At 44.9% G+C, this 72,089-nt stretch overlaps 1 protein-coding gene and 1 long non-coding RNA gene across 5 annotated transcripts; both read right to left on the bottom strand.

Moving 5' to 3' along the window:
* Positions 1-738: 738 nt before the first annotated feature.
* LOC143934446 (uncharacterized) lies at positions 739-10,166 on the bottom strand. 3 transcript variants are annotated; one of them, XR_013263264.1, is made up of 3 exons: positions 9,745-10,166; positions 9,123-9,547; positions 739-8,661 (listed from the first exon to the last, which is right to left on the bottom strand). It is a non-coding gene; the product is annotated as an uncharacterized LOC143934446 (long non-coding RNA). The 3 variants fall into 3 exon arrangements; XR_013263266.1 differs by having other exon boundaries at positions 9,123-9,450; positions 9,483-10,166; XR_013263265.1 differs by having other exon boundaries at positions 9,123-9,220; positions 9,319-10,166.
* A 4,194-nt stretch (positions 10,167-14,360) lies between these two features.
* On the bottom strand, positions 14,361-38,631 carry PERM1 (PPARGC1 and ESRR induced regulator, muscle 1). Of its 2 annotated transcripts, XM_077458087.1 has the most exons (4): positions 38,435-38,629; positions 26,602-28,521; positions 26,364-26,480; positions 14,361-18,051 (listed from the first exon to the last, which is right to left on the bottom strand). In XM_077458087.1, the coding sequence occupies exons 2-4, from the start codon at positions 28,517-28,519 to the stop codon at positions 17,951-17,953; spliced, it is 2,136 nt and encodes a 711-aa protein (XP_077314213.1). In that variant the 5' UTR covers positions 28,520-28,521; positions 38,435-38,629; the 3' UTR covers positions 14,361-17,950. The 2 variants fall into 2 exon arrangements, with proteins under 2 accessions (XP_077314213.1, XP_077314214.1); XM_077458088.1 differs by lacking the exon at positions 26,364-26,480 and having other exon boundaries at positions 38,435-38,631.
* Between the last annotated feature and the right edge of the window lie 33,458 nt (positions 38,632-72,089).

Genomic DNA, 72,089 nt, shown 5'->3' on the forward strand with positions numbered 1-72,089 from the left:
TGTTTATGTTAAATTCTCCAGTTCATTATATATATGTTTTTAGAAGGTCTTTCCTATGTAATGGAGAAGATATTTTGCTTAGAGGAACTTTGAAGCAAAATAAGGGTCAGTGCCCATCTGCAGCCTCACCATTGCCATCAATGCAGCCTGATAAATGCCCATCTGCAGCCTCATAAGTTCACATCAATGCAGCAGCCTCACCATTGCCATCAGTGCAGCCTGATCGATGCCCATCTGCATCCCAGAGGGGACAGGGAGGGGGGTGGGACAAGCGCCGACAGATTACATACAGTGAGAATCTCCTATGATAGACAGAACAGTGATCCAATGGTGGCCCAGGAGACGGGATTTCCTATTACAGAGGCCGCCAAGTAAACAGGAGATTCTCACTATTTAATCTAAAGGTGCTTGTCCTGCCCCCCTCCCTGTTCCCTCTGAGGCAGTTAAAATTGAAGTATTGGCATATAACATGCATGTGCTATTTGCACCTGATTTTCATGGTGAAAAAGTGAGTGCTATACGCAAATAAATACAGTATTTCTCTTATCTCCCCTCATGTATGTGGCATGACTTTTTCAACTACTTATTATAACAAATTATTTTCAAGGCAAGGCTCTAAAATTGTATTTTGTCAATCCATGGAAAGGATGATCCATGCCTAAGATAAACCACTGGAACAGCCTCCATTTTCTCCACTACCTCCCCCCACCTCCCCTCCCCCTTTTTTTTCTTCCCCCTTCCAACTATCATTATGCGACAGAATGTATTTGTCACTAAGTACGGTATATACTCCTCCTTGATTCATGGTAGTGACTATAAGATTTTTTTTCTTGGCAGTATGAATCTATAAAACATTCTGCATGACTGCTTATTTGGGCTAAGCGGAAGCTAGTCTCATTTATTATTTTCATTCTGATGATTTCTCCTTGCTTTATGGATAATTCGTACCAAAGCCATGTGCCCTACAGATTTAATTACCCCACCAAGATAAAACAATAGGACTATATCAGTTGGCTTCCACTCTTTGACACTGTGTGAACCTTCTGTTTTCTGACCATTTATAACTGTAATTAATACCGGACGGTATTTTGTGTACCGATATTTCTTTAGTACTATATAAGTCCAGGATGTATGGTTGGTCTACCTTATACTGTCTACAGGTTCTGTATGCCTTTGTACTGTTTCCCTACTTTTTCCTGTCTTTTGTTAAGAGTTCATTTAAAAGTATGGGCTTTTAAAAAAAAAAAAAAAAAAAACCTCATACTCACCTAGCTGTTCCCGCCGGCTCTGTAGTGAGAACTGAATGATCTGATACTGCTGATTGCTCAGTTCTCCCCCTCTTCTCTGAGCAGGGAGCCGGTACTGTCAGTCACCAGCTTTCTACTCTGCCCCTCCAACACTCACTGGAGCGCTGGGCTGTGGAGGGGCTGGCTCAGTCTCCCAGCAGCTCACTAAGAGGCTAAGTGCCAGTCCAGGCATCTGGGTGGATCCCAACCATATGGTCATGATCTTTTTAGAGACTGGCTCTGTGACGTCAGCCTACACCGGGCTTTAGCCTGCTGTCGACTGAAAACGGGTCACAGGAGTACAGAACTAACTGCTCTCCTGTGATCCATAGGAGAAGTACAGCCAAATAAAAGCTTTGGCTATACTTCTCTATTAAACTTTGGAAAAAATGCAATAAACCAAGATTATACATAAAATTGTGTCTTGTATAAAGTGTTTTGATACATTAGAGGGATTCATAAATTTGGGATTAATTATTCTAAAATATGTTCTACTATGTAGGACACGCTACAAGTTGCTCACTGCATTTCTCACCTGATAGACTACATCATTTGTATTGAATTGAGCTTAAAGCAGAGTTTCATCCAAAAGGGGAAGTTCTACTTTAAGGCCTCCTCTTCCCCAAATGGCACTTTTTTGGAAGGGGGGTAGCAGGTACCGTCAACCGTCCTCTCTCTCCCTGCAGTTATCTAGGATATGTCACAGGTCCCAAAAGACTGTGGGACCATTCACAATGTGCAGCGGGCACCCAAGCTGTCACAGCCGGGTACCCACAGTTGAGCTACCAGGGACAGAAGACAGAGGGAAGGGGCGGCTCGAGTGAGCAAGGAGTGCTGACTTTTAACAAACGCAAAAACCACTAGAGCTCCTCTTTAAGCATTTGTCACAAACTCTTTACCCAAAATAAATGCTGAGCTTTTATCAAACCTGGAAGTGCTAATTATGAATGACCAGTTATACCCGTGTCTCTGGTAGAAAAACATGATGCACAATTCCATTTTGTAATAGTCATATTGGCAACATAATCAGATGTTTACAGCTTGTTCTACAGCAGATGAACAGGTACAAAGAATGTTTTCAGGTATCACAGGTTATAAGTTTCCTAATGAATCCTACAACCTTTAATGACAACAATGGAGTGTAACCTCATTAAGTAAACGCCTACAGGAGCACATCTCTGGGATGGGAAGTACCTGCAGACAAGGTAGAACCAGAGAACAGTGTGCTGTGTGTAATCTGCTCTTTCTTCATTCTTCGAAGTTTGCTTGGTGACCACTGGTGTGTCCTAAAAAGTTAGGCAATCATGTCTAGTTCCATGAGGCGAGATATCATTTCGGTTTCCCAATGGAAGTCATACAATTTAATCTAATCAGTGATTTTACTGACAGTGCATGCAATTAGAACACATAAAACTGAAAACTTTTTGTTTAGTTAAAGGTCACTAGATTCTTAACCACTTCAAAACAGGGAACTAGGTATACACCTTCCTGCCCAGACCAATTTTCAGCTTTCAACTCTGTCGCACTTTGGCAATTGCGCAGTCATGCTACACTGTACCCTAGCTACATTTTTTATCATTTTGTTCCCACAAATAGAACTCTCTTTTGGTGGTATTTGATCACCTCCGGGATTTTTATTTTCTGCTAAATAAATAAAGAAAAGACTGAAATTTTTTTTGAAAATGTTTTTTTTTTTGTTTCTGCAGTAAACTTTGTAAATATGTACGTTTTCTACTTAACTGATGGGTCTGCACTGATGGAGCACTGATAGGCGGCACTTATATTCAGCACTGATGGGTACACATAGGGGGCACAGGTGGGCATGGATGGGCACTGATATACACTAATGGATGGTACTGATGGACATCGCTGATTGGCAGGCATTCATTTGGGGGCACTGATTGTTATCCCTGGTGGCCATGGGTGGCATACCTGGTGGTGACTAGTGGTAGGCATCCCTGGTGGTCCTGGTGCCATCCCTGGTGGTCCAGCGTGGGCATCCTCAGGGGGCTGCACTGATAATCAGCACAGACCCCCTCTGTCAGAGGAGCAGCTGATCGGCTCTCCTCTACTTGCGTCTGACAGACGCGAGTGAGGAAAAGCCAATCAATGGCTCTTCCTGTTTACACTGTGATCAGCCATGTTTGGACACGGCTGATCGCATGGTAAAGAGTCTCCGTCAGAGATTCTTTACCTAGATCGGTGTTGAGGTGTGTCAGACTGACGTCATCTCCATATGCGCAGTTATGCAAACTGAAGCAACGGCATGTACGTGCCGTTGCTTCAGTCAGGCTGTGCCGTTACCGGCGGCCCCGGACGCATGCACGGGAGTGCCGTCATGTTGGCTCTGGCCAATCACAGCGCCGGAGCTTCGATATTCGGAAGAAACCCCCAGGGAGAGATGTTGACTGCCGGAGCGGTGAACGAGGACCGCTGTGGGGGCTTCGATCTCAGGTAAGTAATTCATAATGAGCTAGTATGCTATGCACACTAGCTCATTATGTCTTTGTCTTGCAGGGCTTTTATTTTTATTTTTTTAGGGTTTACAACCACTTTAAACTGTAATCTGCATATTGTAAATTTGTACCATGTTTCTAGTATGCCAGTTATTAGTGGTTATGCTTAACAATAGCTGGCAAACTCTTAGCATTGGCTTATGAAAAAAATGGTGTGGAAATTCCAGTACACCACTTCTTTATAAATAGCCCCTATAGAAAGGAGAGCCACATGAAACAGAATTTAAATAACAGGAGGCTGCAGTAGCCGTCAGTACCATACTGTGGGACCACTCTTCTTTGTGTTGAAGCAGTTGTCTCTCTGCAGTGGTGCTCTGAGTTCGCCCCTGTACACACAGTTGGAGATTTCCACAACCAAATCCGTCGGATTTTGTCCGTCGGATCTTGTCCGAAACTGTTGCATACACAGGGTCGGACAAAGTTGGCGAAAAATCCGATCTTTCAGAACGTGATGACGTAATTTCGTTATGATGGGACTACATTCAGGCTAGTAGCCAATAGCTTTGATGTAGGAATTTGATCTGAGCATGCGTGGCACTTGGTCCGATCAAAATTCTCTACACATGATCGGAGTATGTCCGACCGGCCCAGTTGGTCGGGAAATATTTCCAACATGTTGGAAAATTGGGTCCAACGGATATTCCGACGGAATCAGTCCGATGCATACCACCCACAGTCGGATTATCCGACGACACGGCCTGATAGGACACATTCCGACGGATTCTCCGACTGTGTGTACAAGGGCTTAGAGCTTTCCAATCAGGTAATATGAGATTTGCTGATTGGAGAGCATTAACTCTGACTGAGCAGGGATGGTGAAAGTGTATCGGACCGCTGCAGAGAAACCACTGCTTTCACATAGAGGACGGCATTTCTTCTTTGCCTCCTCCTGTCTGGAGGATAGACTCTGTAGCTAGTGCTGGAGAACGATTATTTATTTTTGATCGGGGCTTTTTTTCCCAGAAAATGGGTGCAGATACTCCCCGCTTATGAGTCACCCCCTGTCTCTACCTACTATCCATCTCCAAGCACCGTCTCTTAGTTCCACCCCTTACCCACCTCCCAGTACTGCCTCTTTTAGAGAATACAGAACCAAGTATCATTTTATGGTGCTAAGTAATTTGTATGGAATGTGTTATTCACAATTAAAGCAGTAAAATAGATCCCCTGGAGCCAGCAACGATATGCACTCCCCAGCAGCAATAAGATCCCCTAGAGCAGGGATATGCAATTAGCAGACCTCCAGCTGATGCAAAACTACAAGTCCCATCATGCCTCTGCCTCTGGGTGTCATGCTTGTGGCTGTCAGAGTCTTGTATGCCTCATGGGACTTGTAGTTCTGCAACAGCTGGAGGTCTGCTAATTGCATATCCCTGCCCTAGAGAAGTGTTTCTCAACGTCAGTCCTCAAGTACCCCCAACCAGGGCCAGGACAAGGGGTTGGCAGGAGGGGAGGCTGCCCCTGGCGCAATGGTTTATTGCATGTGTAGGGGGCACCCTGACCCTAACCCTAAGGGAAAGGGGGGGGGGGCGCAGTTTGGCATCTTTGCCCTGGGCGCTGGATGACCTTGTCCCAGCACTGCCCCCAACAGGTCATGTTTTCAGGCTTTCCATTATTTTGCACAGGTGATTTGATCAGTTTAACTGCCTTAGTAATTACCACAGCTGTTTCATCTGGGGGAAATCCTGAAAACATGACCTGTTGGGGAGTACTTGAGGACTGGAGTTAAGAAACATTGCCCTAGAGCCAGCAACAATAGATAGATCCCCTACAACAAAATACCCTCCACAGCAACTATAGATCCCCCAGCAACAATAAATCCCCTACAACAAAATACCCTGCCCAACAACAATAGATCCACCCCAGGGACAGCTGGCCCTCTCCAGCAACAACAGATCCCCTCAGCAGCCAGCACCCATGGACCCTCCAGCACCCCTTGCCATTATATACATTCAGTGCTGAAGGGGGACAAAACTGCGTTCCCAACGTTCCTGCTGAAAAAAAGCCCTGGTTATGATACTTCCAGAATTCTTGTCCCCTCCCTTCTTACTCCCTCTGCCTAGCTGAACAGAAGGAAAGAAAGGTGCTGGCAGATATCTAATGCGTGTCCACAGAGACACTCCAAGTGGTAGGGTACCGTGAGCTGCTACAGATCGCTTTATTACTCCCTGCACAGCAACGTGTCATTTGTGTGCTGTCACTATCCCTGTGGGACCTCTGATCATTAGGGGTGCTGTGCATCATGTATAGTTGATTGGGTGCACTGTGATGTCATTTCATATAGGAAGGAAGGATAAAACACTACATTTTTTGCTACATCAATTTATTTATCTATATTTGCAGCATGTGTAATAGGATAAAACACGTGCAATGTGAAAATGTGCATGTATAGTAGATATGTACAAATATGTTTTTATACTCTTCAATGATGGCACCAGAGCCGCCAGTCATATAGGCCACAGAACCTAAAGTTCCCTCACTGTTCTTATATAAAAATTCCTGCAGCTTTAGTCAGATAGTAGTTGTCAGCAATGCTAGCTCTATGCAGGAAATCTATCTCAGCATGACATGAGGAGGAGGAGATGGGAAGGATAATGACATTGGCAATTGGCGAGGATAATGCCAGGGGAGTGGGAGGAATAATGACAAAACAAAACTCACATACTGACATCGAGCTGAGCACTAACTCTCCAGAGACACCTGTCTGACTTTTTCACAGAGCTGCAAAATGTCAGCCTAGCTCTGGGAGAGGAAAATCTCAGAGGCGGAGAGCTGGTATAGAGTGTCACCCACATGTTATTCCCAGGAAGCCATGCTTTCCTACACAGGGCCATGTGGGATATGACAGTGCTGTGAAGGTCACTATCTTCAAAAAGGCAGAGGGTGATATCACACAGGCTTCCTGGGAGTTTAACCTTTACATAGCCAGGCTAACACATACACGCACTTGCAAATACAAATGTCTTTTGATTCTAAATACAGTGCATTGGAATGCAGACAGTACTTCTATTCCAGGTTCAAAAAAACAAAGCTTTATTTTGTAAATTGTTTATTTTACAATAACGTTTATTTTTTTTTTTCTTTTGGTGCTATGTAAATTGTTTCTTAGTCATGAATGTTGCAACTACATTGAATTGGCGATGACAAGCTTGCATTGTCAAATCTGTTACCTTAGACCAGGGGTAGGCAACCTTTTGAGCACAGGGCGCCAAAAAAATGTTTTCAAAGAAATTATGTGTGCCGATTTTATAACAAAAAAATGCCAACTTCACCTTCTCAATCTCTCAATCACGGAAGGGATTTTTTTATAAAGTATACCTCATACCTCAGATCAGCCCCAATTCCTGCACCTTCACACCTCAGATCACCTCAATTCCTGAACCTTCACACCTCAGATCACCTCAATTCCTGAACCTTCACACCTCAGATCACCTCAATTCCTGAACCTTCACACCTCAGATCACCTCAATTCCGGCACCTTCACACCTCAGATCAGCCCCAATTCCTGCACCTTCACACCTCAGATCAGCCCCAATTCCTGAACCTTCACACCTCAGATCAACCCCAATTCCTGCACCTTCACACCTCAGACCAGCCCCAATTCCTGCACCTTCACACCTCAGATCAGCCCCAATTCCTGCACCTTCACACCTCAGACCAGCCCCAATTCCTGCACCTTCACACCTCAGATCAGCCCCAATTCCTGCACCATCACACCTCAGATCAGCCCCAATTCCTGCACCTTCACACCCCAGATCAGCCCCAATTCCTGAACCTTCACACCTCAGATCAGCCCCAATTCCTGCACCTTCACACCTCAGACCAGCCCCAATTCCTGCACCTTCACACCTCAGATCAGCCCCAATTCCTGCACCTTCATACCTCAGATCACCTCAATTCCTGCACCTTCACACCTCAGATCAGCCCCAATTCCTGCACCTTCACACCTCAGATCAGCCCCAATTCCTGCACCTTCACACCTCAGACCAGCCCCAATTCCTGCACCTTCACACCTCAGATCAGCCCCAATTCCTGAACCTTCACACCTCAAACCAGCCCCAATTCCTGCACCTTCACACCTCAGATCACCTCAATTACTGCACCTTCACACCTCAGATCACCTCAATTCCTGCACCTTCACACCTCAGATCACCTCAATTCCTGAACCTTCACACCTCAGATCACCTCAATTCCGGCACCTTCACACCTCAGATCAGCCCCAATTCCTGAACCTTCACACCTCAGATCAGCCCCAATTCCTGCACCTTCACACCTCAGATCAGCCCCAATTCCTGCACCGTCACACCTCAGATCAGCCCCAATTCCTGAACCTTCACACCTCAGACCAGCCCCAATTCCTGCACCTTCACACCTCAGATCAACCCCAATTCCTGCACCTTCACACCTCAGATCAACCCCAATTCCTGCACCTTCACACCTCAGATGAGCCCCAATTCCTGCACCTTCACACCTCAGACCAGCCCCAATTCCTGCACCTTCACACCTCAGATGAGCCCCAATTCCTGCACCTTCACACCTCAGATCAGCCCCAATTCCTGAACCTTCACACCTCAGACCAGCCCCAATTTCTGCACCTTCACACCTCAGATCAGCCCCAATTCCTGCACCTTCACACCTCAGATCAACCCCAATTCCTGCACCTTCACACCTCAGATGAGCCCCAATTCCTGCACCTTCACACCTAAGATCAACCCCAATTCCTGCACCTTCACACCTCAGATGAGCCCCAATTCCTGCACCTTCAGACCCAAGATCAGCCCCAAATCCTGCACCTTCACACTTCAGATCAGCCCTAATTCCTGCACCTTCACACCTCAGATCAGCCCCAATTCCTGCACCTTCACACCTCACATCACTGTACCCCCTGCAAATTTGTATCACTACTGTACCCCCCTGGTCATCTGTCCCACCACTGTACCCCCTTTCTTATTTGCCCCACTACTGTAACCCCCTTTCTCATCTGCCTGCCACTATAACCCCTAGCGCATCTACCCCACCACTGCAACCCCACCACATGCACCCACCCCATGCACTTTTGTCTCACTGCTGAACCATCTTCTCATCTGTCCTAACACTGAACTTATCTGCTCATCTGCCCCACCACTGTAATCCTTTCTCATCTGCCCCACCACTGTACCTCCTGCACATCTGTCCCACCTCTGTCCCCCCTGCTCTTCTGCCCCACCACTGTCTACTCATCTGTCCCACCAATGTACCTCCTTTCTCCTCTGCCCTGCCACTGTACCCCCCTCTACATCTACCCCACCTCTGTACCTTCTCATCTGTCCTAATACTGCACCTTCACACCTCAGATCAGCCCCAATTCCTGAACCTTCACACCTCAGACCAGCCCCAATTCCTGCACCTTCACACCTCAGATCACCTCAATTCCTGCACCTTCATACCTCAGATCACCTCAATTCCTGCACCTTCACACCTCAGATCAACCCCAATTCCTGCACCTTCACACCTCAGATCAGCCCCAATTCCTGCACCTTCACACCTCAGATCAGCCCCAATTCCTGAACCTTCACACCTCAGATCAGCCCCAATTCCTGCACCTTCACACCTCAGACCAGCCCCAATTCCTGCACCTTCACACCTCAGATCAGCCCCAATTCCTGCACCTTCATACCTCAGATCACCTCAATTCCTGCACCTTCACACCTCAGACCAGCCCCAATTCCTGCACCTTCACACCTCAGATCACCTCAATTCCTGCACCTTCATACCTCAGATCACCTCAATTCCTGCACCTTCACACCTCAGATCAACCCCAATTCCTGCACCTTCACACCTCAGATCAACCCCAATTCCTGCACCTTCACACCTCAGATGAGCCCCAATTCCTGCACCTTCAGACCTCAGATCAGCCCCAATTCCTGCACCTTCACACCTCAGATGAGCCCCAATTCCTGCACCTTCACACCTCAGATCAGCCCCAATTCCTGAACCTTCACACCTCAGACCAGCCCCAATTTCTGCACCTTCACACCTCAGATCAGCCCCAATTCCTGCACCTTCACACCTCAGATCAACCCCAATTCCTGCACCTTCACACCTCAGATGAGCCCCAATTCCTGCACCTTCACACCTAAGATCAACCCCAATTCCTGCACCTTCACACCTCAGATGAGCCCCAATTCCTGCACCTTCAGACCCAAGATCAGCCCCAAATCCTGCACCTTCACACTTCAGATCAGCCCTAATTCCTGCACCTTCACACCTCAGATCAGCCCCAATTCCTGCACCTTCACACCTCACATCACTGTACCCCCTGCAAATTTGTATCACTACTGTACCCCCCTGGTCATCTGTCCCACCACTGTACCCCCTTTCTTATTTGCCCCACTACTGTAACCCCCTTTCTCATCTGCCTGCCACTATAACCCCTAGCGCATCTACCCCACCACTGCAACCCCACCACATGCACCCACCCCATGCACTTTTGTCTCACTGCTGAACCATCTTCTCATCTGTCCTAACACTGAACTTATCTGCTCATCTGCCCCACCACTGTAATCCTTTCTCATCTGCCCCACCACTGTACCTCCTGCACATCTGTCCCACCTCTGTCCCCCCTGCTCTTCTGCCCCACCACTGTCTACTCATCTGTCCCACCAATGTACCTCCTTTCTCCTCTGCCCTGCCACTGTACCCCCCTCTACATCTGCCCCACCTCTGTACCTTCTCATCTGTCCTAATACTGAACCCATCTGCTCATCTGCCCCATCATTGTAACCTGAGTTCTCATCTGCCCCATCACTGTAACCCACTTTCTCATCTGCCCCACCAATGTATCTTCTGCACATCTCTCTCACCTCTGTTCCCCCTGCTCTCCTGCCCAACCAGTGTAACCCCCTGCTCATCTGATCCACCAATACACCTCCTTTCTCATCTCCCCGCTGCTCTACCCCCCTGCTTTCTGTCCCACTGCTGAACCCTCTTCTCATCTGGCCCAACAGTGAATCCCCCTGCTCATTTGCCCAATCACTGTACCCCCCTGCTCTTCTGTCCCACTGCTAACCCCCTTCTTATCTCTCCCACCACTGTACCTCCCTGCACAGCTACCCCATCTCTGAACCCTTCCTGCTCATTTTCCCCACTGCTGTACCCTCATGTGCTCCACGATAGTACCCTCTTCTCATCTATGCAGTGTGGTGAAAGGAAGCAGAGATGAGACATCTACCTGTCCTGGCAAACTCATCCTACTGATCCACCTCCTGCATGTGATGTATGTGATGTCACATACAAGCATCTGGAATGGATGCGCAATGATTAGCTCAGGTCAGGGGCATTTTCTGAAAGCAGTGGGCCTGTGTGCAGGATCATAAGTTGGGCCCCCGCACCTGAGGAAAAATGTGGCGCAACAAAAGTTGGGTGTGATTTTCATTGCACTGAATACTGGCTGTAGCTTAAAAGGACAAGTAAGTGATGCAAAGGTTCCCGAATAATTTCAACAAAGTTCCCAGAAGCTCAATAGTAATTCCACAAACTGTCACCTGATTGTGGTTTTCTCAATCACAGTGATCCCTTCTTTCTGAGATAGGTAGTTGCAACCAAGCGAGTCATTTTCCTCCAGATGGTGGGCGAGGCTAGCAGGACTGTGATTGGCTTTAGCAGTGGCCAATTACAGTTCTCCTCCTCCTGGAAACAAGGACCGCCTCCCCGAGCAGAACTGCACCCAAGCTCTTCCCCATTACAAGAGCTGACCATCGTAGCTACAGCAAAGTTAGAGAACCAAACAATGTTTCCCATCTTTTACAATGTGTGGGAGGCACAGTGCCTCCCTTTCAGTGCAGGTGTGGTGTGGGGAACTCTGAAATTTGAATGCATTAGTGTCTCACTGACACTTCCTTGCTCTGCTGTTGGTGAGGGAGCCAAGTGCCGGCAAAAGATGCTTCATGTGCCAGGGGTTGCCTACCCCTGCCTTAGACTGAACTACATGAGTGATCCACACTGATAATCAGTTGCTATACCCTCAAATGTTCCCTCTACATCCATGTTCCCTTACTATCCTTTTTTCTTACCCATTTCTTCCCTACTCAAACCCCATTTCATTATAGAATATTTTCTACTATTCCAAAAATGAAGGTCTACTTACCCCAGGACTGTGTTTTTTATTGTTACAATTAAAAACAGAGGAACCAGTCCATGTTCTTATAACCTTTTTTTATTGCTGTGCCCCATTTTCAACAACTGGTATGGGGCAAGGGGTGGGTGGAAAGGGCAGTTGCCCTGGGTGCAATGGTTTACTGTATGGATGGGGGCGCCTTCCTTCTGTTCTAAGGCTGACAGGAGTAGTGAGAGTGGCAGTAATTTTAACAAGTGAGTGACTGCTGGGTGTGGGATCCCCTAAACTTGCACATCATATATGGGAGAGGGGGTAGAGTTTGTCATCTTTGCCCTGGGCATTGGATGACCTTGTCTTGGCACTGATGAGTCCAGTTTCTTACGTTTTTTTTTTTTTTTTATAATCATTGTTCCTGTGCATCCTTTGGGCTCTTGGATACTTGAACTATACATTTTACCAGTTTGCATATTTTGAAATATTGTAAATATTGTAAATTTATTAAAATTGCATAATTTGAAATGTAAATACATTCAAGGCAGTTATCTGATCCCTCAGTTAATTATGATGATCATTTGAGTGCAAGACAAGTTGACTGGATCAGGATGGAAAATGTATGTCCATTGTTAACTTTTTCTGTGTGTGCAATAAATACCTGATTTGGGCTGGATTTAAGCTTTTGTAATATTGGTGTGTTGTGAGGTATGTACAAAGATACTCAATACCAAAGTATCTGTGTACACAGGGCTTTTGTTTATGTCTGAGAAGCTTTTCTCTCTGTATAAGTCAATGGGAATGCAAATGCAGCTAGAAGCAGCTTGATGCAAGTCAGGTTCGAAGCATAAAAGCTAAATACACCAGAAAAAAATGCACTATTTCTTTCATTGACACCAACGATGGGGCACTATTTCTCCCACTGACACCAACAATAGGCCACTTTTTCTCTTGCTGACACCAATGATGGAACACTATTCCTCCCACTGCCACCAATGATGGGACACTATTCCTCCCACTGCCACCAATGATGGGACACTATTCCTCCCACTGCCACCAATGATGGGACACTATTCCTCCCACTGACACCAATGATGGGACACTACTCCTCCCACTGGCACCAACAATGGGATACTTTTTCTCTAACTGATACCAATGACGGGACACTATTCCTGTCACTGACACTAACAATTGGCACTATTCCTCCCAACAATACCAATGATAGGGGAGCTGTTCCTCCTCCTACTGACCACAGGTGCTATGTAATTTTCTTACTCCCACTGAAAATCAAGCCGTAGGCCAGTCATACACGGTTCCAATCTCGGTTCAACAGGAACCAGCCGAGATTCAAATGGGCAGGCTAAATTACCAAGTTGATCGATCAACTTGGGTACAACCAGCATGCTAGATTCTCTTACGATTATCGCTAGCGGGTGCTATAGCCACTATCGATGATCACTGTCTTCTCTAGCCTGCTCCCTGTCTGGAGAAGACAATTGCTGATTCCCATTCAGCACTGTCTGTGTTGATGGGGGAATCATACGAATTTCTTTTCTACTCCCTCTGGCTACAGTTCGGCCCTCCTAAAGTCTAAAGGACAGTAATCTAGCCCTTTATTTAGAAAGTTTGGAGATGCCTGACTTCAGAGCTTGTTATTGCCACTGATGGTTTATGGGTAGAGTGAATTTGCCTTTTGGGCACCATATGACCTGCCTAATCGCAAGTGAGATTTGTGTATAACCCATCCCAGCAGCTGATACTTCACTTTCAGTTACAACCATTGTCTACAGTTCTGGAAGGGTAGACTGATAAGGAAAGAAGATAATATGTCAACCCTGGTATGTCTGTCATTACTGGATGTTATATTTGAGCCATTGCTGCAACACATTGCCTGTTTGTCTTACATATTTCACTAATGCAGGGGTAGGCAACCTGGGGCCCTCCAGCTATTGCAGAACTACAAGTCCCATCATGCCTCTGGGAGTAATTGTAACTGCCAGCCTTGCAATGCCTAATGGGAAATGTAGTTCCACAACAGCTGAAGGGCCACAGGTTGCCTCCCCCTGCACTAATGCATATATACTAGAAATTACATACATTTTAATTTATATACTAAACATGACACAATACAGTAAACAGTTCAGTAACAGCTGGAAATCCAAGCTGTGTGCACTCCTAACCCCTAAATAAATGAATATTCTTTGGTAGTCAGCTAGTATTTTATTACCCTCCCTGTCTCAGGAGTTCTCTAAGTCACAACCCATCAGGAAATAACCATGATATGAAGGTCACAGTTCTGGTGATGCAAGGACACAATTTTGCTTTGTACTGGATTCCTTACATCTGTTTCCCCACCACAAGGCAGAGCTCCTGTCTGATTTATGACTCCAGGTACAAACACATTGCTATTCCATAAGAGTAAAGAATTATGGCATGAGAACAGACACAACAACATAATGGCTAGTCACAAGCTCGGGGAAGTAAACTAGACACAATTTATTGTGTATCGTAGCAACACTGGTGGCATCACAATCAAAACACAAAACTTTCTTCTGTTCCCCTCTGATTTTTACTAGGACTTCCAGGTGTCTCTTCACGAAAAATATGTACTCATTCCATCCATAAGGTCGGTGAATCCCGTAATATTGTCCTGTAATAGTGCTAAACACTTATGTGGACATGGTAACACTGTCAGACTAGAGCTGAGCAAAATTGTGTACTAAAATAGCCATACATACAACACAGAATGGCTATGAAGAGAGAAGTACACCTACCGGTAAATAGCCATCTAAAATTCTCCAAACTGCATGTACAAAAGCATATGCTTTGCTTTTATACTTATTTCTTTTTTATGTTAAACTTTGCTATTATTTCGATTTAGAACAGGCTTAGCTTTACTATTACTTGCTGACCTTTGATAGTGAAGCTTAAAGTAAATTTTATACCATTTTAAAATTCTGAAATTAAACATCTTGCTTTGAAGCAGTCATCACAATATGTCCATCATTACCTTTCAAGGTTTTAAAAGGCCTTCTGTGCCCTTCTCTGGTGTAGTTTTTCACTTTTGTTTTTCCGGCCTGACTTTCTCTGACTTGAGGGAGCTAAACTCCATCTACCACCATCTCTCTATGCATGGAAAGTGCCTAGATTGGTTGGTCAGTGAGGCCGTTTCATTAGACACTGGTATGGGAGTTGACACAGCTTAGCCATGATGTCAGAGGAAATCAGGCTTCAGTAACAATTCAAATTTGAATCAGTATGTCATAGACCAGTGATGGCGAACCTTGGCACCCCAGATGTTTTGGAACTACATTTCCCATAATGCTCAAATACACTGCAGAGTGCATGAGCATCATGGGAAATGTAGTTCCAAAACATCTGGGGTGCCAAGGGTCGTCATCACTGTCATAGACACACCAACCATAACCAAAAAGAGTTTCTAGATCAACTTTTCTCAACTAGGGTTCCTCCAGAGATTGCTAGGGGTTCCATGGTGTATTGACTTGTAATGTCTGCATAGTTATAAACCAACCATCACTAGGCAGAGCCAGTGGATCTTCTACTCCTATATAAGTAACAGATAAGATAAGTAACAAGTGAAACAAAGAATCTTTTTTTAGCTGACCATCGATGAATGGGCATTTCAGCTTGAGAGAAGTCGATTTAATGATCAGCTTTTCTCAAACAGGAATTTTGGAAAGTTTATATTTGATCAATACCTGTAGTCAATTGGCTGCAGGGCTGGATGTTGGAAAAGATAAGATCCATCTATGGCCAGCTTAAGGGTTGGCATTTTCACAATGACCATCAATGTCAATCCTTCTGGCCACCAATGCAAGGATGCCTACAATGAACCAACTTGTAAGTCAAATACTCTAGGAATGCCACAATATATATATGTTTTATTTATTATATCTACAACATCTAACTGATTATGCTAATGTGCTATGAGCTGCAGATGATATAATTTGTAGCAGGGGTTTTATGAGGTGCAAAAATTATTTCAAGGGTTCCTCAGGGCAAAAAAGTTTGAGAAAGCCTAGATCAGTGATGGCAAACCTTGGCACCCCAGATGTTTTGGAACTACATTTCCCACGATGCCCATGCACTCTGCAGTGTAGTTGAGCATCATGGGAAATGTAGTTCCAAAACATCTGGGGTGCCAAGGTTCGCCATCACTGGCCTAGATGGCCTAGATGATTAAACAAGTAGATGATAACTAGTATTTTTCGAAGTTAACCCCTTCATCTGCTTCACGTGAAATGAAGCCAAACCTCTTTCATTTGGTATTGGATATATTAGGGAAGGATTAAAACCCTCTTTGCTGTCTGCGTACCATTGGGGGAATTGCCATGGACTTTGTATTCTTCAGGACGCAACAAGGAGTGAGAAGAAATCTCTCAAAGTTAACGTTAACAGATATCCCCTTTGGAAGATTTCCCATCATCACCCATTGTTCTGGTGACAACAAAATTTGGATTTCCCATCACTTTCTGCCTCGGTGACACCAGTACAAATAGAGTAGTGAATCCCCCTAAAGCTGGCAAAGATATACATTTTAAAGGGGAAATAAAAAAAACCACAAACATGAACCCTTGTCATTACATTTAAATGGTAGGTTTTCCATTTACAGTTCTCTTGGAACTATAATCTAGCAGACAATTCTAGGTTGGCTGCTACCGTACTATATAACATTATGCTACACTGTACCCAATAAACGAACTTTTACTATATGATTGGTACGTAATGTTAACAAAATCACTCAAACAAGTCCTCTTAATAGCGCCCAATATGCTGCTATCTAAACTTAACTTTATTTGTGCGCCTTTTTCCTGCAATATGGTATATGATGTAATATTGTTACCCATTAAAAAAAAAGTTTTGAAGAAAACCAAATCTGAAAGGGGCACAAACAAAGTTTTAGGGTAATGTAGGCATTGGGACAGAAAATGGGGATAAATCCCACCATTTACAGTTGTTACCAGGACAGGAGGCCTGGAGATTCTAAAAGCTACCCCCCGACTTGGTAACAAAGCTGAGTGTTCCACTGTCTACAGGAAGAATGTCTGGTATCTAGTACAGGAATAAGGGCAGAGGGATCCAACAGGAAAATATCAACCTTTTTGAGTTTCTATCCCTTTAATACTCTAAAACAATAAGCAAGTCTTAGATCAGGGGTGCCCAACCAGTGGCCCAGGGGCCACATGTGGTCCACAGAGCCCTCTGATGCGGCCCGTGACCTCCTGCTCTGTGTTGTAATAGAATACTGTTCTTAATAGTAAGTTTATCACTAAAATCACAGTTTATATATGGGCATATCTGTTCTGCAGTGGCTGCTTTCAAACTGATCTGTAGGTGCAGAGCAATGCACCTTTGCGTTACCTGCACTGAGCCATAGGCCCCTTTCACACGGTCAGTCCGACCCAACTGGACCCTCCATTCACCTATAAAAAGTAGAAGATGTAAATGGACTTGTGTCTGTTTACAAACGCCTACCTCCAATCCGATCCGCAAAAAGAAAAAAAAATAGAGTGGGCTCTATAGAGTAGAGTGGGCTGCCATGCACCCGCTCCGCTCATTGTGGCCCGCGACCGGTTACCAAGTCGCTTAGGTGGCCCTCGCTCTTGAAAAGCTTGGGCACCCCTGTCTTAGATGGAGGACCTGTGGATTTTCAGCCTCTGCTGTGAACTAGACCTAACATATCAGCACCCTACAATACAACATACCATTACTTGCCAATACACTTCACATGGTTTGAAGATCCCAGGAATGTGTTCATAACTAATTAGCTCATGCCAAGTTTCTCTGATATACTTGTTCATTAACAGCATTGTCCACCAGGTATAGGGGAAATAAAATTGTCCAATTTATGGAAACATTCAATACTGAAGCAGCGAGTTTACCTTATTGACCTAATATTATTTTCAGTAATAAAAAGGAAAAATCTATGAGCTACAGAGAAATCTGCATGCAGACTAGAGGCCTTTGTATCCAAATTGCTGTAATTCCAGTGCAACCCTGTCAATTTCTGTTATCTACAGTCCACCTTGTTGGTTGGACATTTAAATCTCTTCCAAAGGCTCCAATGTCGGCCCCTGCCAGGTTCTCCTGCGCCTTCGTAAGTAGCGAATGGCAGAGACAGCGCCAATGTTTGCAACTAGAGCTAGAAAACAGAAACATTAAAAGAGGGATGTAAGAATATTACATGTTGAGTCATATAACACATTGTAAAAAGAATGTATATTTTTCCAGTTATTACATATTAGATTGAGTGATCTAAACTACATATATATTTTACATTCATTTGAGGTTTAAAAGTACAGTAGATATGAAATCTTATACTCAACAAACAAACCTGATTTAAAACCTTTATCTAAAGCATGAGCTGTAAAATGTCTTCCAGTGGATCTTCACATCAAGCGGCGCTGACCTCCAAACTTCATCCTTTGCAAACAACACCTCAGAACTAATTAAATTGGTAAATGGGATGCTTAATTGAACTCAGGTACACTTTATATATTACGTAGAAAAATCCCACACAACCCTATCCCGTCTATGTGGTTAACACGTGTAACTTGGCCTCAGTCTTGCACCACTTCACACGCCACGTCGTACTTTTTATATTAATGTCAATGAAATCTGAATTCCAGGCAAATAGCTAAACACAAAATGAAAATGCATATACGGTAAGGGAATTCTTCAATCTGAGAAAGGATTTATATTTATGTCCCTTCTGTACTGAGATTTACACAGCTCTGTCACACAGCACAGCCCTAATGGGAATGGGAGAAGACAAGATTTTTCTCTTCTGCAAGTAAAGAGGTACTCAATTTTGCAAAAATGTTATGACATTTTATGACAAAATAAATTCTCTGAAAATGGGAGCATCCAGAATAAGGAGCAGATGTGCATGGCAACCAATTAGCGTCTATTTTTCATTTTCAAAGCTTGGCTGAACAAGCTGAAGATAGAAGCTGATTGGTTGTCATGCACAGCTGCTCCAGATTCTGCATGATCCAGTTTTGATAAATCCCCCCTGTATATCTCTTCTGCCATAAAGGGCATGCACAGCTCAGTGTACAGTCTTTGCAGGATGTTGTTCCTGGATGAAGAAAGTTACAGTGGGGAAAATAATTATCTGTCTTTGCAGATGACACCAAGCTATGCAGTGGAATAACGTCCTTACAGGATGTCTCCAATTTACAAGCCGACCTCAATGCTCTGTCTAACTGGGTGACTATGTGGCAGATGAGGTTTAATGTTGAGAAATGTAAAGTGATGCACTTGGGGGCTAAGAATATGCATGCATCATACATGCTAGGGGGATTACAACTGGGGGAATCCATAGTGGAGAAGGATCTGGGGGTTTTGATAGATCAAAAGCTCAATAATAACATGCAATGCCAAGCTGCAGTTTCCAAAGTGACCAAAGTCCTTTCTTGCATTAAGAGAGGTATGGACTCCAGAGAGAGAGATAATTTTGCCCCTGTTCAAATGATTAGTAAGATCTCAGCTGGAATATGCAGTTCAGTTTTGGGCACCAGTTCTCAAAAAGGATATCGGGGCCCTTGAGAAAGTGCAGAGAAGGGCAACTAAACTGATAAGAGGCATGGAGGAGCTCAGCTATGAGGAAAGATTAGAGGAACTGAATTTATTCACTCTTGAGAAGAGTAGAATAAGGGTAGATATGATTAACATGTTTAAATATATAAGGGGTCCATATAGTGAACTTGGTATTGAGTTATTCTCTTTACGGTCAACACAGAGGACACGGGGGCATTCTTTACGTCTAGAGGAAAAGAGATTTCATCTTCAAATATGGAAAGGTTTCTTCGCAGTAAGAGCTGTGAAAATGTGGAATAGACTCCCTGCAGAGGTGGTTTTGGCCAGCTCAGTGGATTGCTTCAAGAAAGGCCTGGATTATTTCCTAAATGTACATAATATAACTGGGTACTAACATTTATAGGTAAAGTTGATCCAGGGAAAATCCGATTGCTCTTAGGGGATCTGGAAGGAATTTTTTCCCCTGCTATAGCAAATTGGAGCATGCTTTGCTGGGGTTTTTTGCCTTCTTCCGGATCAACTGGGGGTATAGAATTGGGTATACTGGATTGTACGATAGTTTTTATTTTATTTATTTATTTATTTTTGATGGTTGAACTGGATGGACTTGTGTCTTTTTTCAACCTAACAATGTAACTATATAACTATGATATCCTGCAGATTTTGTAAGTTTTCCCACTTACAAAGAAATGAAGGGTCTGTATTTTTTATTATGCGTGTATTTTAAATAACAGAGACTGAATATTAACCAAAAATCCAGAAAAAACACACACAACAAATGTTATAAATTAAACTGCAGTTCAGTGAGTAAAATAAGTACCGGTATTTGATTTCCAAGCAAAACATGACTTAGTACTTGGTGGAGAAACCCTTGTTGGCAAGCACAGAGGTCAGAGGTTTCTTGTAGTTGGTGACCAGGTTTGCACACATCTCAGGAGGGATTTTGGTCCACTCTTCTTTACGGATCTTCTCTAAATCCTTAGCGTTTCTTGGCTGTCTCTTGACAACTCGAAGTTTCAGCTCCCTTCATAAATTTTCTATAGGATTAAGGTCTGGAGACTGACTAGGCCACTCCGTGACCTTAATGTGCTTCTTCTTGTTGTATGTTTGGGTCATTGTCATACTGGAAAACCCATCCATGAACCAACATCAGTGTTCTGGCTGAGGAAAGAAGGTTCTCATCCAAGATTTTACAAAATATGGCCCTGTCCATTGGCCCCTCAGTATGGCAAAGTCTGCCTGTACCTTTAGCAGAGAAACAGCCCCAAAGCATAATGTTTCCAACCCCCCATTTGACTGTAGAGATAGTGTTCTCATGGTCACAGTCAGCATTTTTCTTCCTCCAAACATGCCAAGTCAAGTTAATGCCAAATTGCAAAATTTTGGTCTTATCTGCCCACAGGACTTTTTCTCAGTCCTTCTTGAAATCATTTAGATGTTCATTGGCATGACTATACATGTGCTTTCTTGAGGAGGGGGACTCGCCGTGTTTGGAGGAAGAAAAATACTGACTATGACCTTAAGAACACCATCCCTACAGTGAAGCACGGAGGTGGAAACATTATGCTTTGGTACTGTTTCTCTGCTAACAATACAGACCGACTTTGAAGCATTGAAGGGCCAATGGATGGGGCATGTATTGTAAAATCTTGGATCAGAACCTTCTTCACTCAGCCAAAACACTGAAGATGGGTCATGGATGGGTCTTTCAGCATGACAATGACCCAAAACATACTGGAAAGACAACAAAGGAATGGCTCAAGAAGAAGCACATTAAGGTTATGGAATGGTCTAGTCAGTCTCCAGACCTTAATCCTGTAGAAAATTTTGGGAGGGAGCTGAAACTTCGAGTTGTCAGGAGACAGCCAAGAAACCCTAAGGATTTAGAGAAGATATGTAAAGAAGAGTGGACCAAAATCCCTCCTGAGATGTGTTCAAACCTGTTCACCAACTACAAGAAACGTCTTAACTCTGTGCTTGCCAACAAGGGTTTCTCCATCAACTACTAAGTCATGTTTTGCTTGGCGATCAAATACTTATTTTACTCACTGAACTGAAACTCAATTTCTAACATTTGTATCGTGTTTTTTTCTGGAAATTTTGGTTGATATTCTTTCTCTATCATTTAAAATACACCTATAATAAAAAAGAATAGACTCTTATTTTCTTTGTTAGTGGGCAAACCATCAAAATCTGCAGGTGATCAAATTGTTTTTTTGTCCCCACTGTACATTATCCCAGTAAATACACATACTTCCCATCACCCCAATCATCACACATACTTGCACATTATGCCAAAAGCTCCTGGGGGGCCCAAATTGTTTCTGCAGTTTAGTTCCACTTGAAATAACACTTATCTCTACACCTAGCTGTGACTGGACAGTGAACGAAGGATCAGCAGACTGATGAGCTTATCCCTCTGTAACTGTGCTCTCTACTCATATGAACATGTTTCTTGCTAGCACATGAGCACTGCAGCACAAAATACTTGCTCCTTCTTGACTACTTGCTTCTTTTCCATGTCTGAGCACTGCTGTACTTTGGGATTGCAAGAGCCTGATACTAGATAATACTCAGGTACTTACACTACATGCAAAATAAATTCAATGATGTATTAATGAATACAAAGTTTTTGTATCTTTTATGTCTGATTGCAGTTTAGCTTGATAGGAATAATGACCAAAATTGGGAATTAAATCAAATGTAAAGTATATAATACACGAAATCCAGCAGAAAGTACTACCATGTAAAATGCTCATAGGAATGCTGTTTAATAGCACAGCATTCTCATTTCACATCATAATCCATAATCAAAAAATACCAGCAACAAGCTAAAATGCATATGAACCAACACATGCTAAAATGCATCTGGAAAAAAAAGCTTAAAGTGTATTTTAACCAAACTATTTCTCTTTCAATTTGAATCATTTAGGGAAGCGTTAAATCTTGCATCAGAAAAAATGTTTGCTGCCTGTGTCTCATTGGCGGATTTCTTTTTACTTCCTGACCTGATGTTGCAAAAGGAAGTGAGAGAAAATTTCTCTAGAATAAAGGAAAATTGCCTCCTATACAGCTGCCACCAGAACAAATGTCCAATTTTGGATTGTTCTTCACTTTCTGTTCCAGTGACAATAGTCATCAAGAATAATAGATTGAATCTCTCCATCAGAAACACATTAATAAAAACTTGATAGGGTTCTAACCCTTGTATAAAATTAACACACTGCCAGTACTCAAGTGCTTTGCGATGTAGGAAAGATTCTTGGCTGGAAACTTCTTGTACACAGATCCAATTCTTAGGATATCAAGGGATCATTCACTGCTTGGCAGCTCTTATCAGATTGGGGGATCTTCATTACTATTTTTTCATTACTTTTTTTTTTTTTTTGGTTGAACTTGATGGACTTGTGTCTTTTTTTCAACCTGACTAACTATGTAACTATGTAAAATGACAGTAACAAGAGAGTGCAATACCACAAACACCACTTCATTCTTAACATTCATAAAAATACTTTCAAAAGTATTAAAATCACAGGTGTGTAACAATCATATTTCTTCTCATTGCTATCATCTCAATAACCAATAGGGAGACCTCTTCTCCCTCAAAATTTGTCAACCCACTTGTATATACTGCATTTTGTTACAGTTTGCGGAACAGGCCTTACTATTGGTTATCCAGATGATATAAATGTGAAGAGGCCTTGTATATGGGATATGGTGGTTACGTCTGTGATTATAATACTTTTTTGAGTATTTTTATTACATTTATTAATGTGGTGTCTGAGGCAATAGGCTGGTGCATGCTCCCATTTCTGTCATTTTATGGTTCAGAACCTTCCCTACAATATCCAAAACTAAGAAAAAAGTACTGGCCATATGCACACTTTAAGATGTACACATTTAAAAGGACACCCTTTGATCTGGGTATGAATTATTTGTAAAGAAGTGAAAAAACTGCGCTATTAAAGAACCTCGTAAACAGAAAAGTATAAGCAGCAAATTTCCTGTGAGACAGATACACAGTACACAAACCTAAGGGTCCTTTCACACGGGGCGGATCAGTTCTGATCCGCCCCGTGGATATCCGTTTGCTCAGCGGGGATCACTCCGCCGATCCCCGCTGAGCAGGAAGATGACAGGTCTGTCTCTGCACACTGCGCAGGGACGGACCTGTCACAGCGCCGCTCTCCCCTATGGGAGATCGGATGACGACGGACCGCAGTGCCCGTCGTCACCCGATCCGATCCGCAGACGGAAGGAAAAATAGCTTTTTCCTCCGTCACACTTTTTCGGATCGGAGCGGGTCGGATGTCAGCGGACATGTCACCGCTGACATCCGACGCTCCATAGAGCTCTATGGAGCACCCGTTCAGGTCCGCCTGAAAAACTGACAGGCGGATCTGAACGGGACATCAGTGTGAAAGGGGCCTAAGAGTATATTGAATTGTGCTAATCAAACAAATTATAATAAATCAACTCAGAATAAAAATAACAAAACAGTCCACAGGTGTTGTGATGATGTATCTTAAAAACTCCTGGTGCCAATCTTCACCATCTACCACCTTTTTAATGATCTTATACATCAGTGCCTCCACCAACAGCTGAAAAACTTGCTTACCAGCTCCTGTGGACGCCTCACTACAAGGGGTCGTTTGCACTTGTGGCCTAAACCCAGCCAAGGCCTTTCTCTGGATCCGGTAACTCTCCTACATTGGATCACCCCTTGGCACCCTGTTATATGTAAGAATATCTCCAAAAAAAACTGAATGCTCCACAATGTAAAATCCTTTTAAATCCTGATGGGTTTACTTCCTCTTTCATTCCCTGCAAAGGTAAAGCATAATGGACTACTATGCATCGCATAGTAGTCCATTATGTGTCACTTACCTGAAACAGGAGCCAGCGAAGTCACCGATGTCCCCTGTAGTCCGGCGCATCCATCTTCTCGGTGGGTCTCGCTGCTCTGCCGCTGTCATTCGGCGAAGCCACGATGACGTCACTCCCGCGCATGCGCACGGGAGCCGCCAGCGGTGCCTGTCTTTCGGCAAATATCTCCTAAACCGTGTAGGTTTAGGAGATATTTATTGGACCTACAGGAAAGCCTTAATCTAGGCTTACCTGTAGGTCAAAGTGTGTTGTAAGGGTTTACAACCACTTTAAAATGTATTAGAATATAAAATATTGTACTTACAGTATCCGCTGATTAAATGTGCCTTAAGTTTGGTGTGTCGGCCACCACACAAACAAACCCGTTCTTCTAGGACACATGTGGGACTGGTGACGTCAGAGAGAAGGCCTTGGCTGGATTTAAGCCACAAGGGCAAACGACCCCTTATAATTGAAGGATCATGTCAAAAGCCCCTTGTGTTTTGTAATTTAATAAATGAACTGTGCCTTTTGTAATAATATGAATGAACCATCATGACTCCATTTTGTATACCCACGCCATTTTGTATGAATTCCCTTATTGTGTAAGTTCAAAACTTTAAGAATGTTTGAACAACACCCTGCCCCCCCTTTATTTGCTCACTGCGGTCAAACCTGTTCTCGGAATGTATATCCTGTTTAGCCTTAGGCAATCAGCTAAGATATGTGACTAACGACCAGATGTCCTATCTAATCCCTGATAGATATATATCAGGTAACAAACCTGTATAACCCTAGATACGTATGCATTAAACTAACCACTCCCCCTCCTTTGTTCTATACTGAATATAAGCTACTTTTGTGCTCAATAAACTCAGACATTTTATGAATATACAACTTACCTCTTGTTCATAAAGTGTTTCAGATATCTGAGGGCTCTGTTGGTGTACCTACAAGAAGGGTTGTCATCCAGAATACCTACTATTTCCTTTCAGTAATGAGGGGTGCACCATGAGTTGGTAAGCAAGTTTTTCAGCTGTTGGTGGAGGCACTGATGTATAAGATCACTAAAAGGTGGTGGATGGTGAAGATCGGCACCAGGAGTTTTTAAGATATATCATCACAACACCTGTGGACTGTTTTGTTATTTTTATTCTAAATTGATTTATTATAATTCGTTTAATTAGCATAATTCCATATATTTTCATGAATTATTTATAACATCATGAATTGTGTTTTAAATGCGGATAATATAAGTACCTGAAATCTGTCTTTATCTTAATATCTTATCATCCCTTGCACCCCAGAATAAGAAATGACAGGGCAGCAGTGTAAATTAGGCTCTACTGTACTGCACAGTGCTGAAAATAAAGCAGTAGAATCTTGACAACAGGAAGGAAAAGCGCAGAGATGATGTCATCAATGTGCTGCTGCTCCTTTATTGTCCAATTAGCAAGCTTGGAGTGGGGAAGTGACTGAGAAAGCAGAAATTTTGTTAGACACCTTTTCGTACATTTACATCAGTACTGTTACAATTTTTTTTTTTATAGGAGGAATATTGAACCATGTATATGACAGACTCCATAGACCATACTTTTTTGCTGGAATGCTATTTTAAAAATTAAGTTGCAATAGTTGTAGAAAGTGTAGAAAAGCAACCTTCATAAATTAGTGTTTGTGTCCACTATGATAAAGCAGTGGGTTGAGAACCATATGTTGGCTACTTGCATTATTGCTAACAGCAGCCTTTCAGCGCCATTAGTACCTATTTATCCAGCCACCTACTGCTTTATTGCCTTCTCACAAGAATGAAGCCAGGCAGTCTGCGCTAATATATATCACTTCACAATAAAAGTTTAACTTAATGTTAACAAGTGTCTGACAGTTACTTCTTCCTCCTTTATGTGGCTTATTCTCCATCGTTTTATATATATATATATATATATATATATATATATATATATATATATATATATATAGGTGGCAAAGGTTCCACTTGATGAGGAATCAATATAAATGAAATTAATAAATGTACTCTGAACACACCTGTTTTCCATCCATCTGAAGACTGCAAGTCTGAAGATTTTACAGCCCAAGATGCAAGAGCTAGAAACATCAAGCATGCGTCACTCCGGCTGGGGGATAAATATGGAACAAGAGAGCCTGCAAACAGACATGTGTGTAAGTAAAGCCTGACAGCATTAACAAAGCTGATTTTACTATAGAAGTGTTATTGTGTTAATATGATCATAGGATTAATTAGCAGTTACATCATTGCTCGTACCTGCTGTTGGTTCATTTGTCTCTTCAGACGTCTCACGGTTCAAATGAGGAATGAATGTTCCACCTCTGCCATGAAAACTATCTCTGGCTGTAAATTCTTGTAGTCTTTCAGGAACAATAGACTGGAAAATGCTGGGGGGCCTTGGGGCAGGCGGTATACTGAATAAGATGCCTTCCCTGTCCTGATGCTGAGGTCCATCAGCAAAAAAAAACTCACAGGCTTCAGGCCAAGTGGCAACAACTGTAGGTGATGAAGGTTCATCTACATTAACATTTGATTCTTCTGGTTTATGGTCTTTAGATTTTATTGTATGTTCATCCTCTTCAACAAAGAAATATTCATACATATCTGGTGTGTATACGACTGCTTCTCGTATTGCTTCTTGACTTGCCATATTTGTTCCAGTCTCAACAATTCCAGATTCTGAAACATCATCAAAGAAAAAGTCATACATTTCAGGAAGTGTAAGGGCTGTGTTTCTATATGATGGTGACTGGCGTTGTGTTGATAGGCTCCTACTGAACACAGTGTGCCCACTAATTGTAGTAGGTACCAGGCTGCACACAGGATTTGTACCCTCAGCTCTGGGAAGTCTATACTGGTCAATTCCAGATTCTGAAACATCATCAAAGAAAAAGTCATACATTTCAGGAAGTGTAAGGGCTGTGTTTCTATATGATGGTGACTGGTGTTGTGTTGATAGGCTCCTGCTGAACACAGTATGCCCACTAATTGTAGTAGGTACCAGGCTGCACACAGGATTTGTACCCTCAGCTCTGGGAAGTCTATACTGGTCAAAACCCAACTCATGTGAGCTCACAATGACTTTGGTGTCTGGCTCCTGTATCTTTGACTGAGTTTTGGATAAATCCAAATGTTCAATTATGGGAATATTTTGCTGCACGGCTGAGGAATCTCCAGGGGCTTTGGTTGTAAAGAGCGGGATACCGTCCTGGGCATCATATTGTGCCACATTGGCTTTGAAAAGGTTTTTAGTAGAAACATGGTTGTCCATACTATAAAGTGTTGAATTTGTGTTTTTAAAGCAATCATTTTCATTTTTAGCAGTCAGTTGGTCATAATTTTCAGGGCTTGCTTGTAAAGTGGTCAGAATTGGCAAATAACACCTTTGAGGTTCCTCTGTTGTATTGGTTATACCAGGGATGTGTCCATTCGGTAGACACTCTGATAAGGTAGGGCTGTTTTCCATGATACTTTGATTCTTTTTTGAAATATCAAGCAAATCTTTTGAATAAAGTAACTGAGCACTGGTTCTAGATGGATTATTAGTAGCTACAGAAATTCTTTCATTGGGGTGCCCCCTTTCTGACTCATTAGAAATTACAGAGGGATTCATTCTTTCTGTGCTGTGGGCTTGGATATCCTCTCTGTCCCTTTCATTATGGTGTTTCACCCTTGTGCTGACCGATCTCATACATTCTACAAGACTTTCATTAACTGCCCTGTCTTGTGATTTTTCTATGGTTAAATAATTGTCCTTGGGTTTTGGACATGGAATGCCTGTTCTATGTTCTGTTTTCACCTTCTTGGACAACAGAGTCTCTTTCTGACACAGAAACCTAGCGACTGATCCAAACTCCTCCTCATCCTCACTGCCAGACAACACATCACCACTTGAACCTATCCATTTGTAGGGTGAATGTCTTGGTGGAGACAAGGATACTGGCATGGTCTGGGGTTCCCTGTGGTCTCCCACTGGTGGACATAAGCTGACCCGGATAAACTTTGGCTTGCTAGTTGTTGTTGAGCATATTGCATCTTCATGTTCTGTGTCACTCAGTAAAAGTTCCTCCTCTGTGGCTAAAGACACTTGCATTAGGCCACATTCCTCAGCCGTGGAGTAAAATTCCTCCCAGTCACGGTCACTGATTTGAATACTATATTCAAAGTTATCCATAGCTGCAAATAGAAAAACATATATTAAGTGCTAAGCAATAAGTTAAATATGCTAAGTGATAATAGGTCAAACTGTATATACATTCAGTTCTTGGTAGACACTGAAGTTTTAAGGTGGCCATATGTATAGTGATTTTTTATTGATTTCCATACGTGTGATTACAAACTAGCGAATTATCAACAATCTTTTATCAATGTTGCAACTCATAGGGTATTATCCCACACTTTGAAACCAACAGAAAACTATTCAAAAATATGATCTATCAGTTAGAAATCTAAACAATCTATATAAAATATAATAACTTAATCATTCTGATTTACTATTCGCTTTCTAACACACACAGATATTTGATTAGAAGTGATTGACAAAATTACACCACTGGCTTGGCAGAGTTTAAATTAATTGAATAGAAGGCCTTGATCTGGATTTTATTTTATTGGATCAGTTTAGTTGCGAATGGACGCCGGAAAGGTTTACACCAGTGGTGCCCAATGGTCTTCAAGGCCTTCTGAGATTTGGTGCTCACCAAATGTTTTTCTGATCACCAGCAGAGTGCTTCCTAAAGCGGGGCTACGCATACAAACGTAAGAACAGCACCTACTGAACAAAGGCTCCCAGCCTCTGGTTGTTAACCCACGTATGCAAATATAGCACCTCTCCCTGAATTAACCACTTTCTCATTTAGGGAGAAGCCAAGCACATATACCCCAGCATAGTCGTCTACAACCATTTACCTGTACTGGTTGCTCCCCAGGCGCTAAAACGTGCCAGTGAGCTGCTAAGCATCCATGTGCATGAGGTCCAAAAAAATATATTTATAGCCAAAATATTTTTATTAGTTTTGAATACAATGGTGAGGGATTAGAAGCACTGTCAAGTTTTTACTGCTGTATTTGAGCCAGAGAGAGGGCCAAACAAATGATTTAGAGTCTAAATGCATTTTTTTGATTTTTGAAACATCAATTGAAGCCAGGACATTATCCAGAGAGTGAATGCCTCAGTGGCAGAGCAGCAAGCTTAAAGTCTAAGTATAGGTGAAAAAATATGCACAAGGTACATTACTTAACAGCAGTGTGATGCTGCTGTCTCAAGGTTTAGCTGAAATCTTCCTTTGTGGCAGCGATGTGGCTGGGAATAAGGCCCCTGAAAAGCTGTTCGATCTTCATGTTCTAGCATGCTCAATCTCAGCTGCAATGCTATTCCAGTTACCTCTAGGATTGCAAGCCTGTTCCCATCATGAATACACCCCTGAGGAAGGGGGAGGCAATTCCTCTGAAACGCATTGGATTTACCAGTTACTAGCGATGGCCCGTTCATAAGGATTGCAGGATCAGGGGTCAGAATTATGTAAAAAAAAACAGTTGTATATACAGTACGTATGTATTCGTCAAATTAGACTATATTTACATGGGTGCATGGGGAAGGCCAGGCACAGCCACTGATGAAAACCATTGGATTTTGCTGGCTTCCTTAATACACTGGGGTTGATTTCCCTAAGGCAAATAGACTGTGCACTTTGCAGTTGCAGTCTGCAAGGGAAATTGCTCCAGAGCTTAATAAATGAGGTAAAGTATCACTTTGCAAAGAATACCCAATCACGTGCAATGAAAAAACCCCAAACAAAAACAGCTTTTTTGCTTGCACATGATTGGCTAATGGAAAGTCAGCAGAGCTTCTGCTCATTTAACCACTGGAGATCCGCGCTATAGCCCGGCTACAGCGCGGACCTGCTTTGCTGGGACGACGTCTATTGACGTCATCCCGTGCACGAGCGGTCTGCACGCCACCTGAGGGGTGCGCGCGGCGTGCTCTGTGATCAGCGAGTCTATGAGACTCGCCTGATCAGAGATCGGAGCAAGGGGTCGATCCTGACCCCTTACCACGTGATCAGCTGTCAGCCAATGACAGCTGATCATGTGACACAACAGAGCCAGTAATCAGCTATTTTTCCTCCTCAGTCCTGATCAGGGCCAGCTCATCAGTGCCCACCTGCCCCCTGCCAGTGCCACCTAAATATGAAAAAAAGTGCCACCCATCAGTGCCACCTGTCAGTGCCCACAATCTGCCTCAACAGTGCTGCCCCTCAGTGCCACATATCCGTGCCCATCAGTGTCATCTACCAGTGCCCATCAGTGCCCATCAGTGACACCCATCAGTGCCACCTATCAGTGCTCATCAGTCCCATCTATCAGTGGTACCTATCAGTGCCCATTAGTGCCACCCATCTGTGCCACCCATCCATGCCACCCATCAGTGCCATCTTATCTGTGCCCATCTTTGCCCATCAGTGCCGCCTTATCTGTGCCCATCAGTACTGCCTTATCTGTGCCTATCGGTGCCACCTTATCGGTGCCTATTAGTGCCGCCTTAACTGTGCCTATCAGTGCCCACCAGTGCAGCCTATTGGTGCCCACCAGTGCCGCCTCATCAGCGCGTTTCAATGAAGGAGAAAAATGACCTGTTTGCAAAATTTTATAACAAACTATTAAACATGATTATTTTTTTTTTTTTATTTTGCATCTTTTTTTGTTTGTTTAGCAAAAAATAAAACTCCCAGCTGTAATTAAATACCACCAAAAGAGAGCTCTATTTGTGGGAAAAAAATAATAAAAATTTCATTTGGGTACAGTGTTGTATGGCCACGCAATTGTCATTCAAAGTGCATCAGCGATGAAAGCTGAAAATTGGTCTGGGCAGGAGGGGGGTTTAAGTGCCCAGTAACCAAGTGGTTAATAAGCTCTGGAGCAACTGCTCTTGAAAAGTGCAGTCTATTTCCCTTTAGTAAATCAGCCCCAAAGTGTGTGACCAGCAGCACCCTGTACAATACAAATCAATGGGGGGCGCTGCCACTGTTCGCATTTAATCACTCGTCTAAGTGGTTACATGCAAAAGGAGCCTCCAACCGACCCTGGATGCAGCCAGTGTGCATTCAGGGCCGGTGTTTCTGCGGCGTTCTGGTGGCAGCTAAATGGCCGGTTTGTATACAGCATTGCACAGTGTTCCTGCGTCCAGAGGCGGCATTTAGCTGCTACTGAACGCAGCAAATTATCCATACTCATACACCTGTGTGAGTGTAGCCTGGAGGACAATCTGATTTGCAATAGATGTGCATATAATTTTGATGAATGACCCTCAATGTATCTACCCACAACCATTCGTAGAATTTTTTTTTCTGGTTTTGTGCTTTTGGAATGTTAAAGATGTGAACAATGTCTTCACAGACACCTGCATGAAGAAATGGGTTCTCCATGTGTGGTTTACATATAAATTAGGTCATGTCTCAGGATTATCTTATCAGGCCCAGGCCAGGGTCGGGTCACTCAGAGGTCTTTACCAAAATACCAAGTGAATGCAACATGACTGCTTGTCAAATACATTTCTGAAGAAAAAATAAATGTACAGAGTACGAAAAATGTGGCAGGGCACATACTCCAATTACCAGGACCTAATGTACTAATATTCTTATACACAGCAAGGGTTAATATGAGCCTGTCTATCTCTCAGGACTCCTTCATGACCTTGGAATAGTCAGTCTGTGCTTTCAGTCACAGCAGGCACAGTCAGTTCCAGACACTTGAGGTTTGCTGAGGGGGAACAAATCCTTCATGGCCAGTATCTGGTTGTTTGTCGCATGGGATTATTTTCCCTTTTACGTGTTTTTAGTCTTAAACTCTGTTTTACAAGTTTATCCTCATATATTATTAAAGTCCGAGGTATTGTGTCTCACATCCTGCATGAATGCACCGTTATATGCCCAGCTATAATCTGTGGTGTAAGCGTTCTTTCACACCACAACAAATACACAAACGCATACAGACAATGTTATAGACAAATATTCTACAGCGTGCAATTTAGAAAGTATACTTAAAGTGGTTGTAAACCCTTACAAACCACTTTGACCTACAGGTAAGCCTAGATTAAGGCTTACCTGTAAGGTCCAAGAAATATCTCCTAAACCTACACGGTTTAGGAGATATTTGCCAAAATACAGGCACCGCTGTCTACAGGGCATGCGCCGTAGACAGCGGCGCGCAGGCGCACTAAGCGCGCCACTGTCAACGGCGATATGCCGCGAGTGGCAGCTCCCGCGCGCATGCGCAGGAGTGACGTCAACGTGGCTTCGTCGAATGACAGCGGCGGAGCAGCGAGACCCACCGAGACCCACCAAGAAGATGGAGGCTCCGGACTACAGAGGACAGCGGTGACTTCGCTGGCTCCTGTGTCAGGTAAGTGACACATAATGGACTACTATGCAGGGCCGTTTTTAAGGCAGGGCAAAAGGGGCAGCTGCCCTGGGCCCTGTCATTGTTGTGGGGCCCAAAGCAGCTGCCTCATACTTGCCAACTATCCCAGTTTAAATTCCCTTGTCCCTTGAAGTTTTAGTCCTGTGCTGTGTCCTGATATCTCAGTGTGAAGTGCTGCTACTAATGCTGCCCAGCTCTGCCCTATTGTTGTGTACAGATGACTCCCCTGCAGACCCTGTGTTTACATGTAAATAACAGACATTCATATGTAAATAGTGGTGGCATTCATAAGTAAATAGCTGTGGCAGGCGACATTGATATGTAAATAAAGGCGGCATATGTATATCATGCACCCCTGCATTGAGGAGATGATGTGCTGTAACCTCTAGCAACCAATCAGTGAGCAGTAATATTGTACAGTAATCTCTAGCAACCAATTCACAAGCAGAAATAATTTGCTGTAACCTCTAGCAACTAATCAATGAGCCGAAATGTGTGCTGTAACCTCTAGCAACCAGTCAGCAAGTAGTAATTATATGCTGTAACCCCTGGCAACCAATCGCAACTGCTGCCTGATCCAATATAGTAAACTGATTTTAGGTCTAGCTGCTATTTATTGTATGTCTCAGAGCAGGTGGAGAGTGAAATTGAATGGGCAGGTGGGGCCCAAGAAAAATTTTGCCCAGGGTCCAATCAATATTAAAGACAGCCCTGCTACTATGCGATGCATAGTAGTCCATTATGCTTTACCTTTGCAGGGAATCAAAGAGGAAGTAAACTCACCAGGGTTTACTTCCTCTTTAACGGTGCTCAGTAACAGCTGAGTGATAATAGAACTCCAAAAATAGTCCCTACACTAAAATCTAGTTAAAAAATACTACTCAAGTATAAATTCTTAAAGTGGAACTAAAGGCATTTTTTTTTCATTTTGGATGGAGTAAGAATAGATTTTAATCCCTGTCAGGTTTTTTTTGTCATCTGTGTCACATTGCGGAGATTTCTTTTCACTTCCTGCCCCATAGCTAAAACAGGAAGTGAAAGGAATTCCCTTCAAAGAGAGAGAATCCCTGGTTGTCACAAGAATTAATGTCCCCATTGCAGGATGTCCCCTCTATTCCTGTTCTGGGAATTTCTTTCACTTTCGATCACAATCCCGATCTCAGGACAAATAGAGAGGGTGAACCTAGCTAATGAGGGCACAGACTGCATTTAAGAACCTGACAGGTGTTCTAATCCCGCTCCACTCTATCCAAAACGAAAACTTAATTGGATGTAAACCCTCTCCAAAACGAAAACTTAATTGGATGTAAACCCTCTCCTATACCCAGTGAAGTGAACAGCCTCAGATGATACACAGAGATTAAACAAAACTCCCTACATAAATTTTACATGTATATCTGCTGTCTTCAGCTTGCTATAGTCTTTAGAATTCTTACATTGTGTTAGAATTTTTACTTCCTCATTCAGCTGTAGGAGTGGATTCTTGGCTTACACTGTGTGACAGCTGATTGGAAAAAAGGCACACACCCCCACTCCACATAGGCAGAGGAACGAATATACTTTCAGAGCTGTGCTGTGACAAGACAATCTCTCTGCTAATTTATTTATAGCACCCACCCCGACACAAATTTCAGGCTGGTTTTATCTCCTGCATCAGAGAACTTGTCAGAAGATATCATGCTGATAACAGAGTAATGAAAACAGCAGAAAGACACGGGACTCAGGGCTTTGGATAGAGATAAGTAAACACTGCAGATATATGTGCCTAGGTCAAATTTAATGAATCAGGTTTACATCCACTTAAAGTTATAATTATGTCATTAAACCCACATTATTAAAAAAAACTATCAATAAATGCTGTGTCACATGCTGTTCATAATCACTCTGGGATTCGTCTTCTGTATTCTGCATAAAAACTGGTTAATCCTGTTGTTCTTGACCTCCCCCTTCTGTCCATGTCCCCACTGCAGCTAGGAATTTTGCAGAGCAGTGTTGGCAGCTCTGCACATGCTCAGTTTTCAGTGAGTTTCTATGCTGAGCATTTCCTCCCTATCACATCTGAGCAGCCCATGTGACTATAGAGTCACACATGTAGGTGTGTACACAGTGGTAAATGACAGCCCACTCCCTCCCTCCTCCTCCATGCCCACTAAGGCTGCTTTCACACTGGGGCGAGAGCAGCGTCGGCGGTAAAGCGCCGCTATTTTTAGCGGCGCTTTACCGTCGTTTTAGCGGCGGTGCGCGGGCGCTAGCGGGGTGGTTTTAACCCCCGCTAGCGGCCGAAAAGGGGTTAAACCCGCCCGCAAAGCGCCGCTGCAGCGGCGCTTTGCCGGCGGTATTGCCGCGGTGTCCCATTGATTTCAATGGGTAGCAGCGGTATAGGAGCGGTTAATACACCGCTCCTTCACCGCTGCAAAGATGCGGCTGGCAGGACTTTTTTCACCGTCCTGCCAGCGCATCGCTCCAGTGTGAAAGCCCTCCGGCTTTCACACTGGAGTTAAAGGGGCCGGTTTTTTTCAGGCGTTACACAGGCGCTATTTTTAGCGCTGTAACGCCTGAATACCGCCCCAGTGTGAAAGCAGCCTAACCAGCTAAACACAATGGGGGTGGGATATTACATCTTAAATAATGGAGGCTTTACCTCCCTCTTATTATAAGACACAGGCTGGAGGGGCGTGACACAGTCTGTGACTGGCAGAAATCTGCCCAGACCATGTTATTCCCAAAAAAATAATAAAGATTTGATTTAAAATATATGTTTTTATGACAATTTAAAAAATGTATTGATATCATTATTTTTTTTTTACTCTGTATCCCAAAGGCTGTATATTTATTATTTTGAACATGTGACAAGTAACAAAGGGATAGAAGCTCCTCCTACCACTGTTTCCCTGCAGACAGGCTGAGGGAGAGCTGGGTCATGTGACAGCATGACAATAAAACCTGGAAGCTGATTAGTTTGATTATGCCGCGTACACACGATCAAATTGTCTGGCGGAATTGGTCCGGCAAATCATCCGGCAAACAATCCGGCGGACCTTATAACGAACGGACTTGGCCACACACGGACGCTCCGAAAGTCCGGCGATTTCTAACGCGATGACATACAGCACATACGATGGGACTAGAAAAAGGAAGTTCAATAGCCACTAGCCAATAGCTTCCTTCTCGTACTTGCTTCAGAGCATGCGTCATTCTTAGTCCGCCGGACTAGCACACTGAGGAACGGATTGTCCGCTGAAAGCCAATTCCGGCGGACAAAACTACTTTCTAAGTCTGCCGGACTTTACGATAAAAAAATCCGCTGGAGCCCACACACGATCGACTTGTCCGGCGTACTGTGGTCCGGCAGACTAGGACAATTTGATGGTATGTACGTGGCATTAGTGTGTTTAGTATCACTTTAACTCCAATAAGTCCCTTCTATTGTTGTCAGCTTCCTCCAAATCTCTACATTTCTTTCTTTTTTTTTGTTTTTTGTGCTGTGCTCAGGCTTTCTGTTAGAGAGTGGCTACGTTTATTCTCCAGGGTCCCAATGTACGTAGGAATGTAGCCACCCTCTCGTGCTCACTCCCGAGATCTGAGATGGACTAGGACTATGGGGTTTGTAGTGTGCATAGAGCAGCGCACATCACCAAAACAAATGTGTACTGCTCATTTCAAACAGAAATGAGGGGGAAAAGGAGAGGTTCTGGAGCTCATGGGGGACATTACAAGGAGGCAGAAAAACACAGTAAGCAACAATTTCATGAAAAATAGATTACAGGGCCATTAAGCAGTGAATGTATATGGATAATTTTTGGAGAATAAGGATATGGTATTAACGTGTTCACCTTTGTAAAAAAGACCATAAGGCCCCTTTCACACGGGGCGGATCAGTAATGATCCGCCCTGTGATGATCCGCTCGCTCAGTGGGGATCGCTCCGTTGTCCCTGCTGAGCCGGCGGCGGACAGGACGGTCTCCGCACACTGTGCAGGGACCGCCCTGTCAGCTCTCCGCTCTCCTCTATGGGGATCGGATGAGCACGGACCGTCTGTCCGTGTTCATCCGATCCGCTCTGCAGAGGGATAGAAAAATAGGATTTTCCTCCGTCTGCAGAATCGGACAGTAGCGTAGGCGGACAATAGCGGGTGTCTATGGATGTTCATCCGCAGACATCCGCTATCTCATAGGAATGCATGTATGTCCGTATTTCATCCACAAACGGATGGATGAAATACAGACATGTGTGAAAGGGGCCTAATAGGTAACACATTTTCTTGAAATTTATATAAAAAGTGATTGAATGTCAACAAAATAAAAAGTAACTTGCTTGTTTCATACAGTATACAGAATAAAAATATAACCCAAAAAAGTGAAATACCCCCTTGATTGTACAAGCTTACCTTTAAAGAGGAAGTAAACCCTGATGGGGTTTACTTCCTCTTTGTTTTCCTGCAAAGGTAAAGCATAATGGGCTACTATGCATCGCATAGTAGCCCATTATGTGTCACTTACCTGACACAGGAGCCAGCGAAGTCACCGCTGTCCCCTGTAGCATCAGTCGCCCATCATCCTTCCGGGTATCCCTACTCCGGGGCTGTGAGTGGCCGGAGCAGCGATGACGTCACTCCGGCTCATGCACGCGGGAGCCGTAAGTGACTGCATGTTTGCCTTCACTTGCGGTGCACCCAGTGTGCCTGCGCTGTTGTTTACAGTGCGCATGCGCGGTAGACAGCGGTGCCCTCCGTGCAGACCCCCCAGTGCAGACCCTCCCAGTGCAGATACCCCCCAGTGCAGACACCCCCCTCTATGCAGACCCCTGTGCAGACACCCTCCCAGTGCAGACACCCCCCGTACAGACACCCCCCAGTGCAGACCCCCCCCAGTGCAGACACCTCCAGCAGTACAGACACGCCCCCTTGCAGACCTCAGAACAGCAGATAATCATACACACACAGCGGTCCTCTGTGGATGTAAACAGAGAGGAGGGGGAGGCGGCTTCGTTCCACTCCGCTGAGCTGAGGGACACAGCTGCGGCGCGGGACACAGTGCAGCGGGCGGTGTTAGCGGTGCCGCTACCCACGGGTGTCACCCCTCCGGCAGGTGTCATCCAAGTGCGGCCCGCACCCCCCTAGCAACGCCACTAGAGGAATGTGACACCTGATTGGAAATTCTTGATTGCTCAATACACATTGAGAAAGATCAGGGCAACGTTGAGCAGAAGTGAGACAGATTATGAGACACATATGAGACAGATTTACTGCAGGATTGCAGCTTAGTTCATAAAATATGCCATACCCCGCTTCTCCAAAGTAGCACTACAGCAATATAAAATCTGCCCCAAGCCCGAGTGAAAATCCATCTCATCTCCAGGGGTAAATCCATCCGCGACCTTTAAAAAACCATCTCAGATTGCGATCGCAGATGCAGGGGTAATAAATTCACAAACAAGTTCTCGTTGTATACTCTGTACTAAATACGGACCAGACTGACTTTCATTGTGACTTCAGAATCACTAGCTGATTTTTTAAAAATAGATATTAAATGGACAGTAGAATCAGAAATACAAAGCCCAGGTTTTGATTTCTGAGCTTCTCTCGATGGACTCCTGACTTAGATAGGTCCCATTAAAACATGTTGTAGAAGGACATAAACCCCTTCTGAAGGAACTTTCTGCAGCACCTTACCTCACAATCGTCTCCTCATAGTATGTTGGCCTCTTCGAGTGTCTCCAGTTCCCCCGGGGTGCTACGTGCTGTGGGGCACACGGGTACCTGTCATGCCCCTTGTGTCCATTCAGGTGCTGAAAATAGGGCCTAGCGTGTGCAAGTAAAGCACGGGACCAAAACTCTCTGTGAATGCACGCCTATAAATAGCGACCACAGATAGCAACCACCGAAGTCACTAATAAGCTGTGGTGACGCTACTGACAAGGGCTGGACAGCCACTTAAAGGTCCAGTCTTTTCCAAAATAAAAATAAGATTTTGGTAACCCCTCCCTATTAGATTGTAAGCTCTCATGAGGAGGGCCCTCCTAACCCTCTTGTACTGTAACTGTACTGTCTCCCTTTACATTGTAAAGCTCTTCTGTGCTATATAACTCCTGTATAATAAAAATGACTTTAATGCCGCGTACACGCGACCGGACTTTCCGGCAGACTAGGTCCGACGGAATCAGTCCGTCAGACAATCTGATCGTGTGTGGGCTTATCCGATCGTTTTTGTTTTAAAAATCTGATGGACCTAGAAATAGAACATGTTTCAAATCTGTCTGATGGACTCAATTCCTATCGCGAAAAACGTTTGTCTGTATGCTGGTCCGACGGACCAAATACGACCCAAGAGAAGGCATTGGCTACTGGCTATTGAACTTCCTTTTTTAGTCCTGTCTTACGTCATCATGTTCAAAACTAACGGACTTTCGAATGGACTTAGTCCGTTCGTGTGTGGGCAAGTCCGTTTGTTCGGAAAGTTTGTCGGAACTCCACTGAAAGTCCGTCGGGAAGACAGTCGGACCTAGTCTGTCGGAAAGCCTGGTCGTGTGTATGTGGCATTACTCTTTCTGTGTAGCAAATATTTTGTATAATTGTAGAAGGATTTACCACTTTTCTCTGCAAGGAAGAGTGACAATTAACCACTTTCAGACCGGACCATTTTGCTGGGAAATGACCAGAGGTCTTTTTACACTTTGGCACTGCGCTGCTTTAACTGGTAATTGCGCGGTCATGCAATGTTGTACCCAAACAAAATTTGCGTCCTTTTCTTCCCACAAATAGAGCTTTCTTTTGATGGTATTTGATTGCCTCTGCGATTTTTATTTTTTGCGATATAAACGTAAAAAGACCGCAAATTTTGAAAAAAAAATGATATTTTCTACTTTTTGTTATTAGAAAAATCCAATAAACTCAATTTTAGTCATACATTTAGGCCAAAATGTATTCAGCCACATGTCTTTGGTAAAAAAAAAGTCAATAATTGTATATTTATTGGTTTGCGCAAAAGTTGTCACATCTACAAACTAAGGTACGTTTTCTGGAATTTACGCAGCTTTTAGTTTACGACTGCCTATCTCATTTCTTGAGGTGCTAAAATGGCAGGGCAGTACAAAACCCCCACAAATTACCCCATTTTGGAAAGTAGACCCCCTAAGGAAATTGATAAGAGGCATGTTGAGCCCATTGAATATTTTATTTTTTTGCCTCAAGCGATTGAATAATGACAAAAAAAAAAATTTTTTTTTTTTTTTACACAAAGTTGTCACTAAATGATATATTGCTCACACATGCTATGGGCGTATGTGAAATGACACCCCAAAATAAATTCTGCTGCTTCTCCTGAGTACAGGGATACCACATATGTGGGACTTTTTGGGAGCCTAGCCGCGTACGGGGCCCCGAAAACCAAGCACCGCCTTCAGGCTTTCTAAGGGCGTAAATTTTTGATTTCACGCCTCACTACCTATTACAGTTTTGAAGGCCATAAAATGCCAAGATGGCACAAAACCCCCACAAATGACCCCATTTTAGAAAGTAGACACCCCAAGCTATTTGCTGAGAGGCATGTTGAGTCCATGGAATATTTTATATTTTGCCACAAGTTGCGGGAAAATTACAAACTTTTTTTTTTTTTTTTTTTTTTTTCACAAAGTTGTCACTAAATGATATATTGCTCATGCATGCCATGGGCATATGTGAAATGACACCCCAAAATAAATTCTGCTGCTTCTCCTGAGTACGGGGATACCACATATGTGGGACTTTTTGGGAGCCTAGCCGCGTACGGGGCCCCGAAAACCAAGCACCGCCTTCAGGCTTTCTAAGGGCGTAAATTTTTGAGTTCACTTCTCACTACCTATTACAGTTTTGAAGGCCATAAAATGCCAAGATGGCACAAAACCCCCACAAATGACCCCATTTTAGAAAGTAGACACCCCAAGCTATTTGCTGAGAGGCATGTTGAGTCCATGGAATATTTTATATTTTGCCACAAGTTGCGGGAAAATTACAAACTTTTTTTTTTTTTTTTCACAAAGTTGTCACTAAATGATATATTGCTCACGCATGCCATGGGCATATGTGAAATGACACCCCAAAATAAATTCTGCTGCTTCTCCTGAGTACGGGGATACCACATATGTGGGACTTTTTGGGAGCCTAGCCGCGTACGGGGCCCCGAAAACCAAGCACCGCCTTCAGGCTTTCTAAGGGCGTTACAGTTTTGAAGGCCATAAAATGCCAAGATGGCACAAACCCCCCCCCAAATGACCCCATTTTGGAAAGTAGACACCCCTAAATTTAGGGGTACACTAGTGAGACTAGGTAATAAATGGCGGGTGCCCTGAAACTATAAAAAAATAACTAACCAACCAGCGTCACCTGTAACAGTTATATGGTGATCACTGGTGAAAGGGTTAACTAGGGGGCAATCAGGGGGCTTTATGCGGTAGTATATGGGGGTCCCTGGCGCTATAAAAAGCTGCGGCGAACCTAAATACCTACCTGCCTAACTAGCGTCACCTGTGACACTAATACAGCGATCAGAAAAACGATCGCTTATTAGGCTGGGTTCACACTGGAGCGATGCGGGAACGCCACGAATGCGCGGCGGGTTCCCGCATCGCATGCCTCCCGGCGGCAGTTCATACTGCCCTATGCGAACTGCTGGGAGTGTCAGTGAAATGTTAATGACACCCCCAGATCAGTTCGCATATCGCAGTGCGATCTGCAAACTTGGATCGCATGGTGTGAACACCCATGCGATCCGATTCTGCTGCGGACCAAAAAAAGGGTCCCGTGCGAGTTTGCGGCGGGTGCGGCGGGTGCGACACGAATTCAGCCATACTATCTGTATAGCTGAACTCGAATCGCACAGAGATCGGATGTGATTTGCACTGCAGTGCGGTGCGAATCACATCCGTTCTCATAAACCGCTGCAATGTGAACCCAGCCTTAGTGACACTGGCGACGGGGGGTGATCACGGGGTTAAACCTTTATTGGGGGGGTTAGGGGGGTACCTTAGAACTAAAGGGGGCTAACCCTAACTGCCCTAACAGTTATTAGTCACAAATGACACCCGCCGGGTGATCAGGGGGTTAAACCTTTATTAGGTAATAAATGGCGGGTGCCCTGAAACTATAAAAAAATAACTAACCAACCAGCGTCACCTGTAACAGTTATATGGTGATCACTGGTGAAAGGGTTAACTAGGGGGCAATCAGGGGGCTTTATGCGGTAGTATATGGGGGTCCCTGGCGCTATAAAAAGCTGCGGCGAACCTAAATACCTACCTGCCTAACTAGCGTCACCTGTGACACTAATACGGCGATCAGAAAAATGATCGCTTATTAGGCTGGGTTCACACTGGAGCGATGCGGAAACGCCGCGAATCCGCGGCGGGTTCCCGCATCGCATGCCTCCCGGCGGCAGTTCACACTGCCCTATGCGAACTGCTGGGAGTGTCAGTGAAATGTTACTGACACCCCCAGATCAGTTCGCATATCGCAGTGTGATCTGCAAACTCGGATCGCATGGTGTGAACACCCATGCGATCCGATTCTGCTGCGGGCCAAAAAAAGGGTCCCGTGCGAATTTGCGGCGGGTGCGGCGGGTGCGGCGAATGGCTGAACTCGAATCGCACAGAGATCGGATGTGATTTGCACTGCAGTGCGGTGCGAATCACATTCGTTCTCATAAACCGCTGCAATGTGAACCCAGCCTTAGTGACACTGGCGACGGGGGGTGATCACGGGGTTAAACCTTTATTGGGGGGGTTAGGGGGGTACATTAGAACTAAAGGGGGCTAACCCTAACTGCCCTAACAGTTATTACAGTCACAAATGACACCAATGCAAAAAAAAAAAAAATGACATTGGTGTCACTGTGACTGGGGGGCAGGGGTAATTGGGGGGGTGATCGGGGGGTAAAGGGGGGGTGTGAGTGTGCCTGGCATGTTCTACTGTGTGTGTAGAGTGTTGGTGCAACTCACCGATCCGCTCTCCTCCGTGTCGGAACGAAAACTACCGACACGGAGGAGAGAATACATCACTTCCTCTCCTGTGTTTACATTACAGGAGAGGAAGTGATGTCACCGGGGATTTCTATTCGTCGGGAGCGATCGCGAGGGGGTGGCCATGAATGAATGGCCGTCCCCTCGTCCGGGATCGCTCCCGAACGAATACCGACCGCCGCAGGCACCGGACGGGGGCCCGATCGGGCCCCCGACCCGCGGGAGGCAAGGGACGTACATGTATGTCCTTATGCCTGCCCGTGCCATTCTGCCGACGTACATCGGCGTGCGGCGGTCGGCAAGTGGTTAAAGTGTTAGGCCCCTTTCACACGGACGATCCGTTCAGGTCCGCCTGTCAGTTTTTCAGGCGGACCTGAACGGATGCTCCATAGAGGTCTATGGAGCGTCGGATGTCAGCGGTGACAAGTCCACTGACATCCGACCCGCTCCGATCGGAAAAAGTGTGACGGAGGAAAAAAACTGCGGTCCGTCGTCACCCGATCTCCCATAGGGGAGAGCGGCACTGTGACAGGTCTGTCTCTGTGCAGTGTGCAGAGACGGACCTGTCATCTTCCTGCTCAGCGGAGATCGCTCCGGCGATCCCCGCTGAGCAAGCGGATATCCACGGGACGGATCAGCACTGATCCGCCCCGTGTGAAAGGACCCTAACTAAACCCACAACAGTAAAATCAGTCTGTATATGCAGTAAAGCATTCCTGTTATAGTCACTGTGGAACCTAAGGGGTTAATCCTCTGCATTGTGTTAAAAAGACTGTGTGATCCTGTCTTCTCTGATCCTCCCCTTCTTCCACAGTCCCAATCCATCTCCTGATAAGACAGAGCCTTTGGAGTCACTCTGCACATGCTCAGTTTGGTGTGTATTGCTAGAGAGATTTTTTTTTTCTTGGGAGGGCGCATGTGATCAGCACCGGGCCAATCAGCACTGTCCAGACAGAGGGTCAGGGGTCCTGCAGCCTCATAGGACATGCAGGGGAGAACGAAAACTCCTCCTACAAGCTTTGTCCAGTGCTCGGCTGGACACTGATAGATGGCACAAGACTGAAATATACTGCTGATGAGAAATGGTATTTAGCATTCACTAAAATAATTGTATTTCCATGTTCTGTGTACTGTGGGAGACCAGATATAGTAAATGCAGGGTCCTGGGTTTAGTAACACTTTAATGATTTAGTCAGATAATTTTCTTTCATCAGGCTTATCTTTTATCGTGTATGGCTACTCTAAGGAAGCAAGGGACAAGATAAAAGAATATTGCTTTCATACACATGTTTATTTAGGCCTCATTCACATGGACGCTGAGGCCTGTATGTCATGAATGGACTGACTTTATATGCAGCTTCAGGGGAGGGCTGGCAGCCTTAGGCCTGGGGGGCAAGTCCAGTCAAGTTGCCCATTGAACCACTGAATCACCACCCATCTACACCACATTCCCCGTACAGAGAAAGAGGGAGACTGCTCCACATTGCCCCAAAGAGAGAGAGACTGCTTGACACTGTCTGCACAGAGAGAGAGACTGCTTGACACTGCCTGCACAGAGAGAGAGACTGCTTGACACTGTCTGCACAGAGAGAGAGACTGCTTGACACTGCCTGCACAGAGAGAGAGACTGCTTCACACTGCCTGCACAGAGAGAGACTGCTTCACACTGCCTGCACAGAGAGAGAGACTGCTTCACACTGCCTGCACAGAGAGAGAGACTGCTTCACACTGCCTGCACAGAGAGAGAGACTGCTTCACACTGCCTGCACAGAGAGAGACTGCTTCACACTGCCTGCACAGAGAGAGACTGCTTCACACTGCCTGCACAGAGAGAGACCCCGCTTCACACTGCCTCCACAGAGACCCCGCTTCACACTGCCTCCACAGAGATCCCGCTTCACACTGCCTCCACAGAGAGAGAACCCACTTCACACTGCCTCCACAGAGAGAGCAGTCACTTTCTGTGCAGGCATTGTGAAGCAGTCAGTCTCTGTACAGGCAGTGTGAAGTGGAGCAGTCTCTCAGAGAATGGAGCAGTCTCTCAGAGACTGCATGATTGCCCCCAGAGAGACTGAGAAAAAGAGCTTGCCCCTTCCCCACACCCAGTACACAGACCAATGAGACTGCAGGAAGATGAAGACTAAAGACTGTGCAGTCACTGCCACCACACTAAGCACTACCTGTGGAGCCCGGAGCTTCTCTGGTGAGTGAGCGCCACACCACTGGGCAAGCCAAGCAAGCAGAGTAGCCGAGAGTCACAGTGAGCGCAGCAGGCTAAACACGCAAGTCCTGCTGTCTCCCCGGCATGAACACCAGATTCACCAGGGTGCAGGTTCCTCCTGTCTCAATTGCGGATAGTAAGAAATGCACATGCAGGCGCATGCTGGAGCACAGGCCAGATTAAGGGCATTGTGGGCCTGGTGCTGCAGCGGAGCAGGTTTAGGAGTGGAAGGGATATGAGGTAAGTAATGTCATTTCCCAGCTCTTGCCCAGACTTGGTCACAGCCCCACAGGGCTTTAATGTTAGGGAAGCCCAGAACTTGAATTACCAAGCTTCCGTAAGAGCCGTGTGTCGGTGTGTGCTCTGAGGTGAAAGTTTCCAAGCCATCAGAATACAGTGATCACTGCTGGCAGCTATAGCAGCCAGCACTGATCGCTAAAAAACATAGACACGCTGGTTGTACTGTCAGTTGATGGAGTCAAATTCTGTACAACCAGTGTGCACAGAGATAGATTGAAATGTCTGCTGAACCGGCAGAATTTCAATCTGTCTATTGTGGCCTAAGTCCACCAGTCGCTGGGATTAATAATATCCTCAAATCTTCTGAAAGGGGTGCTCCACTCAGGTGTAGAAATTCACTTTGAACTCCACCTTATTTCCAGAACTCTCTTTAGGGTCCTTTAACACTGAAGGCGCTGTACAGGCGTTTTAGTGCTAAAAAATAGCACCTGTAAAGAACTTCTTATGCCACCCCAGGTTTCCCACTGGGCGGTGCGCTTGAAGGACATTCTGAAAAGTCCATCAAGCAGCATTATTGGGGCGGTTTGGGAGAGGTGCCCAGCCCATTGAAATGAATGCAACACGGTCATTTTTAACACTTTCTTTGGCCACTAGTGGGGGTTAAAAGTGCCCCGCTAGCGCCACTAAAACAATGGTAAAGCGCCACTAAAACGAGCAGCGCTGTACCACTACCGCCCACATCACCCCAGTGTGAAAGTACCCTTTGGTATTAGATGTGCAAACAAAAAGGTGAGACCACATCTAATACATACAGAGAGTAATGGAAATAAGGTGGAGTTCAAAGTGAACTGTATCATTACCTGCAGGGATTGGCATTTAGGGGGGTTAAAGCAGGCAGGGATGAAATGTGATATCAACTATTCACTGCCTGTCAAATGCCTCTGAAAAGTGACCTGAGCATGGATCACTTTTCAGAGGAGTGGCAGTGGCTGCTGCAAGTGAATACAAGCATTTAGGCTCACACTGGTGTGCTGCGGTTTGGCTGCAGTGCGGGTGTACTGGCAGGTGTCACACCCCCTCAGACTTCTTTTAGGTTACTGCATGTTCTGAAAGTGCACCAAACATGCAGCATGCAGGACGTTTTGTGCACTTTCAGAACATGCAGTAAAAATGTGCATCCTCTATGTCCCAGGGGCAACATGCAGGGTGACTGCCAGTACACCAGCACTGCAGCCAAACTGCAGCATGTCAGTGACAGCCCACATCATACCACCTAGCCCTAGGAGGGCAAGGTACTGGCACAGGCTGCTAGAAAAAAACTCTTTGGCTGCAGAGAGGAGGAGAGAGGAGGAGCTCACTTACTTGGATGGTCCCGGCCTCCCAGGAGCCTCACTGGATTCTAGCCAACTGCTCAGATTGAGCAGAGAGCAAGTCTAGCCTCTGCCAGCCAATGGTGTGGAGTAGGGAGGGGCTGACATGAAGACATTGCTGGCTCACAGTACTGGACTCGGCCAGCTCAAGAACTGTGCATGTTGCGGTTTTGAGCTGACGACACAGCAGCCTTTGCCATCGCATATCAGAGCAGCCCAGGGGGCAATTGCATCCCTGCCCCCTGGCCCAGCCCTCCCCTGTGCAGCTTAATGGAGTTGTAACCCTTAGTGGTTTTTAAAATGCATTGAGGTGAAAAACCTCTTGCAGTGCAGCAGCCTCCCAGTGCCCCTGTTTTACTTACCTGAATCCTCTTTTTCTCGCGTTGGGGAAGAGCACACCAGCTCTAGCCAGTGTCTTGTGTCCTGATTGGCTAGATTGATAGCAGTGCAGCCATTGGCTCTTGCTGCTGTCATTTAAATCCAATGACGTTGTGGACGCCAGGAGCAGGGCCGAGTCATACATTCGGCGGCTATGGACACTGAATGCTGGACTCGAGAGCGCGCCCGCAAGGTATCCCTCTCAAGCCACCATACACACTATCAGATTTTCTGCTGATTTTTGTCTTCAGATTTACCAAAACCATGTAGTACAAGGGCCTGCCTGACTGCATACAAATTGAAACTCCCAAGGTTTGTCCTCATATTATATGGTTTTGGTAAATCTGAAGACAAAAATCTGCAGAAAATCTGAGTATATAGATGGGGGGGGGGAGCCACGAGAGCCGCCAGGGGACCCCAGAAGAGCAGGTTCGGGGCCACTCTGTGCAAAAAGAGCTGCACAGTGGAGGTAAGTATGATATGTTTGTTATTTTAAGTAAAGAAAAAACAAACCCTCACAATCACATTAAGCAACCAGGTGCTTTATGCCAGGGGCGTACCTAGAGCATTTGGCACCCGGGGCGGATCCTATATCTGGCATCCCCCACCATAAAATGTAAAAACACCCACCGTGTCCCCTGCATACCTCTGCATCCTTCAATATCTTTTTGTCCCTACTGTGTACCCCCCCTCTCCACAACTGCACCTCTGGACCCCTTTAAATTACACAGCACCCTGCACCTCTGGACCCCTTTACATAACATAGCACCCTGAACCTCCTGACCCCTTTACATTACACAGCGCCCTGCACCTCTGGACCCCTTTACATTACACAGGACCTTGCGCCTAAGGACCTCTTTACATTACACAGCAGCCTGCACCTCTGGACCCCTTTACATTACACAGCTCTTGTACCTCTGGACCCCTTTACATAACATAGCACCCTGAACCTCCTGACCCCTTTACATTACACAGCCCTTGTACCTATGGATCCCTTTACATACACAGCACCCTGAACCTCTGGACCCCTTTACATTACACAGCACCCTGCACCTCTGCACCCCTTTACATTACACAGCCCCTCACAGCTCTGGACCCTCTGCATGTTACACAGATCCCCTACAGTGCAGACCCCCCTCCCTACCATACAGACCCCCATCTACAGTGTAGACCCCCCTACAGTACAGAATCCTCCCCTACAGTGCAGACCCTCCTACAGTACAGACCCCTCCACCCTATAGCGCAGACCCCCCCCCTACAGTGCAGACCCTCCTACAGTACAGATCCACCCCCCTACAGTACAGACTCCCCTACAGTACAGAATCCTCACCTACAGTACAGACCCCCCTACAGTGCCGAATCTTCCCCTACAGTTCAGACCCCCCCCTACAGTGCAGGACCCCTTCTACAGTGCAGGACCCCCCTACAGTGCAGGACCCCCCTACAGTGCAGGACCCCTTCAGTACAGGACCCCTTCAGTGCAGACCCCCTACAGTGCAGGACCCCCCTACAGTGCAGGACCCCCCCCTACACTGCAGACCCCCTACAGTGCAGGACCCCTTCTACAATGCGGACCCCCCTACAGTGCAGGACCCCTTCTACAGTGCAGGACCCCCCCTACAGTGCAGGACCCCCCTACAGTGCAGGACCCCTATAGTGCAGGACCCCTATAGTGCAGGACCCCCCCTACAGTGCAGGACCCCCTACAGTGCAGGACCCCCCCTACAGTGCAGGACCCACCACAGTAAAGAACCCCCCTACAGTGCAGGACCCCCCCTACAGTGCAGGACCCACCACAGTAAAGAACCCCCCTACAGTGCAGGACCCCTTCTACAGTGCAGGACCCCCCCTACAGTGCAGGACCCCCCTGCAGACCCCCCCTACAGTGCAGGACCCCTTCTACAGTGCAGGACCCCCCTACAGTGCAGGACTCCCCTACAGTGCAGGACTCCCCCTACAGTGCAGGACCCCCCCTACAGTGCAGGACCCCCCCTACAGTGCAGGAGCCACCACAGTAAAGAACCCCCCTACAGTGCACAGCCTCCCCTAAGGACCCATAGTGTACCTGGAGCCCAAGGCAGCGGCATTGCAGGGTGGAGGTGCGAGCAGCACCCGAGTGGAGTGTCACCTGTCGGCTCAGTGATCCGGGACCGGGCGCAAAAATCCCCTTCTCTCTGTGGTCACGTGACTCACGTTGCGCCGTTCTGATCAGTCTCGGGCAGCGGCTGTCACTCACAGCCGAGCAGAGTGAAGCCGCCTCCCCCTCCTTGTCTACACAGTGCTGTGCATGGAGGAGGGGGAGGCGGCTTCACTCTGCTCGGCTGTGAGTGAGAGCCACTGCCCGAGACTGATCAGAACGGCAGCGCGACGAGACCACAGAGAGAAGGGGAGCTGGGTCCCGGATCACTGAGCCGGCAGATGTCACTCCACTCGGGTGCTGCTCGCACCCCCCCCTGCAATGCCGCCCACTGCCAGTGCCTCGGGCTCTCTCTGTGTGGGCTGCGAACCCGAGGCACGGCGCTGTCTGACACTTCAGTTGCGGAGGGGGGGGGGGGGCGCTGGCCTGACACCCCCCCCAGTGTGTGGCACCCGGGGCCGCACGCCCCCCCCACTTAGTACGCCTCTGCTTTATGCAAGCAGCTCATGTAAGCATATGGGGACAGAGCGACTGCACAGACACAGTTTGACAGGCAGGAGGGTGCTAAAAAACGAATGCTATACCGTGGGATGTGGAAATTGTAATTTAGGAGTGAGCAAAGTGATTTTATCCCGACACCAAGCAATCACAGGAGACAGCCCTACCCACCATTCCGACACAAGCAGGTGATTGACAGTTTCAGCTGTGCATGTTTCCCTATAAAACTGTGTAGAGGGGGTGTGTCCATTCCCTCCACTCAGGTCTCAGATTACACTTAGCTCTCCTCTTTGCTCTGTGAAACTCAGAAATGGAAAGTGTAAACTGTGCACTTTGAACTGTAGAGAAGAGAGAGCCTCAGATAAACAGGTGCAACTTATGTAGGAGTATGTGTTTCATCTCTGTGTATAACCTGAGGCCATTCACTTCACTGGGAATATGTGTTTACAACCAATGTAAAGTAGAACTATGGGCAAAACTTTTTTTTTTTCCGGATAGAATAAGGGAGGGTTATAGCCCCTGCAAGGTTTATTTTTTGCCATCTTTGTCCCATTGGGGAGATTTCCCTTCACTTCCTGTCCCATAGCCAAACAGGAAGTGAGAGGAAATCTTTGCAAATTAGGGGAATTCCTTGGGTCACCGTAACTAGTATCCCATTGGAAGCTTTCCCCTTTATTACTTTTCAGGGGATAACCCAACATTTGGGATTTTATATTACTTTCAAAGATAATGGTAAACAGGACAAATAGAGAGGGCGAATCTCCATTAAGGAAGGCACAGACAGCAATGAAAACTTGTGCTCCAATCCCTCTCCCCTCTATGCAAAACTGAAAAAAAAAAAAGGTTTTGCCTTTAGTTATATCTTAACACTAATTCTAATGCTAACTATATTTCCACTTCATTACCCTGTTCTCTTTGACTTTGCAGTTACATTTTTAATAAAAATATGTTACATTGTAACATTGTTATTGATATTAAACAGCCCTGATATCTGGTGACCTTTTCCTCTGCCTAGTACATAGTAAGCTATGGAAGTTCTACAATTAAATCTTATGGAGTACTGCTGCCATCTGCTGGCACAAATAATGAATAGCAATATTTTAAGCTCATGATTTCTGAAGGCTGCCATTGACAGCTTTTTAATGGGAATTATGGGCTGCTCTCAATGGTCTCAATCTATTTAGCCATTATGTTCTCTTATTTTGGAGATGGAATAAACTTGTTTTGTATACAAAGAGATGGGGTAACATAAAGAAGAGTTTTATTTCTTTATCAAAGGTCATTATGGGAATTTATTAAAGTGCTTGTAAAGCCTTATGCATTTTATGCATTAGGGTGAAAATCCTTCTCCGCTGAAGCTCCCCCCAGATCCCCCCCTTTTTACTTACCCGAGCCTGATCCGATCCAGTGATGTGCATGCCACTGTCGCTCTCCTCATTGGACAGATTGATAGCAGCAGAAGTCATTGGCTCCTGCTGCTGTTAATCAAAAGCTGTGACATGGGAGCAGAGGGATCTGTGTCAATGGACGCAGCAGTGGGACTCAGGAGCGAGCCCAAATGGGTGTCCTCATGAAAAACAGTTTTCCGTGGGGGCACCTGATGAAGAGGAGGGGCTTGGAGAGCTGGCAGGCCACCCCAGAAGAAGAAGTTTGCACAGAACAGGTAAGTATGGGCATTGTTCAAATTTTTATTTTAAATAACAGTTTATACTTATCTGCTCTTTGCTGTGGAATTGTATAGAACTTTCTCTTCCCGGGGCCCTGCTGGTGCATCTGGCACCTCCCCGCTGGTGAGTGCTCCATAGAAAGTCGCTTACTATTGGGGCACTTATGTGGGTTTGCTCCCGAGAGACAGGCGATGGGGCTTGACCCCTCCGCAGTGGCTTTGATTGACAGCAGCGGCAGCCAATAGCTTCCGCTGCTCTCAGAAAAGCCTGTGAGAGCAGGGAGAAGAGGAGCGAGCCCCTGCAGTCAGGTACAGAGCTGGATAAAAAAATTTTTGTTTTGTTTTGGATTGAGTGGATATGGATTAGAGTACCTATCGGTTTTTTATTGCTGTTTGTGCCTCCCATTAGGAGATTCACCCTTTCTAATTGTCCTGTTTATCCTTAATTTTGAGTTTTCCCCAGAACAGTAATAGAGGGGAAATTTTCCAATGGGGACACTAGTTCTGGTAACCTGGGGGTTCCCCAAGAGATGCTCTTAATTTGCAGGTATTTTTTCTCACTACCTTTTTTGGCTATGAGACAGGAAGTGAAGTGAAATCTCCCCAATGGAACACAGATGGCAATACAATACACCTTACAGAGGTTATAACCATCCCTTATTCTATCCAATATGAAAAAAAAAAAAAAGTTTTGGTTATAGTTCTACTATAATGCAAGGAATACATTAAAGTAAAAAATGTTTAAGCCTTAAAACCACTTTGCTTAACTAGATGTGCCTGCATTCCTCAGCCATTCACTTGCATTTGCCCTGCAGGTTCTTATTTCTTCTTAACATTATATATATATATATATATTAAGATTAGAAAGTTTTGTTCAATACAGAAGAGGACAAGCCATAAGAAGGCTTTTGGTGTAGACACATGGTACAATATGAATCACTCTTTAAACCGGCACATAGATGGTGAAGCAGAAGTAATCTACAATTGCGTAGTCATACAGTGTACATAAGCAGTAGCTGAGACCACACAATAAGTTGAGAGCTTGGTTAATATCATCACATAGTCTTCATATTTTCGGTGGTTATGAGTGCCACATAGGCCATGAACTGGGTCCTGTGTCTCTAAGCCAAAGATAGAAAGAATGTCGGGGAAGAGAGGGAAAAAAGAGAAGAACCAAAGAAAGACATAAGTAGGTGGGGGAGGAGGGTGAAGAAGAAAGAACAGGGGTGTGGACGACGTTCTGAGGATTCTTAGTATTTGAATCTCTATTGGGTGTAAAGGGGTGAATGCATCAAATATGTAATGCACATAAGAGGGTGGACAAGTGTTGATGCGCAAACTTAAAGAGGTTCTTTGTCCTATCAGAAACATTTTTAAAGTCAGCAGCTACAAATACTGTAACTACTGACTTTACATAAAAGGACACATACCTGTTCAGAGGTCCAGCTCCCAAACCGGTTCTTTGTCCATTAATGGGTTCCCAGTGTTGGCATGTTTACTGTGGGTAGCTGGCTGTGATTCCTTGCGGCTTCACAACCATCTGCCCCATGCGCTGTGAATAGTCCTTCAGCCTTCTGGGACCTGTGTGATGTGTCCCAGAAGTTTAGGAGGGGTGCGGTGGGTAACGAGAACTTCCATTGGATCAGTGCGGCGATCTGACCAGGAGTGGAAGCAGGAACCTGTCAAAACCAGGGACCCCCCCCCCAAAAAAAAGTTTCAAAAATAGAAGAAGAGGAGGGCATAAAGTGGAACTTCCTTTTAGAGTGAAGTACCGCTTGAATGAGTCTGGTGAAAGACAGTATTAGGGACACATTGTGATCTAGGGACAGTTGACAATACACTATACCCTCTTCAGCCCCGGAAGAATTTACCCCCTTCCTGATCAGAGCACTTTTTGCGATTCGGCACTGCGCCTCTTTAACCGACAATTGCACAGTCATGCAGCGCTGTACCCAAACTAAATTGACGTCCTTTTGTTCCCACAAATAGAGCTTTCTTTTGATGGTATTTGATCGCCTCTGCCGGTTTTTATTTTTGCGCTATAAACAAAGGAATAGCAAAAATGCATTATTTTTTACTTTTTGCTATAATAAATATCCCCCAAATATATATATATTCCTCATGATTAAGAAAAAGAGTAACAATATTTGGGACTTTAAATGAGGTAGTAGGGGCCGTTCAGATCCCCTCCTCCATCCCGGGTTCAACACTCCGACGGACCAAGTTTTCCAACTTGTTGGTAAAATTTTCAGACAAAAAGCTCCAATCGGACATACTCCGATCATGTGTAGAGAATTCCGATTGGACAAAGTGCCACGCATGTTCAGATCAAATTCCTACATCAAAGCTATTGGCTACTAGCCTGAACGTAGTCCCGTCGTAACGAAATAACGTCATCACGTTATGAACGATCAGATTTTCCGACAACTTTGTCCGACCGTGTGTATGCAACAGTTTCGGACAAAATCCGTCGGACAAAATCCGACGGACAAAATCCGATGGATTTGGTTGTCGGAATGTCCGACCGTGGGCTAACAAGTGAATGTGAAAGTGAAGTATAATATTGAGAAAAGGAAAAAGGGAAAAAAGTGAAGAGTGCTAGAAAAAGTTGAAAAGCAGGAAAAATGGTGAAAGAAGTAAAAAATGGAAAGACTTGAGAAATAAAGAATCAGAAAACTAAATCAAGTCGTTAAGAAAAAAAAAAAAAGGGGGAATTAAATCTTAAACAAGAAATAAGAAAAGGAGATGCAAATGTGTGAGTACCTAAAAATATGTGGATGGAGGTAAGGAAACCATAGTACATGTGATTGCAAAAGGGAGTGATTGAAAGAGACCTGGGTATGGGAACCTACAGAGGGGGGAAACTCATGCAGAGGGCGCCGCCATAGACTTACCCCCAACGTCAAGAACCCGACATCCAAAAGGGGCAAGGGAGGCGCCAACAGCTCAGTTTTTCCTTAGTTTAGGCCGATATGTATTCTTCTACATATTTTTGGTAAAAAAAACGCAATAAGTATATATTGATTGGTTTGCGCAAAAGTTATAGCGTCTACAAAATAGTAGATAGATTTATAGCATTTTTATTCTTATTCTTATTTAGTAGTAATGGCAGCGATATGTAATTTTTAACGGGACTGCGACATTATGGCAGACACATTGGACATTTTTGACACTATTTTGGGACCATTGTCATTTATACAGCAATCAGTGCAGTGAAGGGGTTAACCAGTAAGGGGCAGTGAAGGGGTTAAGTGTGTCCCAGGGAGTGATTCTAACTGTGAGGGGGCTGGACTTCAACACACAGGACAGTGATCACTGCTCTCGATGACAGGGAGCTGTGATCACTGTCCTGTCACTAGGCAGAATGGGGAAATGCTTTGTTTAAAAAGGCATATCCCTGTTCTTGCTCTCCGTGACACGATCGCGGGCACCTGGCGGACATCGAGCCCGTGGGACCCATGGTCACGGAGACCGGTCGTGCGAACATGCTCGCGTCTCTGGCGGCGCACATGCGCTCGCGACACAGCTTCTTAAAGGGGATGTACCTGTACACCCTTTTGCGTGCCAGTGCCATTCTGCCGACATAAACCGGCGTGTGCTGGTCGGCAAGCGGATACAATCTGATTGTGCAAACCCTTTAGATCTACCATCAACTATGTAGTGCAAGGGTCTGGCTGACCTTATAGAAATTGAACAATTTTTGTTTCGGTTTGTCCTCCTATAACATAGTTTCGGTAAATCTAAAGGAGATCATACAGAGATTTTAGAATTTTAGTGTATGACCAGCTTCGAGGGACGTCCAAGTTGGGTAATAATACTTGGTAGGCTGCATAACTACTGAATGCTAATGTTTTATAGGCATTGCCTGCACAATGGACAATTTTCGCTTACTGCATTGTTTAAAATTGTTCTCAAGGTTTACCATTGTAATGGAAATTTGTAGGTTCTGTATATAATTGTATTCTATTTTATATGTATTGCACAATGCCCTCACTGTGCACACAGCACTAATAATGTTTTCGGTACATGTTTTGCATTCTTTCGAGTCCTGATTAGAATTAGCCTGCCTATGTAACGTTACCATAAACATACAATTGTAATATTAATGTTATACTTACATAATCATGTGTATAAAAACCTTCACATGTGTCATAATAAAGGAGAACGGTTATTTGGAAAGATGCTGAGCGTATCTTTTGTGTCTGTTCCCTACTGCAGTAGTTATTATTAATTTGGAACCACTAATCAATATGAGGATAGGAGTTGCCCATCTACAAAATATCCATTTCACCATCTAGCTAAAACATGTTAAAGCAAATCCAAACCCATCACTAAAATCTCACTTTATCACTTTTAAAATTGGTTTCCAGCCTTCTAAATAAACAATGGGTAGGAAAAAAAGACAGCGCTTGCTCCACCTGGTACTAACAATTAATAGACATGTTCATTAGTTTTCGTCCGAATGCATTTTCGTCTGAATTTCAGGTATTTTCGTTATCGTTTTAACAAACGAAAACGAAAGTGCAGAATCCGAAAAACAAAAGATCCGACATAAACAAATGCTTTATTTTCATTTCGTTGAGATAACAGTTCGATATAGATAGGAGATTCGACATGATGCTGATAATAATCTGTTTCTATGGAACCTGTGGTCGGATGTGCCTAACCTTACCTCTATTAGTCCGGGATTATTCTACATAGAGAGAAAAGATTCGACATAGGGAGAAAAGATTCGACATAGGGAGAAAAGATTCGACATAGAGAGAAAAGATTCGACAGAGATAGAAAAGATTCGAAAGAGAGAGAAAAGATCGCTGCTGGAATTGGGTGGGGGAAGTAAAATAAAAATAATAATGATGATGAATGTTATTGGCTGATTGTAACCAAAGAGGAGGAGCAGTAAAATAGCTAGAACTAAGTACACACGTACAGCCAACTTACTTTCACTTACGATTGCTAGCAGAGAGAGACACACACACTGAATCATTTCAGAAAACAGTCAATCTTAGCTGGTCCGTTTGTCAGAGAACCTAAATTATTTAGCAATTAAGCATAAGCACAGCAGCAGAACAATAGTGAAGCAAGCTACAGTTCTTTTTCATAATAATCTGCTGCTATTGTGTTAGTGTTGTGAACCTGATAGTGATACTCGTGTTGCTAGTGTTGTGATAGCCTCAGAGTCTGCCCTTGTTGTGGGGGGGGGGGGGGCTTATTATTATAGATTCTATATTATAGATTGAGATTCTATATACCCTATCTTGTTACCTGTCAGTGATCACTATCACCAGTCCATTTTCTGTTTGAACCATATACATTCAACATGAATGACAAAAATTCGACAAAGCAGCGAAAAACATACAAATGTCAAATCTTTGGCTTATGGTGTCTGTCGAAAGTTCTAAGAAGATTTGATGGAGCAGCTAAACTATACGGAGTCATACAGTTTAGCTGCTCCGTCGAATCTTCTTTGAACATTCGACAGACACCATAAGCCTTCAACGACAGATTTGGACTTATGGACTAATGCAATTTTTTACGAAAAACTAAATAAATAAAAACTAATTTCGGGAATAACTAAATAAATGTATTTTTCAGACGAAAACAAAATTCTGAAACAAAATATTTCAGTGTGCACATGTCTAATAATTAAAGTGATGATGTTGGTATATGACTATTACAGCAATGATAAAGTGCATACAATTGATCTAATATCTGTGTAAAACAAATGCAGTGAACAAATGAATTAATGATACAATAAGGTGATAAAGTATTAGGCCGCGTACACACGCGCGGACTGTTTGCCCAACCTTGTTCGTCAAACAGTTTGGGCAAACAGTCCGCTCAAAATTTGCATGAGCGGACTTGCCCACACACGAGCGGACTGTTTGACGAACAAGATTGGGCAAACAGTTCGCTCAACTTTTGAAATGAACGGACTCGCCCACGTAAGGAGGAGGCAAATCCGCCCATTTCGAGCGCGTGTACAGGTAGGCAGGGCCCGCGAGGGAGACGTCGCGGGCTCCGCCGCCTTGAATGGGCTTAAAGGGCAACCCCAACGCCGAAAAAAATCGGCGTGGGGGTTCCCCCCAAGTCCACACCAGACCCTTGTCCGAGCACGCTACCCGGCCGGCCAGGAAAGGGGGGCGAGCGAGCACGCCCCCCCTCCTGAGCCGTACCAGGCCGCGTGCCCTCAACATGGGGGGTGCCTTGGGGAAGGGGGGGCCGCGCGGCCCCCCCACCCCAAAGCACCTTGTCCCCATGTTGATGAGGACAAGGGCCTCTTCCTGACAACCCTGGCCGTTGGTTGTCGGGGTCTGCGGGCGGGGGGCTTATCGGAATCCGGGAGCCCCCTTTAAGAAGGGGGCCCCCGGATACCGGCCCCCCACCCTATGTGAATGAGTATGGGGTACAATGTACCCCTACCCATTCACCTGTGAAATAAAGAACAAAAAAAAAACACAACACATGGAAAAAGTATTTTATTGCACAGCTCCGGGGGTCTTCCGTCTTCGGGGGTCTTCTCGCCGGACTCCTCCGCTATGTGTGTGTAGCTCTTTTGCTAGCGGAGGAGTCCGGCTTTCTTCCTCCCCGCCGCCGGCCTCTTCTCCCGACTTCGGGGGTCTTGTCCCCCTCTTCGGTTCTTCTGCCGGGCCACCGCGCCTGGTCCGGTGGCCCGGTCTTCTGTCGCCGTCTTCCGTTCTTCTGTCGCCGCCTTCGGTTCTTCTGCCGGGCCACCGCGCCTTCTTGTAGCTCTTTTACAGGCAGTGGCCCGGTCTTCTGTCGCCGCTGTCGCCGCCGACTTCCGTTCGTGTTCTTCTTCTTGTTCTTCTCCAGGAGATGTTGACACGTCGCTCCCTCCGGCCGGAATGCCAGAGCCGCCCTGCGTTGTCACTTATATAGTTACAATGGGGCGGGGTCACATGGTATATGTCACATGGGTTGGTCACATGGTGACCCCGCCCCCTTACGATGTCATAGTCCCCATGTGACATCAACCCATGTGACCAACCCATGTGACATATACCATGTGACCCCGCCCCATTGTCACTATATAAGTGACAACGCAGGGCGGCTCTGGCATTCCGGCCGGAGGGAGCGACGTGTCAACATCTCCTGGAGAAGAACAAGAAGAAGAACACGAACGGAAGTCGGCGACGACAGCGGCGACAGAAGACCGGGCCACCGCCTGTAAAAGAGCTACAAGAAGGCGCGGTGGCCCGGCAGAAGAACCGAAGGCGGCGACAGAAGAACGGAAGACGGCGACAGAAGACCGGGCCACCGGACCAGGCGCGGTGGCCCGGCAGAAGAACCGAAGAGGGGGACAAGACCCCCGAAGTCGGGAGAAGAGGCTGGCGGCGGGGAGGAAGAAAGCCGGACTCCTCCGCTAGCAAAAGAGCTACACACACATAGCGGAGGAGTCCGGCGAGAAGACCCCCGAAGACGGAAGACCCCCGGAGCTGTGCAATAAAATACTTTTTCCATGTGTTGTGTTTTTTTTTTTGTTCTTTATTTCACAGGTGAATGGGTAGGGGTACATTGTACCCCATACTCATTCACATAGGGTGGGGGGCCGGTATCCGGGGGCCCCCTTCTTAAAGGGGGCTCCCGGATTCCGATAAGCCCCCCGCCCGCAGACCCCGACAACCAACGGCCAGGGTTGTCGGGAAGAGGCCCTTGTCCTCATCAACATGGGGACAAGGTGCTTCGGGGTGGGGGGGCCGCGCGGCCCCCCCTTCCCCAAGGCACCCCCCATGTTGAGGGCACGCGGCCTGGTACGGCTCAGGAGGGGGGGCGCGCTCGCTCGCCCCCCTTTCCTGGCCGGCCGGGTAGCGTGCTCGGACAAGGGTCTGGTGTGGACTTGGGGGGAACCCCCACGCCGATTTTTTTCGGCGTTGGGGTTCCCCTTTAAGCCCATTCCAGGCGGCGGAGCCCGCGATGTCTCCTTCGCGGGCCCCGCCTACCTGTACACGCGCTCGAAATGGGCGGACTTTCCGAGCGGGAACAGTCCGCTCATTTCGAAAGTACAGCGGACAGGCCCACACACGGGCGGACTGTTCGCTCAAACACAGTTTCAGCGGACAGTTTTTCGGAATTTCCGAAAGACTTTGTCCGTCCAACTGTCCGCTGAAACTGTCCGCTGAAAGCCCACACACGAGCGGACTGTCCGCCCAAACACTGTTCAGCGGACAAGGTTGGGCGAACAGTCCGCCCGTGTGTACGCGGCCTTAAAGTGCTTAAAGTGACAATAGTGCAAATCAAAGTCTATTTCAAGTGTACAAAGTACTGTAGTGCATCGTGTCCCATCGGTGTCCGTGCTTCTACCTCCTGCGAATATTGCAACAGGTCCCCACTCACCAGATAGGTTGGACTCCCTTGCCTTATAGCAGAAGAATTCAGCCGCGCTTGTAGGTTACTTTAGGGGGACCTATCTCAATACGATACCCTCCAGGTAATTTGCCTCTGTGGTGGGTAACCTCCAATGTTGTCCTCGGATCTCCAAATGTAGGCAATGTATATTAAAAGAAAAACTCCTCATAGAATAAACTCTTTAGGTTTATTGAAAAGGTATAACTTACAAATAAATTGGTAAAAAGCTGTCAAATGACAGCGTTGGCATCACCATTAACATTAGCATTGTTTGTGTGGGAGATAAGGTGCTGTTTAACCACTTGCTTACTGGGCACTTAAACACCCTTCCTGCCCAGACCAATTTTCAGCTTTCGGTGCTCTCACAATTTGAATGACAATTACTCAGTCATGCAACACTGCACCCAAATGAATTTTTTGTCCTTTTTTTCCCACAAATAGAGCTTTCTTTTGGTGGTATTTGATCACCTCTGGGGTTTTTTATGTTTTGCGCTATAAATGAAAAAAGACCGAAAATTTTGAAAAAAAAACGCATATTTCTTTGTTTCTGTGACAGAATTATGCAAATTATTAATTTTTCTTCATAAATTTTGGCCACAATTTATACTGCTACATATCTTTGGTAAAAATAACCTAAATTAGTGGATATTATTTGGTCTCTGTGAAAGTTAGAGAGTCTACAAGGTGTGGTGCGAATCGCACAAAATTGATCACATCTGATGTACTGGTGGCCTATCTCGCTTCATGTGACCCAAACAAGTCAGGAAAGTACAAATACCCCCCAAATTACCCCTTTTTGGAAAGTAGACATTCCAAGGTATTTAGTAAGAGGCATAGTGAGCTTTTTGATGTTGTAATTTTTTTCTCACAATTCTTTGCAAAATTAAGATTTTTCATTTTTTTTTCTCCACAAAATTGTCATTGTAATAGGTTATTTCTCTCACGTGGCATGTGTATACCACAAATGACACCCCCCAAAAAATTCTGCTATTCCTCCTGAGTATTACAATACCACATGTGTGGGACTTTTTCACAGCCTGGCCACATAGAGAGGCCCAACATGCAGGTAGCGCCATCATGTGTTCTAGGAACATAAATTACACATCTAACTTGTTGACTATTTATTACACTTTTGAAGCACCAGGACAATGACACGTGACACTGATGACAGATGGCACTGATATGTGGCAATGATGACACTTATACGTGGCACTGATGACAGGTGGCACTGATGACAGATGGCACTAATATGTGGCACTGATGACAGATGGCACTAATATGTGGCACTGATGACACGTGGCACTTATACGTGGCACTGATGACACGTGGCACTAATACGTGGCACTGAAGACACGTGGCACTAATACGTGGCACTAATACGTGGCACGGATGACAGATGGCACTAATACGTGGCACTAATACATGCCACCGATGACAGATGGCACTAATACATGGCACAGATGACGCGTGACACTGATGACAGATGGCACTGATAAGTGGCATTGATGACACGTGACACTGACAACAGATGGCAGGTGACACTGACAGGTGGCACTGATGACAAATGGCACTGATACGTGGCACTGATGACAGATGGCACTATGTGGCACTGATGACATATGGCACTTATACGTGGCACTGATGACAGATGGCACTATGTGGCACTGATGACACGTGGCACTGATGACAGATGGCACTTATACGTGGCACTGATGACAGATGGCACTGACGACAGGTGGCACTGACAACAGGTGGCACTGGGGTGGATGGCACTGGGGGCAGGTAGCACTGGGGTGGATGGCACTGGGGGCAGGTAGCACTGGGGTTGATGGCACTGGGGGCAGGTAGCACTGGGGCGGATGGCACTGGGGGCAGGTAGCACTGGGGCGGATGGCACTGGGGCGGATGGCACTGGGGCAGATGGCACTGGGGCGGATGGCACTGGGGCGGATGGCACTGCTGGGGGGAGGATGGCACTTTTTATTTTTTTTACTTTTTTTATTTTATTTTTTTTACTAGAGGCAGAACGGCTGCCGCTGCAGCCGTTCATCTCTCCCCTCTAGCACTGTCTGTGCGAGGAAGGAGAGCGGCGCTGCGAGATGATCTCATATGTTTACATATGAGATCATCTCCCATTGGACACGCCGATCACGCTGTAAACGGCCGCTGTGATTGGCCGTTTACAGCGATCTGTGTTTGCCTGTCCCCGGGGGACACGGCGAACACAGAACTTCCGCGATGCACGCCTGCGGCGGGGCGCATTGCGGAAGTAAACATCAGGACGTCCAGGGACGACCACCCGGACGAACGCGCCTGCTCTACGGCCGTCATTCGGCTATAGGGCGGGCGCGAGGTGGTTAACACACAGCGTGCGTTCCAGTCTACAGGCCGGAAGTGACATATGAGAGGGTCTTTTTGACACATTTCGTCATAGGAATGCAACATTATCACGCTTTTGATAACAATGCATTTCTATGACAAAGTTGTCCTCTTCTTTTGCCCAGCTGTCCTGTGCCCACCATCTTCCTTGTTTATGTCACAGGGAGCTGAATGTCTCTTTCTGGTTCCTGCGGCCCCCTGTGCCGTTTTATGTATTGTTCTATGCCTCCTGGTATGCTGACACATATCCTGGGACGAATTACTTTCAACCATTCACAGAACAATATGTAAACAGACACTGCGCCTCGTTTCTGTCGAAGTAAAGCTCCGTATACATGATCATATTGTTCAAACTACTGTTTGTTCGTTTTTTGTTGTATGCTAGTCTCACGTAGAAAGTGAAGAAGTTATTCACCGTGCGAAAAATTCTCTTACGACAGAATTTAACTTCAGAAGTGACATAATGTGTTGAATCATTTTGTATGTATTCTTTTGTTTCTGAGCATGTGTAGTCTTGCTCTTATGATTTTTTCTGGCTGAAAACCACTACTAATTAAATGAAAATCGGACGTTGAGTTCACGTACAACAAAAAATTTATAGTCTGCACATCCAGCTTTTGTCGGACGAAAAATCTAAATCGGCTGTCGAAAGAACCATACTAACGATCCAAAAATCGGCAGATGGTTCGTCGGGCGAAATTTTACTTCTGATTTTCATATCGTATGTATGGGCCTTAAAGCCTATTGGATTATGTAACATCAATTGTCCCAGGAGGCAGTGGGAGGAGAGTAAATAGTCATTTTGTCCTAGGTAGAATGGCGGAAGGGGGTGAAGCCAACAGCAAAAATTAAAAAGTGGAGGAGGAATTACAGTGGTGAAAAGTTTAATTTTTGAGTGGTCTGCTTAAATTTATTCCTATTAACCATTTGCTCTCTGGAATAGAGCTTTCTTTTGGTGGTATTTCTTTTTTGTGCTATAAAAAAAAATATTTTTTACAAATACATCCAATCAAAAAAAAAAAAATTCTTCATCAATTTAGGTCAATATGTATTCTGCTACATATTTTTGGTAAAAAAAAATCCCAAAAAGCTTATATTGATTGGTTTGCACAAATATTATAGCAAAACAAACTATGGAATATTTTTATTTCTTTTTCTTTTTTTACTACTGGTGGCGATCAACTATTTATAGCAGGGCTGCGATATTGCGGCAGACAAATTGCATAATAACTGACACTTTTTGGGGACCAGTGATACTAATGCAGGTGATCAGTGCTAAAAAAATGCACTGTTACTGTACTAATGACACTGGCTAGGAAGGGATTAACAGGGGTGATAAAAGGGTTAATGCACCTAGCTGGTGTTTTCTTACTGTGGGGGAGGTGCTTGTACTAGGGGCATGGATCGGTGCCCCTGCTTTGCAGACACAGGATCCACATGCCTTCTGCACTGACCGTTCTCCCCCTGTAATGAAGGATCGGCAGGTGCCGGCGAACTTCGAGTCCGCTGTACCCGCCGATCAGCTCCTGCTGTGAATAATCACAGCGGTAACGGTCTGCTGGTGTCTTAACAATCTAAAACAGGCCATGGTTTTCTGTGAATGCATACTTTACAGGCTACTAACAAAAAAAATAATAAATGAACATTTTTTACCTGCAAAAAATGTGCATTTATAATTTTTTTTGGAAAGGTGATCTTATCCTTTAATTCAGCTCTACAATTGGTATAACGGGCATTGATACGTTTACTAAGTCATTACTACTATTACTACTGCTATGTTAAATATACAAGATGATATGATTATCATTTTAAAGGCTAAGATCACCTTTCCTGATGCCACCATGGCAGCATACTAGCGATAGGCTCCGCCTCTCTTCTCAAGCAGTACTATGTCTCCACCTCTGCCTCCGTGCAGCATTCGGCTGGGTTTAGCCTCTCCCAGCACGAAGTCCCAGTGCATGGGCCTCTAAATTGCGCTGCAGTGTTTACTCTTTAGGAACAAAATCTGCCAGTAAGTAACATAGTTGCCAACATTGTAAAAAAATTTATAGAGACAATTTTTTGTCTGTAGGAGGAGTCTTACAAAAGTAAACGCCCTCTTTACGTAAACAGGGTGTGAAGAGGGCGTGCCTTACAAAAGGTGTGGTCCAAGTCTGAGATGAACGAGGGATGGAGGGAGAAAGAAAGAAAGAGATAGGAAGGGAAGGAGAGAGAAGGAAGGAAAGAAAAAGGGATGCAAGGACAGCAGGCCCAGATCCTACACCACAATAGAAATGTGTGTATGACAGAAAGTTTAACAATCAGCAGATAAAGATACTCCAAACACCTGGTGTTAGCGCTTCAATCATCCCGGCACCATGGTTGTTTTTACTATTATTACACGCATTATTATTATTATTACATTGTAATATAAAATGAAATAGTTCAACTTACCATAATGCTTCGGTGTAAGATACCTTATAACAGAAAATATCTGTGTTGGTAGGAAACACAGCCATACCAGGGGTGACAGGAAGTCCATCCTACTCCCGCAAGATGGGAAGCAATGGGATAGGGAATGCTCCTCCTCTCAGCAGGTTCCATTCCTCTAGACAGATGGGCTGCTATAATACATACATATCAGACCTAGGGGGGTTTTCGTCCTGATTCCATTCACAAAAAGAATATATAGGATTCAATTCAACCCTGTATGTAGTTTGCAAGGGATGGTGGCTATTGTCCGGTTGTAGATCTGAAGATGTTAAACTTTTTTTATCCCCTTAGAGATCTTCAAAATGGAGTCTATTAAACCAGCGCAGCCAGATGACAAAATGCTATTTTTGGATCTAAACATCCCAAAATATTTCTTTCTTTCACAATTGGTAAGGTTTGTGGTCGGCTAGACGCATTTCCAGTTTAACAGTCTGCCTTTTGACCTATGCAGGTCTCCGAGACTGTTCACAAGGGTTCTCAGTGCAGTGTTAGCTCCACTCAGAGAACAAGTTCTCCAGTACAGTATAAAATGAATGCACTTTTTTTTCTTTTTTTTTCTGTAAAAGTATGTGCATTTATATTATGTAAAATGGTGAAGTTATCCTTTAAGTTTAGATATTATTTTTATAGTAAAAGTCAGATAAGTAGTTAAAATGTTTAAATACTTTATGATTAATATATCATCATTATCAGAGGCTCCAAAAAGTCTGGTTTATGAATCTTTGACCTGTAGAATAAAAGGTAAAACCTCAGAGAACGTTCTGTCCAATTATGTCTCAAGAGGGGAAAAAATTCCTTCCTGACTTAAAAAACAGCAATCAGTTTCCACTCTGGATTGTATTTACAGTTAAAAATTGCACATTGATGTATACAGCACCCAGCCAAACCAGACTTCAGCTCCTTGTGGGTTGGACTGCTTTACCCATCTGTTCTTCTCTACTGATCTTGTTACACAGAGAACTCTGCCAGTCTGTCAGTCAAGGATTTTATAGTGAACCATTCTGCCGATCAGAATGGGAAGCCATTACTCATTACCAAAACTAACCATGTGCTCAGAGCCACACATTGTTGGGAATCTAATTCTCCATACAGCTGAGGAGTAAACGCCTAGGTTGTAAAGTTTTATAAGGTCTTAGGAAAGCAGATGAATATACACATTTCTTTGCAGGCTTTGCAGATCATGCAGACATTGCGGTTTATTAAATCACTACCAAGTGTGTTATCATCTCATCAACACTTCTGTGCAACCACACCAAGGTCGGAGAATGAAGATCAATACCATTCACAAAGTCTAACCACAGTTCTTTTTTTTTTTTTTTTTTTTTTTTTTTTGCTACTTCAGCGAATTTTTCGTGAGGTCCAATCAACTTTACGTTCATTTAAATTGTCCTCGCCTTCACATCATTGTAGCATTTGTGTTTTAATTTGTACTACAAAAAAAAATTCCTTTATTTAGCCAAGGACAAGGTATAAAACATACTATCAGGTTTACTCGTGCAAACCTCACTCTACTTCTTCATTCTTGCCCTCCCCCCCCCCCCCCCCCTTCCCCCACCCCCCTCCCCTCCTACCTAACTATCCGTGCGGGAGATTTAGATATACCTCTGTTTTACCTTCTTATATTCTTATTTGCTCAGCATAGCTCCATGTTTTTTTAAAGTTTTTCCACGCTTGCCATTTATCTGCTACGATCGAGCCCTTATCGTCATGGCTTTCCCTTCGCCTATTCATACGGTAAGTCATCTCTACTGCATCGATCCATTCCCAGGTTGATGGACTTTCCTCTTTTTGCCAGTTCTTGGGTATCAATCTTTTAGCGGCATTTAAGAGATGTGGGACCAGTGATTCTTGATACTTTTTAATGTCCTCCCTAGTACCATGGAATAAAACTATCCATGGATCCTCTGGTATTGTAGTAGTTGTAATCTCCTTTACGTACGAAAGGATCCTTTTCCAGTAATTATTGATTTTAGGGCAGCTCCACCACAGATGGGTCATTGTTCCTAATTCTCTGCACCCTCTCCAACATTCTCCCGATTTACTTGGTTGATATTTATGGGTTTTGTCTGGGGTAGCGTACCATCTAGATATGCATTTATAATTCATTTCAACTGTGCTGCTGTCGGCAGCCGACCTGTGTATAAGTTTATAAATTTTCCCCTGGGTGTTTTTGTCGCATTGTGAGCCCAGTTCCTTTTCCCATTTCTGTATAAAAGGCGGGCTCTCCAGGTCTCCCCTCTCGGTCAGAAGCCCATACAGCTTGGAGATTAACCCCTTAGGGTTGTCTGTTAGACATAGTTGCTCCAGAGACGTAAGCTCGTCTTCCTTTCTTATTGGCTGGGGTAGGCTTCCCACGAAGTGGGCCAACTGGAGATACCGCCACTCGTCTATTCTTCCCAATTCCCTTTTGTGTTTTAAATCGTGCAGCGATAGTAACTTCCCTCCTTTTATAATATCCCTCACCTGTGCCTTCTCTTTTTTTAACCAGTTCCCGCTATTAATTTTTAACCCCGGGGGGGAAAATTCATTTTCTTTTAATTCTATAAGTGGGGAATTATATTGACCATTTAATTGCTTGTATGTCCTATCCCACACCCTAAGTGCGTTACGTGTGAAAATATTAGTATCAGGGTCAAGTGTCCTGTGTTTTGGCGGGTTCCATACTATCTTATTTAACTGTGTTTTACTTAGTGCATTTTCTATATTTACCCATCTTTTTTCCTTATTATTTCCCCTAACCCATTCAACTACTCTCGACAGCACAATAGCGTTATAATATTTTTGTATATCGGGTATCGCCAACCCCCCTTGATTTTTACTTCGTTTCAGGGTAGTGAAGGGGATTCTCGGTTTTCTCTTGTTCCATATGAACCCCATTAGCAGTGACTTGATCTTTGTAAAATAATACTTCGGTATCGCCATGGGGATCATCTGGAATTTATAAAGGATTTTTGGTACAATATACATCTTAAGTGCGCTAATACGTCCCATCCAGGTCAGTGGTCTATTTATCAACCTATTACTTTCTTTCTTAATTTCATCTAATAATGGGATGAAATTTAATTTATACAATTTCTCCACTGAGGTTGTGAGTTCTACCCCAAGGTACTTCAATTTCTTCCGCCAGGGAAACCCAAACTCATTTTGAAGTCTACATCTTTCCGATTTACCCGTGTTAATATTGAGGACCTCTGATTTTACTTGATTGATTTTAAAATTCGAAAATTGTCCAAACCGTGCTATTGCCTCCATCAGCCTAGGCATAGTATTGCTTGGTTTACTGACATAAAATAGGACATCATCGGCAAAAGCAGCCAATTTATGTTCTTCCTTGCCTATTACAATTCCCTTGATCTGTGGATCGTTACGAATCGTAGCAAGCAGTGGCTCTAATGACAGTACAAACAGTAGAGGTGATAGGGGGCAACCCTGCCTCGTCCCGTTTTTCATCTCGAACGGTTGGGATAATGTACCATTGATCTTAATTCTAGCGGTTGGATGTCGATAAAGTGTCCTAATCTTCTGAACCATTATTGGTCCAATTCCCATTGCTTCCAGGGTTCGGAACATAAAGCTCCAGTCTACCCTGTCGAAGGCCTTCTGGGCATCAATCGACAGGAGCAGGCTCGGGTCTCCCCCACCGCCCTTCTGGGAGAGGAGGAGCAATGTTCTCACCCCATTGTCCCTTCCCTCCCTTCCGGAGACAAAACCCACCTGGTCGGGGTGGATCAGTGTGTTCATTAAGACCTTTATTCTGCTTGCCAGAACTTTAGCAAAGAGCTTTGTGTCGGCATTAAGTAGAGATATCGGCCGATAACTAGCACACATCATCTCGTCCTTCCCCTCCTTCCGAATAACCGTTATGGATGCTGACCTCGCCTCTTTACTCATTTCAAACTCTATCCCAAGTCCGTTCATATAATTACATAAATGCGGGATTAATATCTTCTTAAATTTCTTAAGATAGTATATAGTAAACCCGTCTGGGCCTGGACTTTTCCCTGAGGCTGAGTCCATAAGTGCTTTTTTTACTTCTTCTTCTGAAATAGGTCTCTCTAGTAGTTCCATTTCTGCTTCAGTAATTTTTGTTAATTGGGCTTTTTCTAGATATTCCTCCATTTTTAGTTCCTTTTCCTCTACTTTAAGTCCCGTGGATTGCTCTACTGAATACACTTTCTCGTAATAGTTTTTGAATATTTCCGCTATCTCTCCTGTTCTATATGCCACCTCTTTTTTACCTGTCTGGATTCTTTCTATATAGTTTCTGGATTTTTTCTTTTGCAATCTCCTTGCTAAGTATTTAGTGGGTTTATTGTCTCCATAATACCTATCTCTAGCTATTTGGTTGAACGTTTTTTGAGTTTCCTGTTCCATCAGGGTTTTTAATTCATCCCGTTTGATTATTAGTTTTTGAAGGGTAGTTTTGTCTTGGTTCAAATCTTTTTTATGCTGCTGTTCTAATCTAAATATATCCTCCACAAGGGTTTTGATTTTTTCCGATCTCTCTTTTTTTTTTCTTGTTCCCAGTGAGATCAGGATCCCCCTGATGTAAGCTTTGTGGGCCTCCCATAAATTTTGGCTTGATATGTTCTCGGTATCATTGATCTCAAAATATTGTTCTAATTCTTTATTAATCCTTTCTTCCCCTTCTATATCCTGAATTAGACCTTCATTTAGGCGCCAGGTAAATGGTCTACGCTCCTCTCTTCTTAATAACAACTTCATCCCTACCGGGGAATGGTCGGAAAGTGTAGCAGCCTCAATCGTCGTCTCTTGGACCATTTCCAAAATTCTATGGTCCACAAAAATGTAATCGATCCGGGAGTACATCCCGTGCACGGGGGAGTAGAATGTAAAATCTTTCTCGTTTGGGTGCTGCACTCTCCATGCATCTACTAGTTGACAAGCATGTAATTTTTGTTTTATCTTTTTTAATTGCACCTCACTAGTCCCCCGTGTACCGGATGTACTATCTAGTCCCGGATCGATACAAAAATTCAGGTCCCCCATCAAGATCACTGGTCCCCTCACAAAGTCCCTCAACTTCCCCAGCAGGTCCACTATGTATTTTGTGGAGTCGCGGTTGGGGGCATATATATTTATCAGGGTACATTCTACATCTCCCAACTTGCCTTTTAGGGCAAGATATCTTCCCTCCGGGTCTACTAGTCTATCTTCCAGATTAAACTGAATCTTCTTTGCAAACCCTATGGCTACTCCTCTTCCTCTACTTGTTGTCGCGTCTCCATAATACCATACTGGGAATTCCTTTGAAAATAGCTTGATGTTTGCCTCATGTGTAAAATGGGTTTCCTGCAAGAAGATCACCTCAGCTCCATAGTATCTGAGTTCTTTCAGGATCTTATGCCTCTTACTAGGCGTGTTTAGCCCTTTGACATTATATGTCAAAAATTTTATGGCTTGTATCATGGGTCTCTTGAATAGCCATGAAGAATACTCGTCTTTCCTCTACACTGAGGCATATCTTCTCCCGTACAGATTTTTCCTTCCCCATTCCCTCCCATCCCTCCCTCCCCATCCACCCCTCCCCCCCCCCTCTCCACCCACCCTCCCACCTTTAGCCAATCCGCCCCCCCCCTCCTCCCCCTTCCCCTGGGCCTGAATCCGGCCTTTGACTCACTGAATGGCCTGACAAACCTGACCATCCCTGAGTCTTTTTCGGGTCCAGGATGAGGCACAGTGCCCAGCCCTCCCCCCCCCCTCCCCAAGATTGTATTAGGGGGGGGGGGGGTAGGGGGGACCACACCCCCCTCACCCGCACCCAGACCGCTACATTACATCACCTGCCTCCCTCCCCCCCCCCCCCCCCAACGCCCCCCAGTCCTCATCCATCCAGCCCGGCAGAGCTGGGACCTGGATCCCCAACCTCTCGCAAAATCCAGCCAACTCTTCCGGGAATCGCAATGTGGCTGATCTACCATCTTTAAACCCCACAAGACAGGCCGGGAATCCCCAGCTGTATCGTATATTCTGTATTTTCATCTGATCTAACAGGGGTTTCAGCAGCCGCTTTCTAGTCAATGTCTCTGAGGCGAGATCTGGAAAAACTTGCAACTCTGTCCCCGCATATTTCAGTGCGCTCTTCCCCTTTATTCTTGACCAAATTTCATCCTTATCGTCACAGAATCTAAATCTGACTATAATGTCACGTGGCTTGCTGTTTCCCTCAATCCTTATTCTGCCTATTCGGTGGGCCCTTTCAATCTTTGGGAAATCCTCCTCCCCTTTGTCCAAGAATGGATTAAATATGTTTTTAATAATTTCCTTCAAATTTTCTTGTTTTTTTTCAGGGACTGAGCGTATTCTTAAGTTTTGTCTGCGATTCCTATTTTCTTGGTCCTCGAGTTGGTACAAAATTTTTCTCTGGTTTTGGTATACTGTTTTAATTTGATTCTTCACAAGCCCCAGTTCCTGGGCCTGCCTTTCCATGTTTGACTCCACTTCTTCTACTCTGTTTAATAAATGTCCCAGATCAGCTCTTAACATACCAATCTCTATTTTTATGGCGGTTTCGAGGTTTGAGAGCATTTCTCTCAGTACTCGCTGTGTTATAGTTTGATCCTCTCCCTGATGTTCCTCGTTTTTGCTCAATTCCATTTCACTTTCGGTTGTGAGGTCGTCACGCGAAAGGTCTCTGGTTTTTTCGTGTTTTTTATCTGTCCCCTTCTTTCTCTCAGGTTTCGAAGGTAACCCCTCCACCCCCTCTCCTCCTGGGCTCCCCCCCTGGGTCAGATATTGTTTAATTGTACAGTCTGCTATTTTGTTTTTTGGGGTTTTTAGGCCCCCCCCCCGAGCATTTTGTTTAGAGGATTTACTCATTTTGTCCACTTCCACCCCACTAGGCTAATTTGCCTGTCGCTAACTTGGCGTTTTTCCCTGACACTGGGAAGTGAGGTCAATGGGGTTCAGTTTAGAATTCTTCTTATTGTCTTTTCAATGGGCAATTGGTAGTTAGGCCGTGATTTCCGCCCAGTCTCCTATTGTTTCAGCAATGATCTTGCTCCTTTTATTTATTAAGCATTTCTACTCTCCCTTGTGGGCGGTAAAGGAGGGTGGGTCATTGAACTCTAGGACTTATGTCGCTTCGATTAATCGCAGACCGATTGTTTGTAATCAGTTGGTGTATTTATCTTTTGAGATTCAGGGCGTCCGGAGCAATCTCCAGACAACGGGTTTGATTTTAAGTTGGTCTTGTAGTTAGTGGGTCTCTAGATGCACTCCGCTTAACCTTATCGGTATAGTCCTTCAACCCGGGTTGGGACGCCTTCCATTCTTGTAACCAACTGCACTTAAATTCGGCAAAAACAATATATATTTCCAGCCTGGGGTGACCCCCAGAGGGATGAAGGGGCTTTATAGAGGGGGGGTGGAAACCGTCTCTATGGTGCAGCTTATATAAAAATAAAAAATACATTTAATTCCTTACTGCCTTTAAATCGTAAAGAACAAGAGTGGATAATGCTACTTAAACCAAAACCGTCTGAGAACAATATATTCAGGCTCAGTTTTAACCGCAGAGAAAAAAAAAAAAGTTTGTTTTATATAGGGCCCATATTCATTTATCAGCACTGCATTGGTCTATTTTAT

Source organism: Lithobates pipiens, unplaced genomic scaffold (genome assembly GCF_037356315.1).
Source record: "Lithobates pipiens isolate NorthernLeopardFrog02 unplaced genomic scaffold, aLitPip1_a1.2 Scaffold_27, whole genome shotgun sequence".
NCBI lineage: Eukaryota > Metazoa > Chordata > Amphibia > Anura > Ranidae > Lithobates > Lithobates pipiens.

What these genes read in the sequence shown, in the direction of transcription:
- PERM1 (XM_077458087.1), bottom strand. Translation starts at nt 28,519, where the DNA reads ATGGATAACTTTGAATATAGTATTCAAATCAGTGACCGTGACTGGGAG. An exon ending in GACAAATGAACCAACAGCAG is followed by an intron (nt 26,481 to 26,601) that starts GTACGAGCAATG and finishes GTCTGTTTGCAG; the next exon opens with GCTCTCTTGTTCCATATTTA. An exon ending in TTCAGATGGATGGAAAACAG is followed by an intron (nt 18,052 to 26,363) that starts GTGTGTTCAGAG and finishes TCTGTTTTCTAG; the next exon opens with CTCTAGTTGCAAACATTGGC.